Consider the following 70,462-nt stretch of genomic DNA (forward strand, 5'->3'; position numbering starts at 1 on the left):
CACACTTTCTCAGCACGAAACCGTCCACTCTTCACACTCTGTCACTCAAATCATGTCCTGAAGGCCAATTTCAGCAGCACCAGGTGTCCGAGTTCAGAGGGTAGGCAGGGTGGACTCTAGACGCCAGGCGAGGATGTGCTCATCGGCTTCCTCCTCTCTGCCCGGGACACCGTTGGAAGCTCCATCTGCCTCGTGGTGAGTCCCAGATGACCCTTGAGCAGCGGGGAGCCCTCAGACTGTGTGGTAGAGAGACATCCAAACGCCAAGCGCTCCAGGGGCTTTGGGTTTCCGTGTACCCACGTGGAGGGGGGTCCAGCCTGGAATGCAGGGTCACACTGGGAAAATGTCTTTATTAAAAGTAAGTGTGACTGGGGTTTGTTCACCATGAGTCACTCGGCTTCCTCCCCACGCCTTCTGTTTTCATCTCCTTGTCAGGATTTCTTTCTTGAACCTCTGTTCTCTGCCTCCTGTTGAGCCCGTCTGTCCTCAAGGCTACAGCCTGTCTCCCTTGCTTTGATTAGGAGGTGAAATCCTTAGACAGCATCTGTGCTGGATCCAATGGTTTGGAAAACCCATGGTGCGGCAGAGAGTGTGTAGGGAAGCAGTCAATGAGAGGTGAGGAACTCGTTAGCAGGGAGGATGGAAGCTGGAGCCCATTAACCTGCTTGGAACTGTCAGCCAGTGATGAGAAGGCTGGGCTCACAGGGCGAGACAATGGAATGGGGGCAACCAGCCCTGAAAGGAGGGGAGGAGCCTGGCGCCTGCTTCCAGCCAGTCTCAGCAACTCAGTCAGGCCTATTTCAAAATAAAACAAAAAGGGCGGGGATGCAACTCTGTGGCCGAGTGCCCTAAGAGAGAGAGAAAAAAGGGACAGAAGGGCTCGAGGAATTCCGAGAATGTGGAAGAGCAAGGTGATTGCTTTTCAGAATTCAGACAGCTCAAGAAGGAAAATAAAAATTGCCAGTTCCCAGAGGGTAATTGCCTCTACACGCACTAACAGCCAAGAGGCATGGGAAACAAATGCTCAGCGGAGAGGTGTTTGTTCATACTAACTTTTGTTTTTGTTTTTTAAAATGCAATGTGACCAGTGAGTTGAGCATACTGTTTGAAGGCACCCAGAAAACCACTCCAGACACAGGGGCTCACAGAAGACATTTCATTAAGTGGATGAGCAGAGTGTCTGCCCTCAAGGGCATGTGTGTGTGTGTGTGTGTGTGTGAGTGGGGGGAGAATGGCAGGGGAGATATTCTTAAGCAGTTCAAGGACTAATAACAATCAGACCAATGACTGACAAGGAAGTTTACAGGCTAACAATCGGACCAATGGCTGACGAGGAAGTTTAGAGGCTAACTGTCCCGACCCGCGGGACATCAACGCGGACGGCAAACCTAAGAGAGAAGGAATGAAGGGACAAGAGACACAGGGAGAGACAGCAAGACAGGAATTCTGATCAAGCTGCAAATTTTTATAGTTCTCACGGGTATTTATGCTGAGGGAATGAGGGGTATGACGAGGTGCAGCCTGGTTGGTTGTATTCTTCTGCTGGGTTCCTGATAGGGTGCAAATTCGCGCTGGCGGGAAGGTGAAGTTCGCGCCGGCGGGAAAGTGTAGTCCCGGAAGAGAAGCCGTGGGCGCCATAGGCGCCATACTGTCAGAATTATCAGCCAGGAGGGGGGGGGAGGGGCGCTGCTGCTTATTGTAAAGGTCAGAATGTTCTCAGCATGAGAACTTCTTGGTCCCTGACAGCTAACAATCGGACCAATGGCTGACGAGGAAGTTTAGAGGCTAACAATCGGACCAATGGCTGACGAGGAAGTTTACAGGCTAACAATTGGTCCAATGACTGACAAGGAAGTTTACAGGCTAACAATTGGACCAGTGGCTGATGAGGAAGTTTACAGGCTAACAATTGGACCAATGGCTGACGAGGAAGTTTACAGGCTAACAATTGAACCAATGGCTGATGAGGAAGTTTGTGGACTATTGATCTAGGTTGTAAAGTGGTGGGGGTGCAGAATGATGACAGCAGCAAAATGGCAGGGAGCAGTAATGGCTGCAGCCTTGTTAACTCTTTGTCCCTTCATTCCCCCATTTTTGTTTTTATAAGAAGATCACTTTTGGATGTATGGGTGAAGATCCATCTTCAGGTCTTCAGTAGCTGCTTCCTGCTGGGCGTGGGCACAGAGCTGATCCAGGGGAAGGAGATGTCATTGTAGTAGGCGGGGTTGGGGACTGGACAGTGCCCCTGGGGAATGCACTTGCAGCCAGGCTCTGATTCTTCCTTTATGAGGTCCTGAAACGCCTGTAATACAAGCTGATTAATAGTCTGATTAGAATTTTTTGAATCTGATTTTGTGCAAATCTCAACATGCATGGGGCAAAGGCCAGTATGATGGCAATTGTAAGGAGTGGGGATATAAATGGGAGAATAAGTTGCCATAATTGGCCCAAAATGGGCCATGAGGAGCCTCAGGTAAGTTCCTTCCTTCTCCTCTCCAAGTCCTCCTGCAGCTGTTTGATCTTGTCCTTGACAACACCTGATTGATATAGAAGCAGCACTCTTCCTGTGAGGACTTCCCTTTTTCTAGTGAACCCATGGGTGGTTTCCATTGGAAGATGTGCACCTGGAAACAAATTGGAAGAGAAGCACTCCTGATAATTTTGTGGTGATAACCATCTGCTCTGAGGGGGTGCTGTTGAAAGTCAAAGAGCTGTTAAAATCCAGGGCCCTAGCCAGGAGATGAGAGAACCATGATCTCATGCACATCCAACATCCCTGGGCCAGGAGAGGGCTAGTTAAATGTAAAATGGGTAAAATATCACTGGGGGCAGTAGAAATTGGGCTTCCAGCACTCCTGTGGGCAAATGGGGAGGGAGGAAATGGCTGGCACCTAGACAGATCTATTGGGGAAAATACTGATTGGAAAATGGCAGACGCGGTGAATGGCAAGGGAGGCAAGGATGCAGCTGGCAGCCCGGTCCTCAGGGCAGGGTGTGGTTGTCTGGTGCCTCAGTGTTCTGGTCCTCAACCTCCAGAATGGGAAGAAGGGTGGAGGGCCTGATGGCCTTCAGCCTGAGGTGGAGAGGTCCCACCAGAGTGGCCAAGTATTGGTTAGAAGAAGCCTGTGGGTTAGAAGCTGGGAGGAGTTTGTGGACTGAGAGTGGAGTTTAACCTGAGAAATGTGTAACCACCCCAGTAAATCTCACAACTTCAAAGCTGTTGGAACAGCCAGGATCACTGTATGGGGGCCCTGCAATTTGGGAGATAGAGGAGCTGTACCTCCTGAGGAGGAGCGGTAAGAACTTGGTCTCCTATTTGAAGAGGTTGAGCCAGGGGCCAGATAAGGGTCTATGCAGGGAGGAGTCGGTGTAACCACATGGGAATGCCTGAATGTGGTTTAGGAGAGGAATGGATATGTGAGAAGGAAGAGGGGAAAGAAGGGCCAGGGGGAAGGGTGGGACAACCACACATCAGCTTAAAAGGGGAAGTATTAGCAGGTTTCTTTGGAAGCAAGCGAAGACACTGAAGAGGAAGAGGCAGGAGTTTAACCCAGTCAAGGTGAAGTTCTAAAGAAAGTTTGGTTAAGACATTTTTAAGAGTTTGGTGTGTTCTTTCTAGTTTACCTGATGACTTTGGGTGAAAGGGAGTGTGGAAATGCCAAAGGACTCCGAGAACCTTGGAAAGTTGTTGAGAAACTTGGGAGATGAATTCAGACCCATTATCTGACTGGAAGGAGGGAGGCACTCCAAAGCAAGGAATGGCTTCATGAAGGAGGAAGGTAGACAGTTAGGGCCCTTTTGTTGGAGGTGGGGGTGGCTTCAGCCCATCCGGAGAAGGTGTCTACCATGACCAAAAGGTATTTAGATTTTCTTACTGTGAGCATGTGAGTGAAGTCAAGTTGCCAGTCTACCCCTGGAATGCTGCCAAAGGCCTGGTGAGTGGGAAAAATACGGGGCCTGGTGGGGCTGTAGGATGGTTCGTAGGCAAATGAATCTTCACACGTGGAGGAGAGTTCCTTCAGAAATGAGATGTCAGAGCAGGATGGTTGCCAATGAGTCTTAGCAAATTGTGAGAGTGAATAAAGTTTGGGCTGGAATAGATGGTGGAGGTAGGAAAGTATCTCCCTGTTGCGGGGCGGTGGAGGTAAGGGATCAAGGAGTGTTATAATGGGGGCTGGCGTGGATGACAGGACAGCCCTTCTAGCCTCCTCATCTGCCTTGTGCTTCCCTGAAGAGATGAATGATTGGTCTGTCTGATGGGCCCTGCAATGTACAAGGCCTATGGTTGCTGGGAGGCAAACAGCCTCAAGGAGGTTTAGGATGTAGCTAGAGTTGGTGATGGAGTTCCCTTTTGTGGTAAGAAGGCCCCTCTCTTCCCAAATAGCAGCAGGGGATAGGATAATGTGAAAAGCATATTTGGAGTCTGTAGATTGTGAGGGATTCTCCCTTTGCGAGGGTGAATGTGCAGCTGAGGGTGATTAGTTCCACCTGTTGGATGGTGGTGTTGTTAGGTAGTGGTCCTGACTCTACAGCCTTTTCCAGGGAGACAATGGCACATCCAGCCCATTGGGTCCCTTCATGGAGAGAAGAGCTCCCATCAGTGAGCCATATGAAAGTAGGGTTGTGTGAGGCCCCCTCCTGAACATTGGAGGGGAGGGAGGAACTCCTCCAGGGTCTCAAGGCAGCTGTGGGTTGCTGAAGCATGTATGTTGGAAGGCGGGGGTAAGAGGGTGGCTGGATTTAAAGGAGGGCATGTCTTAAAGGAAATGGAAGAGTCCACAATGAGAGCAGTTTGCAAGGTTAACACCTGACAGGGCAGTAGAGTTTGCAGACCTTTATAAGAAGCTCAGACAGATGATGAGGTGAGAGCACTTCAGTGGGAGCCCCAGAGGAAAGTTTCTTTGATTCCTGGGTTAAGACAAATGCTGCGACCAATACCCTAAGACATGGTGCCCAGCCTCTTACAGTGGGGTCTAGCCTTTTTGATAGATATGCCACTGGGCCGAAGGTGGGACCAAACATGTGTCCTAAGACCCCCAGAGTGAGCCCACTTTTCTCAGAGACAAACAAGTAGAAGGGTCTGAATGTTGTCAGGGAGGTGTAGGGCGGGGCTTGAAGAAGGGCTTTCCTTAGGGTCTGGAAAGGGGCTTCCACCAGGTTGAGGAGAGGTTCAGTGGGCATGCCCTTTGAAGCCTCATACAAGGGGGCCACCAGATGGGAAAATTTAGGATCCAGGATCATAGATATCCTGCTAACCCTAGAAAGGAAAGGATTTCTTCCTTGGCGGATGGAGTGGGCATGTCCTGCAATAATGCTTTTCTCTCTATGGTGATGGCCTTAAACCCAGGAGAGAGGCTGACTCCTAAGTAAATAACCTGAGGTTGGGAAAACTGTACCTTTGCTGGAGAGACCCTATACCCTCTGTCAGCCAGAAAATCTATGAACTTAACAGTGTCTCCTTGGGAGTCCTCTAGAGAGGGACCACAGAGAAGATCATCAACATACTGTAAGAGGGAGGAGGAAACGAAATTAGGAGAGGTGAGATCCTGAGACGGCGTTTGGTCAAACAGGTGAGGACTGTCCTGAAATCCCTGTGGGAGAACTGTCCAGGTAGCTGAGAAGAAACTCGAGTGAGAGGGTCAGTCCAGGTGAAGGCAAAGAGATCCTGCGAGTCAGGATGAAGTGGGATAGTGAAAAAGGCGTCCTTCAACTCCAACGCAGAGATGCACATGGTGGAGGAGGAGATAGAGGAAGCAAGGTGCAGGGATGGGGCACAAGAGGGAAGATGGGGCCAACTGCCGAGCTGATGATGCGGGGATCTTGCACCCAACGGTAAGATCCATTAGGCTTCCTAACGGCCAGGATGGGGGTGTTATAAGGTGGGTTGGAGGGGCGCAGGGAGCCCTTCTGCCTGAAATCCTGGGTGACTGGTTGAAGCCCTAAGAGGCTCCTTTGGAGAAGGAGATATTGGGCCTGGGCTGGGTTGAATGAGTGCAGGTGAGCATGTGGCTACAGAGGGTGGGCGTTCCAGGCCTTGGGGTCAACAAGGGAAGGAGGAAGGGATGTGAAGACTCAGGTGAGTTGTATATTCCTCCAAGGTCATGAGGAGAGGAACAGCAGAGTCCTGATGGAGGCACATGGTGGGTGAGAAGGAAATAGAGGCAGCCAATTGACTAGGATGTCCCTTCCCAGGAGGGAAATGGGACACATAGGAATTATCAAAAAGGAATGAGTGAAGCAGATTTGTCCAATATGGCAACTAATTGGAGGGGTTTGTAGGGGGTGGCATGATTTCCCCTCTACCCTGACAATAGAGGATCTGGCAGGGGAAGTGGGTCCCCAAAACCCCTGCAGCACTGAGAAGGTGGCTCCAGTATCTATAAGGAAGGGGAGCTGCCTGCCTGCCACCATAGGAGTCACCCGGGGCTCCTGAGTGGTGATGGTCCTCAGGTGTAGAAGTCCTGGGCCCCTTAGTCATCCATTGCCAATCCCAGTAAATCACTGGGGAAGGGGGCGAGGGTGACCTAGCACTTCTCTGAGCACCAGGGCAATCCGCTGCCCAGTGTCCCAGTTGGTAGCATTTTGGACAAGGACCTGGGGGCTGCTGGGGTTGGGTAGGCTTGTGCCCAGTGACCCTCTTGTCCACACTTGAGGCATAGGCCTGGAGGGCTTCTGGGAGCTGGGGTGCCCCTAGTGGTGGCCGGCAGGGTAGGTCTAGCTGGCCGAAAGGCTTTTGCCAACATTTGGTATTTTAGTTTTTTATTTTTTTCTTCCCTTCCTTTATACACCCTGAATACCACCACTAGAACCTCTGGCTGTGGGGTGAGGGGCTTCCTGTCCAACCACCTCAATTTAGCCCTTATGTCCAGGGAACTTTTGGAAAAATAATGTCATGAGTAGCTGTTGTCCCTCTGGAGTTTCAGGGTCCTGGTTAGTACACTTGAGCATGGCCTCTGTGGGTGACTCTGAAAGGCAGATGGGTTTTCAGTTTTGTCCTGCATTACTTCCTGAAGTTCATCATAATCAATGGGCTTAATGGTGGCCTTTCAGAGACCTGCAAGAACGCAGGTTTGGAACTCGTCCCGCTGCAGATGCCCAGTTCACATGTTATAGTCCCACTGGGCCCCTATCTGGTACTGCTTCAGACCCAAGGGGGTGGGTCGGGGTCGACTGGTGAACCTCATCTGCATAATTCTGTACCTGTTCCCAGACTCTCTTGTGCTCCTCAGGGGTCAAGGTGTTGGACATGATCATATAAATGTCATGCCAGGTAAGGTCACAAGACTGGGTCAGGTACTGAAACTCCTTAATGAAGTTTGCAGAATTGGAGGTGAAGGAGCCTAACCACTTCTCTACCTGGGAAAGATTGGAGAGCAAGAAAGGCACATGGACTCTGAACCCCGCTCCACTCCGGCCACCTCCTCTACAGGGGCTAGAACATGTGCGCAGGACCAAGTGGTGGGAGGTCTGTGTGGGCTGGGCTGGGGGAGCAGAAGCAGAAGCAGAGCTGGGCAAAGGAGATGGAGGGGCCTCTGCCACAGGAGAGTATGGGGGGAATTCATCAGCAGGGTTGAAGTCCGAGAAGGGTTTAGGAGCGAGAGGAGAAGCGGGGATGGCGGGAGTGAAGGTTTCATTGCCAAAAGGAGGTGTTTGGGTGTGCAGGAAGAGCAAAGGCCAGATTTAGTGCGCAAGAAAGAGAAAGCTTGAATATACAGAATCTCTTTCCACTTGCCCGCTCGCTCGCAGAAGTCGTATAAGTCCATAGAACATTGGATCCGGGGTGCCAGTAAGTGACCATTTGGATTGATTATCTAAAGGATACTGTGGCCAAATATCATTACACAAGCGAATAAGTTTTGGTGGCTTTAAGTAGGGGGTCAGGAGAATGGGTTGAAGATTTTCTAGTAGACATCCCAGGGGTGAATCTGCTGGAATGGAGGCCCAGATCCCATGGTGGAGACTGATACAGCTGAGCCAGTGTCCAGGGCGTCCCCAGGTCATAGAATCGATGGCTGGAGATGAGAAGGCAGCACAGTGATGGGTTGTCACCCCTGTCAGTGAGCGCCAGGCAAAAACCAAGGGGGTGGAGGACCTGGCACCAGGAATGTTGAGAGGAAAACTGAAGAGGAGCCTCAACCCAAGGATGGAATCTCCACCCTAAAGATCAGTGACCCTCCCATCACATAGGGTCAACTAAGGGGGTCAGCCGCAACTGTAAAAGTCATGGCTGGGGAACCCCATGCCTCAACCACCTCGAGGGCACCATACGATCAATGGTCACGTCTCAGGTCAGTAGAGGAGTGTTTAAGTCGACCAAGGGGAAAACTCACCAATCTGAAGCCAGTGGTGGGTGTGGAACTGGGGTCTGGGCAAATGGAAGGCGAGACCAGTGTCCAGGGTCTGGGGCGTCAGATGGGATTCCACTCACCTAAGTGGTGGTAGAAGAGCCCATCTGAGTCACAGCACCAAGGCAAGCCAGAAACACTCCAGATGCAGGACCCACACCAGAGATTTTATTAAGTAGACAGGCAGAGTGTCAACCCTCAAGGGTGAGAGAGAGAGACAACAGAAGGGGAGCCATTCTTAGGCAGTGGAAGTTCATGGGCTAATAACCATGAGACCAGTGGCTGACGAGGAAGTGCATAGGCTAACATCCGGATCGATGGCTGAGGAGGAAGTTCACAGGTTAACAGTTGGACCAGTGACTGATGAGGAAGTTCACAGGCTAACAGTTGGACCAGTGACTGATGAGGAAGTTCACAGGTTAACAGTTGGACCAGTGGCTGACGAGGAAGTTCACAGGCTAACGACTGGACCAGTGGCTGACGAGGAAGTTCACAGACTAATGACTGGACAATGGCTGACGAGGAAGTTCACAGGCTAACAGTTGGACCAGTGGCTGACGAGGAAGTTCACAGGCTAACGACTGGACAATGGCTGATGAGGAAGTTCACAGGCTAACGACTGGACCAGTGGCTGAGGAGGAAGTTCACAGGCTAACAACTGGACCAGTGGCTGACAAGGAAGTTCACAGGCTAACAGTTGGACCAGTGACTGACGAGGAAGTTCACAGGCTAACGACTGGACAATGGCTGAGGAGGAAGTTCACAGGCTAACGACTGGACAATGGCTGACCAGGAAGTTCACAGGCTAACAGTTGGACCAGTGGCTGAGGAGGAAGTTCACAGGCTAACAGTTGGACCAGTGGCTGAGGAGGAAGTTCACAGGCTAACGACTGGACAATGGCTGAGGAGGAAGTTCACAGACTAACGACTGGACGATGGCTGAGGAGGAAGTTCACAGGCTAACAGTTGGACCAGTGGCTGACGAGGAAGTTCACAGGCTAACGACTGGACAATGGCTGAGGAGGAAGTTCACAGACTAACGACTGGACCAGTGGCTGACGAGGAAGTTCACAGGCTAACGACTGGACCAGTGGCTGAGGAGAAAGTTCACAGGCTAACGACTGGACCAGTGGCTGAGGAGAAAGTTCACAGGCTAACGACTGGACAATGGCTGACGAGGAAGTTCACAGGCTAACAGTTGGACCAGTGGCTGATGAGAAGTTCACAGACTAATGACTGAACAATGGCTGACAAGGAAGTTCACAGGCTAACAGTTGGACCAGTGGCTGACGAGGAAGTTCACAGGCTAACAGTTGGACCAGTGGCTGAGGAGGAAGTTCACAGGCTAACAGTTGGACCAGTGGCTGACCAGGAAGTTCACAGGCTAACGACTGGACAATGGCTGAGGAGGAAGTTCACAGACTAACGACTGGACAATGGCTGAGGAGGAAGTTCACAGGCTAACGACTGGACAATGGCTGACCAGGAAGTTCACAGGCTAACAGTTGGACCAGTGGCTGACGAGGAAGTTCACAGGCTAACGACTGGACAATGGCTGACGAGGAAGTTCACAGACTAATGACTGGACCAGTGGCTGAGGAGGAAGTTCACAGGCTAACAGTTGGACCAGTGGCCAATGAGGAAGTTCACAGGCTAACAGTTGGACCAGTGACTGACAAGGAAGTTCGGGGGCTAATAATCTAGGTTGTAGAATGGTGGGGGGCAGCATAATGGTGACAGCAACATGGCAATGGGCAGTAAATGGCTGCAGCCTCGTTAACCCATTGTCCCTTCACTGTTTTTTCTCAGTTTCTATTCTGCAATTTTTCAAAATTCTACAAAAGTAGAGAAAATTTTAAACAACCAACTCTCATGTATCCATCTCCTGGCTCAAAATTTTTCAACTCATAAAAAGTCTGTATTCTATTTCGATAGGCTCCTGGAATCCTGTCTTTTTAGCTACAGATACGTCAGCGTATCTTAATGACTGGAGCTGAGGAGAACACAACTATGTCACCATTATAACACACACAAATAAAAACATTCTTATACTCAAGACATAATCGATTCTCCAACTCCCTCAATTGTGTCACGCTTTCTTCGTGGTTTTATGGCACATTTGATTCAGGATCCTCATAGAGTCTATGTACTGCAATCGGCTGATTTACTCTGAAGAATCTGTTCATCTCTGTGACCCACCAGTTCTGAGGTTAGAGGCAGGTGGAGAGGAGGACTGGGCCGTGTGTGTAATAAATTACTCCTTAGAGGAATGGGGCTGTCTGTCTTGTAGAGTGTACTACCATTTGGATTTTGAGGATTGCAACTGAGAATTAGAATTTTGGTCTAGCATCCATCATGAAATAGGATCTTCAGTCAAAGGATTGATTATGATCATGTTTCCTTGCTTTCTTCCTTTCTGTGAGAAAAAGAAAGTTCAGTGGTCCATTTTCAGAATATAGTATTTGGTCTCAATTGGTAAGGTCCAGTTGTAGCCATTTTAATGATAGCCTCCCTTTGCCTGCCCCAATTTTAAAATGAACCATCAGGGAGATTACAACCCCCAGCTCCTCCCATGGCGAAGGGCCACACTGGGTTAGGTACGTAAACTGGGGACTGTGCCCCCAGGGGCTGTGCCCCAGGAGACTGGCCAGGGTCCATGGCCAGGGTCCACAGCACACCCTGCTGTGGTGGGAGTGGAGTTTGCCTTGCCCACCCGCTTCCCAGCGCGTGATTGGTTTCTGGTGACATCTGGTATTTTTCTTTCTTTCCTTTTGGGTATGGAGCATGATGAACCCCTAGATGGTAACATGGCCATCCTTCAGCATGGGCGGTTTCTTGTTTGAATCTTTTTTCTAGTTACTGTTACAGGGCTGGAATTTTCTGGGAAACTGAGGCACTGTGACCACCCCTTCAAACCCCAGTTCTTGCAATCGAGTCAGAAAGATTTCAGAGATGTTACTCAAAGGAAGAGGCATGAGTTTGTTGAAGGGATAGGAAAAGGGACACCCCCAAGGGAGAGAGAGGGTCCTCTCAGAAAGGGGAGGGATAGCATGCCTCTCCTGCCCACAGTTTTATTGGGAGTTCCAGGGAAGTTTCCAGAGAGTCCTGTCCAGGTCCACCTCTTGATTTCTGACTGTCAGCAGAATGACATCGGACTTTCATGTCCCTGCTGTCATGACCTCTGTAGGTCACTTTGGCCCATGCTGACCAGTTCTATTTGGAACCCATTCTTACAGATTTCATGGTTAGGAGGAATTATCCCTATCTCCTGAGTTTCAGGATCTGGTCTGTGTTAGGTCTTTAGGCCAAAGTAACTCCATTTTGAAAATCAGCACCTGCCCACTCAGGCATGACCTTCCCATGACTCTTGCCCACCCCAAAGAGTCCCTAACTTCAGAAACCACAGCAAAGATGCCAAATACCAACCACAGGGCCAGACCGGTTATTTTTTAACTACTCCGTTGTACATGACTATACAGTTAAGAAGTTTTTTTCCACAGGCTGCTGCTCCTTGCAGAGGGGCAGCCTGGCAGAACCTCTCTGTCAATCAACCTTTACTTGAACTCAGAGCTGTGTCTCTCGTGGATATTTGCACCAACTACCCTAACAGTCTGTGAAAAGGGTCACAAAAGTCTCCGTGTTCAGGGTAACTTGGGTTCTTCTTATTGGCAGGATTTCAGACTAGCATTTCTCCTGCAGGTGGTTTGCTGAGGAATGCGACATATCCCATCCACTGAGGCCATGCAGGGTTGCAGGTAAGTTGCTTCTTGGAAAAGAAAGCATGTGGGAGCCAGCACAGTGGGCCACTTACAGAACGATTCCCTTAACCTGCGTTCCCCCCACTCACATCTGTCTGTCCCTCTCATTACCAAGCTGTGATCCCTTTGAATATCCACTAAGTCACTAGTAGTTGCAATGGTGACACCTGAACTACATTATCCTGTTTTCGTTTATGGCCTCAACCCTTGTAATAACCTTTATGATTTCACTCTTCCAAAGTAAAACACATTAGCATGATATATACTTAAGAAAAGTATTACAACTTTTGGAACATACGAAAGAAAACCAGGTGGAGAGAAGTAGCCTGCTCTTCCCAGCCCCAGGTCAAAATTAGCAAAGTGGCTGACATTTGGCTATTTCCCCAAAGATCTAAACAGGAGGACCAATAGAAGGAAGATATTTTAAATAATAATAATAAACCTGAGTAGCAACAGCAGAGACCAAGTCTGTTGAGACTGAAGCTTATTAAGATTTCATTTTGTGTATATTAAGGTGCACCTCATTATTGAGACTGCGGATTCGAGGTGGGAGTTGGTTGCAGGCTGGCCACGAGCAGAAACCACACCTAGAGGTCCAGCCTTCCCTTGCATCACGGCATTGCTCAGGAAGAGTAAAAGTCTGCTTTGGATTTTAGTGGTGTGTTGTCATAACAAACAAGGTGGAAAGGGCGGGGTGAGTCGGGCTGCAGGGAGGAGCTTTAAGAGTCCGAGGATGAGCGGCTCGTGGCTCTTCTCCTGCACCCCTGTTCCCGGGGAGGGGTTGTTTCTGATGACGGTGCCCATGTGGGGGCACTACTGAGCCCAGATCCAGAGGACAAAGCCTGAGAGAGGTGGCCGCCCGGAAGGCCTGTTCGACAGCAGACAAGAAGTTTAAAGACCCTAGCCAGGTAGCCAGAGCACAGCACAGGGAGCTGCGGTTCCAGGCTGCCAACCTTAAAGGCACAGTGTCTGCCTCGACAACACTCTCAATCCCATGGCACTCCCGGGCCCTGAAGCCTGAAGTGTTTGTGAACTTGTCGTGCTGCCTGTGGTCTTGAAGGCTCGTGGGAACTCTTTCTGACGGAGTGAAAATGACTTCTGCTGTCCCTGCCAGCGCTGCTGCCATGCCACAGGTTGTGGCTCTGGGGCACGGACGTGCGTTCCAAGACAAATCTCTTGGAAGACCAAACACAAGTGCCAGGGTGGTTGGTTTCTGCACTGATGGGGAAGGGTCCCACAGACACGTTTCAAACTCCATTCCTCGATAGACGGACCGCACCTCGGTCTGCTGCTAGAGCGCTGCGCTGAGGAAGGGTCTGCTGACCCGGAACGTGGTGGCCACGTGTGTGGCCACATCGTCAAAAGCTTCACGACAGCTGCACAGCAAGGCTTCCTCTCACCTGCGTTGGTGATGTGAGGCCAGGTATCTTGTTCCCAGATGCTAGAATCAGTCCTGAGCTTCTGAATCCATCATGTGGTTTGGGGGCTGGGGAGAGTGCTTGCCTTGTAAGCACAAGGCCCTGGGTTCGATCCCCAGCACCCCCCCAAAACAAACAAACAAACAAAAAAAAACAAAAACATCATGTGGCTTAAGATCTTTCTCCTCCATGAAGGATTAAAAAAAAAAAAAAAAAAACTTTTTCAAAACTACAACTTACAAATGCTTGGCTTCTTTTTTTAAATTTTGATTCACTGTACACAAATGGGGCACAACTTTGGTTTCTCCGGTTGTACACAAAGAAGAGGCTCACCATTTGCGTGGTCATACATGCACGTAGGGTAATGATGTTTGTCTCATCCTATTTATTACCTTTCCTCCCCCACCCCTGCCCTTCATTTTCCTTTGCACAACCCATCCTTCCTCCATTTGTGCCTCCCCTCAGTAATGTATCTTCATGCACTTATCAGAGAAATTAAATGCGTGACTTCCTTGGGCTGCTCCTCCCACTGAGAGTTCCTAGGAGCACTGCATTCTCTTAAGGGCAAGCACGAGTTCTCTGCACCACTTGGTTTTGGGCTAAAGACGAAGTACAGGAAAGTACTGAATTTAATTTCTGGTATCACCTGTGTTACCAAAAATCAGAAGACATATAATCTCCTTGATCAAATGTTAAAATATATTTTTGAATATCTGGAGCATGAGTTGTCACTTCCTGCTTGCCTCTTTATAAGGAAACGTTGGAAAATTACAGCATTGCTGATGTTAAGTGGAAAAACATACAATTTGCTAAAATAAGCTAGATTCCAGATTCAGCTGTGGGTATTTTCCCCCTCCTTCCCACAGTAAATCTGCTATTAATCGAGTGGCTTCCTTTTCGAGATATTAAAAAAGGAAAAAGAAAAAAAAAAAAGTGAACGAAGTCCTATCACCCCTCCCTTTTTTGTTTGGGTTTGTTGTAGTGTTGTGCAGTTGTGTGAAACAGCACTAGCTTTCCATTTGGGAAATACCAAGCTCTGGTATCATCCATCTTCCCCGTGGCACTTGACATTCCAATTGCCTTAAACTTTTTGCTGTTTATCTTCTGGCCCTTTGAGAGCTGGCCAGCAACACAGGGTGTTTGTTTTGTGTTCTTTCCACCTGCATTGTCTCCCGGGATCCCTTCTGCCGCTGGAAAATGGACTCGACAAGATCGGCTTGAAACAGATCAAAACCACGTGTGATCCCAAACTGCGTTTATTGGCATTTGTGTTATTGGCATTGTGAAGGAGAAGATCCGAATAAAGATTGTCTGTAAGGCAATCTTTCCTCTTGTAAATCTTCTTTTTTTAAGTACATATATTTTGAAAATTACGAATAAACATCACATTTCAAAAGCTAAAACAACAACAACAAAAACTACATCTTATGCCAGGCAAGGTGGCACACACCTGTAATCCCAGCGGCTGCAATGCTGAGGCAGGAGGACCGCCAGTTTGAGGCCAGCCTGGTCATCTGGTCAGCTTAGCCAGACCCTGCGCACCAGCTGAGTCTGGTGGTATGGGCGATGACAGCTCTAGGGAACTTTTCCAGTTTCTTCCATTATTACTGGTTTGTTAGTTTCTCTTCTGGAGTCAATTTTGGTAACTGGATTTCCAAACGAGAGACCAGCTGAGTCAACTCGTCTCTGGGGTAAACAACTTGTTATTTTCTCCTGAGATGCACTAAAGGTGACAAAGCATCCAACCTGTGCCCTAGAAACACTGTGGGACATGAGGTGTCCTAGCACCTGTGATTCTGTGGAATCCTTTCAGAGCAAGGTTCAGGGAGCTCCCACAGGCCAGTCACTATTCATGAGCTTTTGTTTCATAGATGACAGGTAGAAAAACAGGTGGGAATTGAGACCAGCTGGGTAGAACGTGGCCAAGGATGCCTGGAGCTGCCTGTGGCTGCAGGATGCTGGCCAGTGAGCCCGCTAGCCAGTGCCTGCCCTTGACCTTTGCATCAGACCCTACTGAGAAGCATTACAGCACTGTCGGATCTTCTCCTTCACAATGACATAAAGGCTGCTGGTAAATAACAGAGCCACCACATTGGCCCCTGTGGGTTTGGGGTTTCTGAATCTCGACCACAGACTTGGAACCATTTGATAACTACCCAAGGGCTTAACAATCGTTTGGCCCTCTGAGGCCTATCAAAAAAACTTGTATGTTTGTTGCTGTACTGGGGATTGAGCCCAGGGGTGCTCTGTCATTGAGCTACCTCCTCAACTCTTTTCATTTTTTATTTTGAGACAAGGATCTAGCTAAGTTGCCCAGGCTGGCCTCGAACTTGTAATCCTCCTGCCTCAACCCCCTGAGTCTCTGGGATGACAGGCATGCACCATAATGCCCAGTCTGAAAGGATTAATTTTAAAATAGCTATTTCCCTCTTATTACTCAAGCAATACGTGTAAGGACAACAGCAAATGTAAACAAGAAAAAATCAACAATTTAACAACACTCAGTCTAAGACAAGCACACCAAAGCCATGATCATCAGAACTTTTCAATAACTGTACATGCAATTTAAAAAAAATCACTGAAAAATATATACCCTACACTGAAATTTTATAGAGCATGAATATCTTTCCGTGTCAACAATACTCATCTGCAACATCAGTTCAAAAAGTGATCTGTGAATCTCTGGGGTGGGGGGGTGGTGCAAGAGCTCAAAACTATTTTTATTTTAATAAGACATTATTTGCCTTCTCCATTCCTATTCTTTTATGTTGCTGTTGTTCTTTTATACATGACAGTAGAATGTATTTTGACATATTACAAATGCATGGAGTATAACTTCTCATTCTCGTGGTTGTACACGATGTGAAGTCATACTGGTCGAGTGTTCATATATGAATACAGGAAAGTTATGTCCCATTCATTCTACTGTCTTTCCCATTCCCACACCCCTCCCTTCCTTTCATTCCCGTTTGTCTAATCCAATGAATTTATATCCCTCCCCATTGTGAATTAGCATCCACATATCAGAGAGAACATTTGGTCTTTGGTTTTTTTGGAATTGGCTTATTTAACTTAGCGTGATATTCTCCATTTACTTGCAAATGCCAGAACTTCATTCTTCTTTATGGCTGAGTTGTATTCGATTGTGTATATATGGCACATTTTCTTTATCTGTTCATCTGTTGAAGGGCACCTAGGCTGGTTCCATAGCTTAGCTTTGATTTGTATCACTGTGCCTTCCTCAATCCCAATAAATCTTAAATTTGGTCTTTTCATGATGTCCCATAGTTCTTGGAGATTCTGTTCATGATTTCTTACCATCTTCTCTGTTTGGGCAACTTTATTTTCAAGATTAAATATTTTGTCTTCATTGTCTGAGGTTCTGTCTTCCAAGTGGTCTAGTCTTTTGGTGATGCTTTCCATTGAATTTTTTATTTGGTTTATTGTCTCCTTCATTTCGAGGATTTCCGTTTGGTTTTTTTGAGAATCTCTATCTCTTTGTTGAAATGATCTTTTGCTTCCTGCAGTTGCTCTTTCAGCTTATTGGTATTATCATTCATTGCCTACATTTGCTCTCTTATCCTTTGCTTCACGAATCATCTTAATCATGTATAATCTGAAGTCCTTTTCTGACGTTTCTTCTGACATACTGTCATTGGATTCTATTAATATAGAATTAGATTTAGATTTGTTTGCATCATTTTCTTCCCTTGTTTTTTCAAGTTGTTCATGTATCTTCCTCTCTAGCAGTGCAGATCTGGGGTATTGCAGATTTCCCCCTATAGGCTTATAGTGGCCCAATAGGTTTCCAAAACCCTTTCTTTAAGGGGAGATCAATATTAGCAGTGCCCAATTCAGACACTATGTAAACCTAGACCAAATAGCCCCTATGAGGACAATAACAAAATTGTCATAATAAACAGAATGAGTTAAAATATTATCTTCAATAAAACAAACAGATTTGCAATAAGGTCTGAAGTTTCTAGTGCAGGACAAAGATGATGCAGAGGGATGAAGAATGTGGCTGTTAATGGGATAAGAAAAGAATATGCAGAAGTTCTAGATAATAGAAAGGGTGAGAGTGTAATCAAAAGAAATTGGATATTAGCATGCAAAAAAGGGAGAAAGAGACTCTGAGGGAACAGGTAAACAAAAGGAAAAGAGAGCAAGAAAAGTAAAGAAATAAAAACAAAATTTTCTATAAGGAGAAAAAAGAAAATCTACAGTATAACAGTCATATAGTAATGAAACCTCTCAGAGTTCAGTAGCCTGATGCATGAGAGGTACCTGACAATGAGCTTCAAGCCTCCAGGAGGCGTCTCAGGATGGGATTTGCCCCACCTGAAGATCAGAGCTACGGCTTCCAGGATTATCCAAGATGGCTGCTCTGGCTTCGAAATGTGTTGGCAAATGGGGAGCTGCAGCTCAGGGTGTGGCTGTGGTCAGCAGGAGGTCCTAGAGGCAGGATGCGGTTGGTCAGGAAGGGGTCCTGGAGGTTGGGTGTGTTTGGTGTGGTTGTGGGATCCTGGAGGTTGGGTGCAATCAGTTGGTCTGGGGTCCCGGTGATAGGGCGCAGTCAGTTGGTCTGGGGGTCCTGGTGGCAGGGAGCAGTCAGTTGACGTAGGGCCCCAGAGACAGGGAGTGATCAGTAGGGCTGAGGGACCCTGGAGACGGGGCTCAGTCAGTCCAGCCAGGGGTCCTACAGGGCCTGGCTGTTGTCTCAAAATGGCGGCAACCACGTGTAACCAAACCTGCAGGTACTGTGACAGTGAACTTCCAGGCAACAGCAGGCAGCTGGTGCTGCACTGGCGGTGGGCGATCAGTTTGCTGACTGTTTGGACAATCAGGAGGTGAACCTCGTGCGTTGGGTGATAGATAGGTGTAAGGCAGGCGATGGACAGGTGAGAGGCAGGCAAATGGTGGATGATCTGGTTCCATAGCTTAGCTATTGTGAGTTGTCCACTCTCATTCTATCACAAGTATACACTTAACTTTCCTAGAGGCTACATGATATTATAGCAGTATGAATAAAGAAACAGATGTAAAAATATAGCTGCTTCTGTTGTTTGATGCCAAATAGAATAACAAAAATTTCAAAGCATGCCACTCTTTCCAGTGTTTTATTAGTTTTGGAATATATACTTAGTTTTCATAAAATGATATTTATGCTACCAAATAATGAATTTATTGTTACTTTTAAATGAAATAATGAATATTTTTAATTTCTCAGTTTTAGTTTCAAAAGCATTGACAGATGCAGCCAGGCATCCTTTGGAGCCCTCCATACTTCTGAAAAAATGTAAAGGGATTCTGAGACCATATAGCTTAAGAATCTCTGATCTACAATATCATTGTTTTTAAAAATGACTGACAGATTCCCTGCATCTGGAGTATCATAATTCCTTTAAGCAGTAAGTAACCCCAAGAACAAGATCAAGGTAAATTTATGTGCACTCTAATCTTCTTAGAGTAATTTTCGGGAGTGAGTTTTTGTGGTGTTTTTCTTCTCCGGGGGTGAGTTTTAGGGGAACTAGTTTGGACAGTGCGATCTGCCCCTCAGTCACTTGGGTATTTCCATTCTTTGGGTTTCCCTGCAACACACCAAAGGGCGTGAAAGGCATTTTGACTCCTCCCAGCTTAAGAGTTTGACACTAGGCGGTCATTTCCAAGGGGAAAGGGCCTTGTGAATCATCTATTTCCATGGGCTCCCACTTAATCACCCTGGAATCTTGTTTGAAAAGCAAATTCCTAGGGCGGGGAGCTGAGTGCAGTTACCTACGCGCTAACTACCGCTGGGAGGAGCTCCATTTTCCTACAATGCAGGTGAAATGAAAGGCCAAGTGGGATGTGCCCGCTGCCCTGTCCTACCTGGACTTCAGGCAGTGCCTCTCCCAAGGCCCTGGGCTCTCTACCAGCCAGGACCCACCGCGCGGCCTTCTTTCCATTTCCAACACAAGTCCGGACCAGACACTCAAAGGGATCAGCAGATTATAAACCCGTTAAATCCCAAGTTTTCAATTCTGAAAATATTTCAATAAAATGGACACAGGTGCTTTAAAATAGGCTGGAAATTATAATCTAGAGCTTATATGTGCATTAATTAATATAATAATTACCATATTATAACTATATAATTAGCATATAATTATAGTATACTATATTTAAATATTTATAGGTGTGCCACATCTGGGACCATGAGACATAATGGAATGTTTTGTGTGTGTGGCATGGGAGGTTGACCCAGGGCGCTTAACCACTGAGCCACATCTCCCGCCTTTTTCGTTTTTTTTTTTTTTTTTTTTTTTTTTTTTTTTTTTTTTTTTTTCTTTTTCGTTTTTTGAGACAAGATCTCGTTAGGTTGATTAGAGCCTCACTAAGTTGCTGAGGCTGGCCTTGAACCTGCAAACCTCCTGATTCAGCCTACGGAGCAGCACCGCGCCCGGCTGACATAAAGGATTTTAACGGCTCCTGAAAGAAGTCTGGAAGGCTCTATTGTTGGGGATCCTGATTCAGTAGACCCCAGGCAAGTCCCAGAAACCCGCACTTGAAACAAATGCTGCTGCTGACGTCAAGCGACCCCGGCGTCCGCCCGGTTCTGCCCGAGGGACAGGCTGCTCCGCCAAGGCCTGTTTTGCATCCCTGCAGTGACCGCTCCCTCGGGGGCTGCTGTGGGCCTTCGCCGGCTGGCCGGCCCTCGGTGGCCTTTCATCCCTCGCAGCTCTTGACGTCAGTACTGCCACCCCGGGACCACGGGTCTGGCACAAGATCTGCAGGGACCTGAGATGGGCCCACTGAGGGGCTGCACAACACCCCCCCCCCCTCCCTACCGCAAGGCCAGAGCACAAGTGGGCGGCGCCAGGCAGCTGGCTGCGTTCCGGGGGGAAGCCGGAGGGGCGGGCCTGGGGCGTGGCCTCGAGAGAGGAGTAGCCAACCGGAGAGCGGGATCGGCCGCGGTGGGCGGGGTCGGGGCGGGGCCTTGAGGGCAGGGCTTCGGTCCGGCCGGCTGCGCAGAGCTAGGGCGCTGGGCGCAGGGAGGCGGGCCGGGCCGCGGCGGCGACGGCGGGCTCAGTCTTGGGTCTCTGCCGAGGCTCGGAGCACGGCGCGAAGGAGCGGCGGTAGGCGCGGCCTGGCCTCGCTCGCACGGCCGTCGCGGCTCGACCGGGAAAAAGAGGCGCAGGCGGCCTGCGCGCGGCAGCTCACGGTGAGCGGCGGGGCGGCGCCGAGCGGGCCTGGGCCGGGCGGCGGTGCGCTGGGCCGGGCGGGTGCGGGCGGGCCGTGCCGGCCGGACCGAGGCCGCCGTCCGCCCGCTGCGGGCCCTAGTCCCGCGCCCGCGCAGACAAAAGCCGGGCCGCGGGTCGGGCGGCCCAGGGACGCGGTGCGGCCGGCGTGGAGGGCCGCCCGGTGGGCACCGTCCGGGGGGCGGCTCGCCGCGCGCTCGGCTCCGCGGAGAGAGCCGCAGCCCTGCGGGACCGGTTCGTGCTGCTCCCGGGGCCGGGCGGCTTCCCGGCAGGCCTGGCGGAGCGGGGTTGCGCTGGAGGCTGGGTCGTCGGGGAGGCGGGCACGGCCGCGGCCGCGGCCTCCTAGGCCTGCAGAAGTGGCCCGGGCGCTGCGCGAACAGAACCGGGCCCCGCGGGCCCCGGAGCGCCTGAGGGCCTGAGGGCCCCGGGGCTGGCGGCTCGCTTTCTGCTCCAGGGCCGAGTCGTGACTGCGCAGCGCGCTTCGCTCGGGTGGTCTTTCAGCGGTCCCCCAGCCGCACTGCGTGGTTCCAAAAATGTGGTCACAGAGCCCCAGGGACCCGCGTTTTACCCCTCGTACGTCAGGAGCTGTTTGATCGGTTACAGTTTGGAGATGTTCTAATCTCAAGCAATTATCTCTCTCCAGCTTTTGTGCTTTTTTACCTTTTCTTTTTGTACCGTAGTGTCTTCTTGATAACTTTTAGGAACTCGTGGTTCTAACAGGATTAAAAGAATATTTTCACATTCTAATAATTTACCCAAAGTTCTTCTTTTATTTTTGGTACCGGGATTGAACCCAGGGGCTCTTAACCACTGAGCCACATCCCCAACCATTTTTATATTTCATTTTAAAGCAGGAGCTTACCAAATGGCTGAGGCTGGCTTTGAACTTGGGATCATCCTGTCTCAGCCTCCCTAGCTGCTGGGATTACCTTGTATTCTTAATGCAATTGATAATTTACTGCCCCCTTTGTTATTGGTTCAATTATTTAGGGAATGACTGTGAATCTACTCCTTTCTTTGAGCTCCTGTGCTCTCTTAGATAAAATGAGGGCCTGGGGTTGTGGCTCAGTGGTAGAGTGCTAGCCTAGCTCACCGAGGCCCTGAGTTCGACCCTCAGCACCACATAGAAATAAAAATAAAATAAAGTTATTGTGTCTTCCTACAACTAAAAAATGTATTTAAAAAAAGAGAGAGAAAATGAAACCCAACTACTACGTATAATTGTAAAGCTCTAATTTAAAAAAAGGTCAAGCAAATACACAAAAAGAGATAAGGTAAATGGTCATAAATAATCATTAGAATAATTTCCACCTACAAATTTGTTTTGATTGTAAAAATTGGGACTGGGGATGTAGCTCAGTGGTAGAGCTCTTGCCTGGTGTGCAAGAGGCCTTGGATTCATTCTATAGCCCCACACACCAAAAAAAAAAAAAAAAATCTTGTTTAATGTTTTAAAAATTATATTATAACATTCGTAGTTTTTATGTGGGTTTGAAGTTGAATAATGGACCTAAAATTAAAGTTGAATAGTAGCAGCATAGTACTGAAACTAGTTGCTTGCTTAGTATACTTTCTGGTTACTAAGGATTTAGACGTGGTCACTTAACTTTCAAGGTCACCATTTCTGGGTAGATTCCATATGATAGGTCTTTGAAGATGGCTATCAAGACATTGTGAAGATATAGTTTAATTTTTGAACGTTTAAAACTATCAGAGTGTTTTGACACAACCAACCAGTTTGGGTTCACTTTGGTACTTCTTTTTTACCCCACCACTTACGTTTGAATTAACGTGCCTCTCTGCCTGTGCAGCTACCAGAGTACCGATCTGCCTTCATCTCCACTGAAGAATCATGAAGCCACACTCCGTCCCTGTGCTTACGCTAGCCTTCCTGACACTCCTCATGTGGCTCCCGGTGTCACTGAGCTGCAACAAAGCCCTGTGTGCTAGTGACGTGAGCAAATGCCTCATTCAGGTAGGACCAAGAGCACATCTGTTAACGTCAAAGCAGTTTGAAAAGCAGAAAATACTAGATACAGGGAGCAAGTGTGCATATGCTGTGGCATAGGCCTGAGGTGCCCAACCTTGTGCACTCTGGATGTTTACACCATCGTTGTCTTGCACACAAGCAAAGTTGTATTTACGAAGTTCAGTTCTACCATGTGCAGTGGTGCACACCTGTGATCCCAGCTACTCTGGAGGCCGAGACAGAAGGATTGCAAGTTCTAGACCAGCCTGGGCAACTTAGTGAGACCCTGTCTCAAAATAAAACAAATAAACAAAAGGGATTGGGATGTAGGTCAGTGGTAGAACTGAGTTCAATCTCAAGTACTACAAAAAGTAGTTAAGTGCAACACTGAATCTAATATCCTGCTTTGTAAACTTGCTGTTATGAGGTGTTGAGCATTTTTTTCAGGTGAATTGCAGGATTCACTTATGTAATCTAGTTCATATTGCAAAGAATCTTAAGGACTATGTTTAGAAAAAAATTTAGCAGGTTGACTAATAGAAACATTATTCCCTAAGCATAATGTATTATTTCTTATTGTTGTGTGATGAATTACTCCAAAACATAGCAGCCTAATGGAGTAAATTCTCTCTTGAAGTTTCTGAGACTGGAGCCTGGGAGCAGTTCAGCTGGATGGTTCTGGCTCAGGGTATCTCATGAGGTTACAGGCAAGGGTCGACTGAGATTAGAAACTGCTCTTCTGGTCATCAAGCCATGCCTACTGACCTAGCTACTGCATCCTCCCTCTCTCTCTCTCTCTCTCTCAGGAGAAAAGGGGTTAGATAACTTGGTTGGGTTCATAGAGGGATAAAGTACCTGAAGGACCTGGTCTGACTTGACTCCAAGTCCATGCATGGCCTTCCCCTGAATGTTCTAGGCTTTCCATCACTCATGATCCCTGGGGGTGAACACCCTGTCTCGTGGCTCTTCTCCCATTTTCTCTTCCTTTAGACAAGCAGCAGTCTCTTCATTTTGGCTATGTCTTTATTAGTCTCCCCTCTGGTTAGTGGTTGTGGTAAAAGAAATTCAGGAACCATACACATAGATTGAGTATCCCTTACCTAAAATGCTTGAGGCCAGTCTCTGGTTCAGATTTCGGACTTCTTCAGATTTTGAAATATTTGCATATACCTAATGGTATCTTGGGGATGGGACCCAAACCTAAGCATGACATGCATTTGTTTCCTGTAAACCTTATTTATACGCAGAGTCTGAAGGTAATTTTATACACTTTTTTAGAGCACCTGCATTTTGACTGAGGTCAGGTGAATCTCACTGGTGCATCCTGCTGGTACTCAAGAAGTCTCGGGTCAGGGACGCTCTGCCTGTATTGGCATTCCTTGTGAAGTGTGGTTCAGCCAACCCTCGCATGGTCCCACTTGAGAGTACTGCGTGTGCACTGGTGTGACAGTCACAGATCAGAGGCACTGTGTGCTGCTTTCTGGTGTTTTCAGACTTCCCGGTCATAAGTGGAATTCTGGTCGGCCCCACCTCACACTCTGACAACCCTTCTTTGCATTTCAAATCAGAATATATAACTCAAGAAATTTGCTCCTTGGCTGGTCTTTAACTTTTTCCTGTGGACATTTTCAAGTGTGGACAGAGGACAGTGTGAGGAGGCAGCCCGTCAGGAGTCTCAGCTTTCGGCTGCCCTTCCTTGTCCTGTGTGATTCCACAGCATGTCCAGCAGGTCGGAGCGCTGGGACGCCTGGCGGTTGGGCCAGCACACAGCTGAGGCCTTGACAGGGCGCCTGCAGCTGTGCACCGCCTTCGGGTCGGGCTGTGCGCGAGAGCTTCCGCCTTCGGGTTGGGTTGTTCATGATATTACCTTCCTCGCTCGTCATTGAAAATGAGTCTCGGAACAAGTGCTGCATTCGTGGTTTGGGGGAAACTTACTTAAAAACTTCACATTGTTTTCCTTTTTGAGTCTCCAAGACTATCACTTCCATTAGTTCCAGTAATTAAAAATAGTACTTTAAGATACTTTTCTTTGCAAGGAACATTTAAAAGAGAAAACTTTGGGTTAATGTTGATAAATACTCTACAAGTTTTTTTGTTTTTTTTTTTTTAACTTTTTTAGCTTTAAAAATTTTAAGACTTGAAAGTTGTGGTGGCACATGCCTGTAATGCCAGTGACTTGGGAGGCTGCGGCAGGAGGATCCTGAGTTCAAAGCCATCCTCAGCAAAAGCGAGGCCCTAAGCGACTCAGTGAGACCCTGTCTCTAAATAAAATACAAAATAGGGCTGGGGATGTGGCTCAGGGGTCAAGTGCCCCTGAGTTCAATCCCCAGTACCCACCTCCAAAAAAAAATTTTAAGACTTGCAGATCCTCAAAAATAAAGAATTTTATGCATGCAAGTATAAAAACTGGACTGGTAAACAAAACTCCACCTAGTGAAAGAAGCTAGGATTGGGGTTTTGTCTGATTTACAGGCTGATATGCTGAGGCTGCTACTATTTTTCAGGCCAGGAAGCATCAACCCTTTTTTTGGAGTAGCAGATGCAGCCTTGGGTGCTTGGGGCTGAAGATGGTGAGGGCCAGGGTCTGCCCACTCACACTTGCTGAACCCCGACGGGAGACGTGCTTCCGTGGCACCGCCTGGCTGCCGTGGTGGACTCTGGGCGCTGGCGGATGTCCTCATGTTTGGACCTCCGGTTCCCTGATGTGCATTCTTTTACTGTGGCCGTGTGACACACCACCCCAAGGACCAGGCATTTGTGTTCTGAGCAGGGCAGGTGGGAGAGCTGGCCTCTGTGAGGGCCTTGGCTGGGCAGTCTGCACCCCAGGCCTGCCCTGTGGAGTCGGCGGGAGCCGGGCACGTGTGTGTGTGAAGTCTCACTAGTGTGGCTGGAACACCATTTTAAATTCCATCGATTTCCTTAAAGTACCTATGTGTGGTTGATGGCTGCTTGCTACACTGGACCTCCAAAATCTGACTGTTCCTAAAACCTAACCTAAGCTAGGCGTCCTCCCCTCCCTGGACTTGCTCTCCACTGCACGGGCTCCAGGCAGCTGATGCCTCACAGCCTGGCCCTGGGCTCCCGGGGTCCCTTCTGAGGTAGACAGCTGGGGAGCGGTGCTGCCTTCACACTGGGACCCTGCGCTCCCAGGCTACGGTCACCGCCACTCTACGCGGAGGCCCAGCCGGGTGTGAGTGGAGGGGACGTGGGCCTGCACCTTTTGGTGGAGGAGCTGCAGTGTCACCGTGTCAGGCGAGCATGAGGACGGGACCCGATCCTGTGACCACCTGCGAATATACAGCCCATCGCCTCTCACCTGCAAAAGGAGTGGGCTGGGGCTGTTTCCTCCTGGTTCCATGCAACTCTAAAGACGGAAACCTGCCATTATGTGTCAGATATTCTTTTTTCAGTCCCAGTAGTAAATTGTTACATTTTCAGGAGAATACACAGTGCAAAATCCCTTGATGCCCCTCTCCCTACTCCTCCTTACTCAGGGAGATCCACTTTTAATGTTTCAGTTACTTCTGTTTTCACTTCTGCTTGTGATGTTTAGCCACATGGCGAAATACTAAGCTTTCACTACCATTTCTTGGTAGTTCAGTCCTAGGTGTTGTGTCTGATGCTGCTTTTCTGCTGTCACAGATGAGGATATATCTCACTTGCAATTCCCCAGTCCCTGCCCTGTGTGGTTTCCTGTTTCAAGTGTATCTCCTGGTTTCCTTTTCAATTTCTATAATGTATTTAATTAAGCCTTTCTGTTCCGTTCTGATTTCTTATGTAAGAGGAGATTAATAGCCCTATTCTTTCCTTTTAAAATTCTATTTTTCTTTAGGAGCAAGACGTAGTATAATTAAGTTTTAAGAAGAACAGTGCAGCCAGGCACAGTGGCACACACCTGTAATCCCACCTGCCAAGGAGGCTGAGGCGGAGGACAGCAAGGTCAAGGCCAGCCCGGGCAATTCAGCAAGACCCTGTCTCAATAAAAAACACGGACTGGGCGTGCGTGGCTCAGCAGTAGAGCACCCCTGGGGTCACTCCCAGTTCCCTCCCCTTGAGAGAAAGAACCCCATTTCTCCAGGAAGTGTAGAGAAAGGAGGGTGTATTAGGACTAAGTCTCAGGAGATTGTTGCCACACTTAATGTCAAAGAAAGCCAAGGAATCTACTTCTCGCCTCTGTGAATGCCGCCCTCAGCGTGTTCCACTGCCGGCTGGTGAACCCAGGGCGCTGGGTTGTCCTGCACTTTACTTCTCCTGTGGCGGTTGCCAGCTCTCTGCCCTGGAGAGCAGCCTGGCGTGATGGTCAAGAGCGGAAGCTCTGCATTCAAGGACACTGGCTGGCCTTCCGCTCTTGGGCAAGTAGGTCAGTCTCTCGTGCCTGGGCTTCCCCATGGATCAGCGCTGGCAGCCAGGCCTGCCCTGCATGGTTGCCGTGACGCGCTGGCACTTGGGTGCTCCAGCGGGGGTCCCTGACCTCGTGCTCGGGTTTCTTGGCCGTACTCCTGTCTTCCAAGCTTTTTACAGGCACGTTCAGACGGCAGCCAGTGTGCCACGTTCCGAAGGTCCCAGGAGCCAAGCTGCCAGGCTGCTGCTCACTCTCCCTTCCCGGAACGAGCCGTCTCCCCTGTCTGGCACGTCAGCCACTGACGCCTCGGGTGTGGTAAACTCCTGACCCGTCTTCCTTCCAAGTGGAGTTTCAGTCTTGATGTTTCTGGACTCCGCTGCGGGTCTGACTTCCAGCGTCGTTCTCCCAGGTGGTCCCACGGTGTCTTGGGTTTCATATCTTGTCCTTTTTCAAAGGTTTCCCCTCAGCTGTGGTAAGGTGCCCCGTGGCTTGCTGAGTCGGGCTGTGTGGGACGCCCACTGGCTGGGTCTTGCCGTCTTGAGAGCGGAGTTTCTTCTCAGCTCGCACCTGGTGAGTCTGCCTGAGTGTCCCCTGCCTGCTGGCATCCCACGTTGCTGTGAGACGTCCGTCCACTTTGTCTCCTGCTCTCTGTCCACAACGTGGTGGTCAGTTCTCCTGGGAGCCTTCGGGGCACCTCCCTACCCTAGACAGCCGCTGGGTCGAGGAGGTCTCTTCCTTGTGCTGGGCGCTGTGAGTCTCCTGGGGGCTCGGTTGAGCGGAAGACGGTCAAGCGTGTGCGTGCCATGTCCTTTTTCTGCACTGGTGACTGGTGTCTGTTTAGGATGGCTCCTGTGTGAGATCTCTAAAGACTGTTCTACAAGATTCAGTTCACACTGTGCGGTTCACCTGCTTACGGATGCAGTCCCCTGGTGTGTGCTGTGTTCAGTTGTGCGGCCGTCACCGCGGTCTGATTTCAGAATGTTCACATTACCTGGAAGGAAATTCCGCGCGCTCACCATCATTTCCTGCTAGGCCCCACGCACCTGTGCCTCTGGGATGTTCAGCGCCTTCAGAGTCAGACAGTGTCACTGCGTCTGGCTGCAGCCTCTGGCACCGTTGTCTGCCGCGATGTAGCCTGTTGTAGTTGTAGAGCTTCGCTTATCCTGGTCAGGTACTGGTCAGGTGTACTGCCCTTTGTCCGTTCCCAGCTGACGGACATTTGGGTTTTTCTCTTTTTCGGTTTGGGATAATGTTGCTGTGAATGTTCATGTACGTGTTTTTGAATGGCTACATCTTTTTTTCGGGTCCTGGGGATTGCCAGCCACGCACTCTGCCACTGAGCTACATCCCCAACCCTAAGTGCACCGTCCTCTCTTCTCTTGGGTATGTCCCAAGGGTCACTTGGTGACATTTTGAGGAACTGAGTGTTTCGAAGTGGCTGCTCTGTTGCAGTCCCGGCAGCTTCGGGTGAGGACCCGATTCTCAGTCTCACCAGCATGTGTCCCTCTGAGTAGCTGGCTCAGCGTTGCCAGGCGGTCATGATCGGCACGTCCCTCCTGGCCAGGGATGTTGAGCGTCTTTTTGTGACTGATGGCCATTGGTCATCTTCTTTGGAGAAAGAGCTATTCAGATTCTCTGCTAATTTTGAATTGGATTGTCTTTTCTTATTGAGTTGTAAGAGTTCTTTATATCCTGAGTACACGTGCCTTATCAGGTACATGGTTTTCGGAGCCTCTCCTTTGTCTTTCTCCACCTTTTGGTGTCATGTGTGGCACAGAAGTCTTTAGTTCAGGGTCTTTGTTTCGTTTGGTTTGTTTTTCCTTCTGTGGTGCTGGGAATTGAGCCAGGGTCACACGCCTGCCAGGTAAGCGCCCTCCCTGGTGCTTTTAAAATTTTTATTTTGAGACAGTTGCCTAGGCTGGCTTCAAACTTGCCATCCTCCTGCCTCAGCCTCCCAAGTATCTGGGATAACAGGCATGGCCACCATATTCAGCTAATAGTTCTTCATTTTGATGAAGTCTAATGTATCATTTGTTGTTGTTGCTTGTGTGCTTGGTGTTATAGCTAAGAAGCTGTGCCTCAACCAGGGTCATAAAGATTTACTCATATTTTCTTCCAGGAACTTTATAGCTGTAGCTTGTACACCAGGGGCTGGGGTGTGCCGTGAGGGGGTCCAGCTCACTTATTTTTTGTGTGCACATCCAGTGTCCCAGGACCATCTTTCCTGGGTGACTCATCCTGCCCCTTGTTGAGATCCTGCTCTGCAGGTGTGAGGTGTGTCCATGCGCTTTTGGTGCTGTCCCGCTGGCCAGTGCTCTGTCTTCACGCCAGTGCCGTGCTCTGCGGTATGTCGGGAGTACGCATAGTGATCGGGCGTGTGAGCTCCTCCTGGTTGGTTCCTTTGCAAGATTGGTTTGACTATTCTAAGTCCATTGCATTTCCACATGAATTATAGGATCAGCTTGTTGACTTCTATAGTAAAACCAGCCGGGATTTATTCTATTATAATGGAATTTATTTTTTGGAAAAGTTTTAGGTCACAGAGAAATCGAGTGGAGAGCACAGAGTTCCCTTGTGCCCATCTCCAGTTTGCCCTGTGAACGGCTGGCCTGGTGCACTGTTGCCAGGGACAGACTGGTGGCCACACGCCCTGTCGTCAGCTGCAATCTGCGATTTACACCGGGATTTGCCTCTGTGCCTTCCTGTTGTTCTGACAGGCGTGCAGACATCGGGTGTCCACCTCTACTCGTCCAGAGTACCCTTGCTGCCCTCAACTCCCCTGTGCTCCGCCCCCCAGCTCCTAGCACGCCGTCCTCCTCGTCTGTAGTCTGCCTTTTTTAGCATTCCGTGGAGTGGGACTCAGGCAGGATGCGGCCTTTTCAGATTGGCGCCTGCATCTCCTTGTGGCTGATTGCTCATGTCCGTTACCACTGAGCTGACAGTTATTGTCCCTCTGGTGGCTGCACACAGGTGAGGACGTCTGGACGGCTCCCGGGTGTGCTTGTTTGGAACAGAGCTGCCGTGGCCTCAGCGGTCTTTGGGTGTAGGTCCCCTCGTTTGGATGAACACTAAGGAGTGCGGTTGCTGCCTCGTGTGGTGGGAGCGTCCTGTTTTGCAAGAAACCCTCTTCCGAGGTGGATGTGCTGTTCTGCACTCTTCCCAGCCCAGCATCCGGTGTGGCTGGTGTTTTCAACTCACCATTTTAGCAGCCGTGCAATGGGATTTCACTTCAGTTGTGACTTGTGGTTCCCTGGGCAGGGGGCGTAGCTCGGCGACAGAGCCCTTCCCCAGCACACGGTCCCAGGGTTCAGTCCCCATGCTGCCCCCAAGTATGTGTATGTGGGGGGTACATACAAGTACATACGCACACGTGTGTGCGTGAAGTTTGCAGCCCCGGGTGGTGTTCGAGTGTGCAGTGTCTCTTCCTAGGCCACTCGGAAGCCATCAGCACATCTGTGTGATGCATCCGCTCCGGCCTGTGGCCCGTTTTCAGCTGGACTGTCAGTTTTCTTACTGCTGGTTGAGCCTTCTTTCGGTCTGGGACAGCAGTCCGCTCAGGTGAGCCTCGGCAGAGACTTCCTCCTGCTCTCTGGAGAGAGCTTCTGCAGAGCACAGGTGTTCACTTTAGGGAAGTTCAGCTCATCTTTTCTTTCTTTCACAGACCGTGGGGTGAAGTTGGTGCTGCCAGCCAGGTTTCTCGGGACTGTGTCGACTGCTGCATCAGTTTAGCAGGGAGCACATCTCCACAGTGTCACCGCTTCTAAGTCACAAACATGCATGTCTTTCTTTTTGTTTAGATCTTTAAAATATCTTTCAATGTTTTTTAGTTTTCAGTTTATGAATATTGCTTTCTTTGTAGGGGGGAGGTACCAGGGATTGAACCCAGGGGCACCTGACCCCTGAGCCACATCCCCAACCCTATTTGTATTTTATTTAGAGATAGGGTCTCGCTGAGTTGCTTACACCTCGCCTTTGCTGAGGCTGGCTTTGAACTCGCAATTCTCCTGCCTCGGCCTCCTGAGCTGCTGAGTTTACAGGTGTGTGCCACCACACCTGGCTGAATATTGTGTTTTTTGTTAAATTTATTCATAAACTTTTATTCTTTTTGATAGTATTGTCAAGGAATTGGTTTCTTTGTTTCCTTTTTGGAGTGTCCCTTGCTTATAAGTAGTCTATTATACCTTTTTTATTCAGTTACCTTTTTATTCTACATTCCAAGAAATATCCTTGGCTTTACCTTTCAGCCTTTGCTATTGAAATTTTAAATTTAAATTTTAAATTTCAAGAGCTCGTATTTATTGCCTGTTAATTTTTCGCAGTGACACTCTTTGCTTGTGTTGGGTGCATTATTTTCTTAGCCATGCTGGGGATTCTACCTGGAAGTTTCTGTGTGCCCACCCCCCGTGTTACCTGGATTTTTAATTTACCTCTCTCTGGAAGTTTCCTGGTGGAGCTGTGTGCCCGCCCCCCAGTGTTACCTGGATTTTTATTTACCTCTCTGACAGCAGCTCTCCTCCAGAGCACAGCACTCTGCAACTGCCCACCTGGGGTCAGAACAAGGCGGTGAGAACCTGGCTAGGAGGTCTGTGTGTTTGCAGGGCTTCGCAGGCAGGAGGGTTCACCTGGGGTGGGGACGCCCTGGTCCTGGAGCGTGTCCCTGCGCTGAGCCACATCCCCAGCCAGTTGTTTCCCAGGAGAAGCGGCTGGTGGTTTGGTCCACGTGTTGTGCAGATTAGCTGCTCTCCTTGTCGTGCTTAGTGTGGGTTGGTGGTCCACAGACGCCTCGTCTTGTCTTCTCACTGTAGTGTGGGGGCAGCTAGTGGAAACCAGCCATAGCACCCTCTTTGAGCCTTGATCTCTTCGGTTAGAAAGCAGATTGGGTATTTATATTTCACATGCCAAAGTTGTGAACTGGGGTCCGTCTTTGGACCTCTTGGTGGCTTCAGGGGACTCCTGGGATCACATTCAGGTTGCATGTGCGCAGTGTCTGGGAGGAGGTCGCTGCCTGTGCGAGGTTCCCGGGGTCGGAGGCCCCAAAGAGGTCAGCAGTCGCTGCATCCTGGCTCTGGGCTGCCACCCACCCGGGTGTTGTTAGTCCACTTTCGTGTTCAGAAGACGTTTTAAATGACAGTAGCTTCCTCCTTAAGCTCGCTGTGATTATACAGAAGTGGCAAATGTAAGGGTGGGCGACAAAGCACCTTGAGACAGAGAAGCAACACGTCAGAAGCTTAAAGGAAGCGTGGCTCCTCTCTTGGGGAACCTCGGGCCTCTCTCTGCGGGTTTGGTTCTCAGCGTCTGCAGTGATGCAATGATGTTCTGCGAGGAGAGGTCAGAACACGTGTTCATGTGGACCTTTCTGCGTCCAGGAGATGACCAGAGCGCGTCCCTGGAAGCTCACGGTTCTGTAAATGTCTTTACCAGGGCGGCTGTAGGCAGCTAGTCCACCTTGCCACTCCTGCGGGTTGCTATGCCTAAGGGTGGTCCCTGTGTAAATATTTAGTTTGTGCTTCTGACAGGAAACTTTAAATATCAAGAAAATAAAACTGTTGTCTTGGTGTACTTCCCTGCTCATGCAGTGAGTGGTTTAGCTGACCCTGTGTCAGGAAAAGTAACCGATGTAGGATCTTTCTTTCAACAAGATCTTTACTATTTCGCTGCTTTTATAGAAAGAACTTTCGGAGTTTGATTGGTATCGTGCTCCGCTGTGGTGTGCTGGTTCCATAACTGTGACGGAACACCCGAGGGAATCCGCTCCAAAGGAAGAGTGGCGAGCTTGCCTCATGGTTCTGAGTTCCAGAATCCACGGCGGGAGCACAGGCAGAGGAGCCTGCTCGCCTCGTGGTGGTTAGGAAGCAGAGGGAGGAGCTGGAGTCCCCTCCCAGTGCCCCCTAGAGGCCTCCACTCCTGTGCAAATCTCAAGGCCATTTTGTTTGAAGAATGGAAGCTCAGGTTAAGTCCAGGTACCTGTGACTGATATCCATGCTCCGTTCCTGAGAGCGCCTGACCCGTCAGGACCCCGCTGGGCTCCTCAGCATGGGCTGTCCTCTGGAGGTGTGCTGGCGCTTCCCTGCGCTGAATGGACAGCCCACCTGTTCATTCCAGAATCAGTTATTGGAGCTTAGTTTTCCAAAGCATGTTAGAATTTCAGAATACTTTGTTTCTTTTTACTGATTCTAGTTTTAAAAGTGTATTTTTCTTAAGTTAAAAATTCAGCCGTCTGCATCGTAGTGAACTGAAACATTGGCTTTCCCTTACTATCCTCTCTGCCTTTCTCCCTGATGCAGGTCAGAGTCCCGTCCTTCCCTGGGGGCTTCCTGACTGGTTACTGTACCGCTGGTGCTTTTGGCTCATGGTGGACGGTGCGGTCACCCCCGTGTGCATGATGGTGCCCTGGCTGTTGCCACTCGCGTCGCCCTGCCTGTGAACTCCTACCTCAGCCCTCTTGCCCTGTTCTGTTCAGATAACCACCATGGGAGTCTGGGGGCTGCCCAGGCAGTGTCCAGCCTCCTGAATCTGAGGAAGGGCAGTAGGTCACTGCTTCCCTGGGGTCCATGCAGCTGCCTTCTCACCGATCTTCACCTGCTGGGTTGGTATGTCCGCACCAAGGCGAGGATTCACTGACCCACGTGGAAACGTTCAGACTTCACAGAAGGAGGGCTGTCAGCTGGCTGGTTTCCACCCCCAGCTTGGGCAGTGGTCTGCTTGTGACCAGTGCCATCGGGACCTGCCCCCCCTCCTGCACCTGGGCAATTTTAGAGAAATGCACAGGCACCTCTCTTTCACCTTAAGTTTCTGTTACTAGGTTTGTACAAGAAAGGGTGCCAGTGGACACAGCTGGGGCCTCCCCTGCTCGTGTGGACTTCTGAGCTGCTGTGTTTAGCCAGAAGATGCATTGCCGCCGTGCTGGCTCGCTAATGCACCTCATTTTCAGGGCTGAGTTCACAGGCAGGAGTTTGAAGAAGAATGTGTTGAGGAGGTTGGTTGGCTTTCTGCCCCCAGGTTGAAGGCCTTCCTCAGTCTTAGAATGGCAAGCAGATGTGTCGGAGCTGGTGGCAGCTGCTTTTCTTGAGTAGGGCTGATTGTGGAAGGATGTTTCCATCGGATACCATGCAGGGTGACTAGCACGCTCACCAGCCTGCCTGCCTCCTGTTGACTTGGTCGAGATACACGCACTAGGGTTTGCCTCATTGTGTACACAAGGACCTCAGTTTGTGTTCTTGGGTACCTTGCTGTCTTAAAAAATCATATACAAGTAAATTAAATATGTGTCATTATAAAAATCTGCTACTCAAAAATTCAGAAAACAGAGTAGTGATCTTTCATAGTCCTATTCTCCAAACACAGACTTTATTCTGTTTAGGTGACTTTAAGAATTCTAGTGTGTATACAACCTTCGCTGCTCTGTGTTACCTGGATTGTTTTATGATCTTTGTTTTAAAAATAGTATTTGTGTTAGTTCAGAAAAGCCCTGTTTTAGCTTAAAAGTCAAGTAGAGAAATTTATTTTCAGAATTCAAAGTCGTGCTTTCTGCATTGCTTTCTGTTGTACCAACAGAAAAGTTTAGATAAATTCTGTGCTTTTCAATTCAGGTTTGTTTAAAACAAACAAACAAACAAAACCTAATAGAGAAAACACAGAGTACCATACCGGATTTTCAAAATGAAACAAGGTATCCCTGATCTCCCACTTGCTGGTCATGTTTATTGTGGGATAACTCCCGCTGTACAATTCCCTCTCTGTGACTTTTGACAAACATACTTGTGTAAACGCTGCCAGTCAAGTAGACAATATTTCATCACTGTGAAGTTTCATGCCCCTCCTTTGCAGTGCTGGAATTGAACCCAGGGGTGCTCCACCAGTGAGCCACATCCCCAGCCTTTATTTTCTGTTTTGAGACAGGGTCTCACTCAGTTGCTGAGACTGGCCTCAAACCTGTTATCCTCCTGCCTGAGCCTCCCAGTAGCTGGGAGTGCAGGTGTGCACCCCTCTGTGGTGGCACCCTCCTCCTTCTGCCCAGCCTCTGCCTGGCAACCTGTCCCTACTGTTCTGTTTTTTCCAGAATTTCATGTAAATGAAGTTGTACGGAGTGGAGCCTTTGTTTCTGTCCAGCCTCTGATTTAATAGGATGCTTTCAGGCCCTTCAGGTTTTGGCACGTGCCAGGGATTTCTTCCTGTTTTGTTGGTGCAGGCGCTCGGTTGTCTGGGTGTGCCGCATCTGTTCATTGTTCACCAGCTGATGAACTGGGGTTGCTGCTGTCGTTGGTGCTCACAGGCGAGGCTGGTTCTTGCTTTCCTGTTCAGGTCTTTGTGGACCTGCGTGTTGGTCTCCCTTAGGTAGACACCCAGGCATGGGACTGCCGGTCCCAGAGCATTTGCTATCGTCATCTCATTTGGATGCCAGAATCTGCAAGGGAGAGTCCAGCAGTACCACCCCTTTCCTGCTTGAGCAGCTGAGAGTTGCTGTCATGTGCTACTGCTCTGGGCTAGGACGTGAGATCCCACCCTGGACATCTGGTCACTTTTGCTTCCAGTGTTTCTCTGTTTTGATACTAGGGCTAACACATCGCTCAATCCTGGCAACAGTTAGAGAATGCAGTATTTACCTGTAACAGCATCACAATATAAACAAGATCCTTCCTCAAATTAGTAGCTTCCCTGTCTGACCTAGAAATTTGAAAGTTCATACAGTAAACGTTAACTCATAGTCTAGTCTAGTCTTAGATCAATCTCTCCAGCCATAGGATTAAGATCTCACCAGAATGTAATTGTATATGGAATGAGATTCTTCTCCAAAGTCAGTTGGATAGTGACATAAAATTTCTGTCTTGTATCATTCAGAAAATGAAATTCTTGGTCAAACTCTAGGTTCTTCTCCAGTACACATCTAGTAAGATACATTCTAAATGGTTAGAGTCTTTCCCAAAACTTTCATCCTCCCAGATTTTCATTTCATTTCCGCTTTCTAAACCACTTGCCAAGTTCTCTCTAAATGCTCGTCAATAGAGAACAGCCCTAAAGTATGCATTTCAGTCTTTGATTTAGAATAAGTGTTCAGTTTTTTCCATTGTGACATTACCAAGTAGTGTGACCACCAAGCCTTAAGAACATGTAGCGTAACATGTCACACAGAGCACGGCTCATTCCGTCACCCCAGTTCCAACATGCAGGAACAGCATGGGACCAAGAGCTGGTGTCACGACCGCATAGTGTGGAACCTCGGAGCCTCAGGGAGCAGGTGCTGTGTTCATTAGCTGGGTGGAGCCCCACAAGAATCCGGCCCTGCAGGTCAGTGGCCTCACCTTTGTTCCTGGACTTGGGCAGCAGCACCTCCAGGTGTCTGCAGGGCTGAGCCTGCAGGGATTGTCCAAGTTCAGTCATGGGCTCTCGCTCTCCAGGAAAGAGTAATGGCTGGAGTTACAAATGTTAGGCTAATGAGAAATGAGCTTTAGTCTTCTCATCAGTGTTTAGAACACACTGAATTTAACCACCACTGGGGTCAGGTCAGTCCCAGCCACTTATTAATTGAATGCTGATTTATAAATTTTATAACTTACATTTGAAAAATAAAAACAATAACTACCTTGACTTGAGCTTTATGAGGTTCAAATAGCACATGAAACTCTGAGCCCAGTGCCTGTAAGTGGGATCCACTCAAGACCCTTGGGGCGGTGGTGGATGTGAATTTTGGAAGCTTTGAGTCAGCCTTTATTTTAGACTTCTGTGAACTGTGTGTTTGGTTTGATCAGATGTTCCATTCGGCTGAGCGGTACCCAAGTTGAGTCATAGTGAGGTTGGTAAAATATATAAATAACCCAGTGCAAAGAAGTTTCCAAATTTTAGCTCTACCCTATTTTCTGTTCAAGTAGAGACTTTGAAAGACAGTAAGGATGAAATGGAAGTTGACAAAGTTCTAAAGAAGGAGAAAATAGTCAGGTATGGAAGGGATCAAGAATTTAAGGGCTGTTCTTGAATTTTGGGCACAAAGGGTTGCACAGCTCTTGAATCATGTTGACAGGTTTTTATAATAGTGAAATGCTTTTTTTCCTTAGATCAGGAAATATATAATCATCATTTTGTTGGAAGACCTGGGACTTCACCAGTGTGGGTTCTTCGGATGGTTTCTTCCTCTCTGGTAGACTCTTCCCAACATCTTAGAATTCCAAGAACTTTTTAATTTTGCGAAGCTGTAGTTTTGTTTGTTGTGTTTGGGGGTTGTTTTGTTTGGGGGTGGGGGTCTCATCATGTTGCCCGGGATACCCCAGCTCCTGACCTCCAGCGGCTGCCTCAGCCGGGCAGCCTGGCTTCCCTCGCTGCCTGTGCGCAGTGTCCTCACAGCTGGAGCAGCTAGGGGTGACGTGCCCTCCGCATGTGTCTTCACTGGGCACTTTCTGTACGTTCCGCAGTCCTCGATTCGGCACATTTCCATTTTGAGTTTGTTACTTTGGGTTTTGTTTGCTTGTTTGTTTTTGTCATTGTTTACATTCCAATACTTGAGTTCTAAGCACTTTACAGATGTGTTCTCTACTTAGGAACGTTCCTCCTGGCCGCAGTTTGCTTCCGTGAAGACACCTGAAGTGTGCGTTTCCGAGTCTGTGCCTGGCCAGTCGATACTCGTGAAGGGAAGGGACGGCCCGGGTCGGGGAGTGGATCGCGGTGTGCCTCTCCTGCCGCCGTCCCAGTGACTGCCTGGTGCAGATTCAGGGCTTCCGTGTTTCCTGCTGTAAAAACAGCAGTTCGAAAGCAAAGGATCACTGTATGCTTTTACTTTCTCGATTTGCAGAGATAGTTTTGAGATCAAGATGCCATCTGGTGAACTTGCTTATATAATGTTTTTCTCCTGCAAAGTGAGAAGTGCTTTTTTTAAATTTTTTTTTTTTTTTGTAGTTATAGATGGATGGACAGCATGCTTTTATTTTATATGTTTATTTTTATGTGGTGCTGAGGATTGAGCCCAGTGCCTCACACATGCTAGGAAGTGCTCTGCCAGGGAGCCGTGGCCCCAGCCGCAGAAGTGCTTTTGAAGTGGGGAAGCCCAGTGCTCACCAAGAAGTCGGGCTGGGTCATGCTCCCGTGTCCAGGTCGGAAGGGCACGCTGCCATGAGGTGTGAGGTGCCGCTCACACTGCTGAACTTCATCTGATCGCATTTGCTTTATGAAGGCGACGATTTTTTAAACCTACCTACAGTAAGGCAGAGAGAAGAAGTTAGCTAAGTGCCGTGAGCAAGCTTGGCATTAACAGAGAGCAGACCTCGGTGTCTGTCCCAGTGCGGAATTCACCTAGGGACACGCTCAGGCACGCCGCTCTCACCAGGGCAGGTCACTCGGTACTCATGGGTCACACGCCCCCGGCTCAGGTTCTTTGATCCCAGTCTTAATGTCTGAAGTCCGTAACACTGAAGTCAACGTCACACTTCACACAGTTGTGTGCCTGGGTCACAGAAAGGCCAAGACAGGGTTAAGGCCACCACATGGGGCGAGAAGGCTGAACCGAGAGGAAGGTGGGGAGCAGATAGGAATGAGAGTCCCTGGAGGTGTCAGAGGGGACCAGGAACCCGCGAGGGACTTGTTCAGGGCGCAGAGCTGCCAAGGCACAGGGTGCATTCTAGGCCCGCTCCGGAAGGCAGCAGTTTCAGGGTGTCAGCTGAGTGGGTTGATTGTGGTGGTCATGGCAAGAGAAACTGCATTTTGCTAAAGCCCATGGAGGGTAGGAAATAAGAGGTTCTTTACTATGGCTATTTTCCTGGATGAGGCCTTATGGCTAGTGAGCAGGGGACAGGATCAAAGCACTGCCATGGCTAGTCTTGGGGGCACCTCCTTTTATGGGTCTCAAGTGAGAGTTTCTCATCTGTGAGGTTTATAGGCTCTCCTGTCTGTTGTCTCTGAGATGATTTGGGATGTCCACAAGTCCACGTGCTCCTGATTTAGTTTGGCAGGTTGGAACATATAAGTTATTTATCAACTTGTGCCTTCTGGTGGCAGCTGGTGGCTGCTTACTTACACAAACAACCTGTGCAATCATTCTGCCTTGGCACTTCTGTCAAAATGGAGCAGCTCATAGCAAACTAGTGCTTTAAAGGATGGAGTCACTCAGGGCAGCACAGCCTGAAGCTGCTGATCTACACCATGGGGTCACTCAGGGCGGGCACAGCTTGAAGCTACTGATCTACACCATGGAGTCACTCAGGGCAGGTACAGCCTGAGAGCTGCTGATCTACAGCATGGGGTCAGTCAGGGCAGGCACAGCCTGGGAGCTGCTGTTCTACACCATGGAGTCACTGAGGGCAGGCACAGCCTGAGAGCTGCTGTTCTACACCATGGAGTCACTCAGGGCAGACACAGACTGAGAGCTGCTGTTCTACACCACGGAGTCACTGAGGGCAGGCACAGCCTGAGAGCTGCTGTTGTGCACACCATGGAGTCACTGAGGGCAGGCACAGCCTGAGAGCTGCTGTTCTGCACACCATGGAGTCACTGAGGGCAGGCACAGCCTGAGAGCTGCTGTTCTGCACACCATGGAGTCACTCAAGGCAGGCACAGCCTGAGAGCTGCTGTTCTACACCACGGAGTCACTGAGGGCAGGTGCAGCCTGAGAGCTGCTGTTCTACACCATGGAGTCACTCAGGGCAGGCACAGCCTGAGAGCTGCTGTTCTGTATACCATGGGGTCACTCAGGGCAGGCACAGCCTGAGAGCTGCTGTTCTACACCATGGAGCCACTCAGGGCAGGCACAGCCTGAGTGCTGCTGTTCTACACCATGGAGCCACTCAGGGCAGGCACAGCCTGAGAGCTGCTGTTCTACACCATGGAGCCACTCAGGGCAGGGTACAGACTACCCTACACATTAAAAAGTGTAGTCATATTTTCTACGTGTAATCTACATTAAATTGTAAAGTTTTATTTCTTGTGATTAAGTGGCAGCCTTTGTAAACAACAAGTGCCAGCATCCTTAACTAGTGGTGTTTTTAAAATGTTCCCAGTAAGTGTTCTCCTTCATGGAAGGGCAGGCAGGTTTTAAGGAGAAATCAGTCACACATTATCAGTAACCTCAAGCTTGTAGTTCTGTGGTGCTGGAAATCAAAGCCAGGGCTTCTCCATGCTGGCAGGTGCTCTGCGCTCAGCCCTGAGCTTTTAGTTGGTGACACACATCTGCACTTCTCAGTGAGTCTCGATCCTTTGGTCCCTCTCTTTCTTTTCATACTTTCATATTGGGATGTGTGTTTGTTGGGGGCCTGGGGTTTTGGGTGCTGGGACTAGAACCCAGGTCCTTGCACCTTCTCACCATGCACTCTGCCCCTGAGCTCCCTGCATCCCTGGGACTTTCTAACAGCCCCAGCGCAGCTCGTCGCATCTGCATTACACAAGGGCAACCCGAGCTTCAGAACCAGCTTGTTGTAATCTGCACATAACAAGTCACAAATCTGACTTCATACTAGCCAATTAGTTGGCATATAGCACAAGTGTTGATTCCAGACAAGGCTGTGTAATAGCTAGGGGATTTCTAGAGATGAAAAGAGGAATCAAGATCAGTGTTGCAAATAACGTCATGTAGAATTACAGGCTGGGTTCAGTGATCTAGAATGTAATGAGATGAATTAATAGGGATAAATATTATGTCTTATGTTTCAATTTTAAAGGCACAGTGTTAACCTAGAGAAATTTCTTTTTTTTTTTTTTTTTGGTGCTATGAATCAAACCCAGGGCCTTGTGCTTACAAGGCAAGCACTCTACCAGCAGAGCTATCTCCCCAGCCCCCCTAATTTTTAAAAATATGTGTCATTAGTAATATTTGATTAGGTTTCAGATTTTTAAAGTCTTGCTGAAATCATTGTTGAAATGATTTGAAAATAGCACAGTATTGACAGCACATTTGTACCCAGAGCAAGCGTTCTAACTTAGGCTGCTTCAGTTGTAAGAGTGGAGGAGGCGGGACGCTGCTCTGTCTTCCTGGTTGTATTATGCTCTGACCGTGCTGGAGATGGTTTATCACAGCGACCTCAGTTGGGAAGAAAGTGCTTGCTGGTGGCACAGCTCAATGGCACGTCATGGCAGGGTCACTCTGTGGGAGACTTGACCCGAGAGGAGTGCGCAGGCAGGGAGCGGAGGCCTTGCTGTGTTTAGCGGGGCTTCTTGGCTGGAGGGGACTCCAGTTGTTGAGAGCATCTCAAGGGGTGAGGGTCTTCCCTGCTGACCGAGAGCGGCCTCTGTGGTCTGGAACCAAGACCTGGCGCATCCTCAGGGCAGAGCAGCCTTTTCCTCCCCACCCGGCTCCTGCTGTGACCGAGTGTGGCCTCCCCGGCCTAGCTTCCCGACAGACTGACAGACATCTGTGTCCCACTTCCACAATCTGGGAAGAGAGGGACTGCCAGGTGCCGCCTGTTTTCGTCCTCGTTCCAGTTACTCGTAGCCTGGAAGAAGAAAGGTCACAGTTTAAATGGTTTCTGAGAAACCCAGGAGGGTAGCAGCAGACGGGTGGTCCAGGCAAGCAGGTCTAGACTGCGGTGCAGAGGCAGGAGGAGACCGAGGGGCTTCCGGGGGAGAAGCTGTGTTTAGGGGAGGGGCGGCGTCTTCTGGAAATCAGACTTCAGCCCAACCTAGGGAAGCACTCACGAAGCCAGCGGTGCACACCTGTGATCCCAGCCCCTGGAGCCTGAGGCAGGGGCCTGGCAACTTGGAGGCCAGCCTCAGCAAGTCAGCAAGACCTGGCGCAAAAGAAAAAGTGAAGAGGAATGGGCAGTATTTTGGTGGTGGAGGACCCTGGACTCAACCCTCAGTACCACTAAGAAGAAGAAGAGAAAACGTTACTGGAGCATTAGGAGCGTGGGACAGACTCTTTGGGGTTCTTAAACCCCTCATCAGCTGAGGGCTGAGATGCCCACTTGTCAGTGGAACATTGCAGAAGATTCTAGCCTTGGATGGAAGGATGGTCTAGTTAACCTGTGAAGTTCCTTCTAAGCCTGAGAGTAAAATCAGTTTTAGCGTAAGTTACTTCTATCCAAATAGTAAAATGTAGCGTTCTTTCCTGCAGATACATCCAGTATCTCTCAAGCCCGGGAAGCCAGGTGGTCAGGGGGACTGCAGAATCCCATTTCTGTTTGTTGAGGAGTGGCAGTCTGGGGACCTGGGAGACGGGTCAGGGTCTCCTTCAGAACGCAGGCGGCACAGTTGGCTCTGGAGTGACGCACCCCTGGTTAAACAAAGGGCTTTGGCTCCTGTGTCTGAGGTTGGCAGTGTGGGCCTAGTCCAGCTGGGTGGAGGCTGCTGGCCTCGGACGACTTCCGGTGGCCCGGCCTGTCACAGGCCCTTACCTCAGCGCCACAGGGCAGCTGGGGAGGCTCCCACAGAAACAGCTGGCACGCTGCAGCCTGCTGGGGGCCTCGGAGCCAGCGTGAAGTCGCTGCCGCTGAATCTGTCCATCAAATCACCTAAACCCAGAGGGCCTGGAAATGGACCCTGTCCCTTAATAAGAGGAGAGGCCCCGAGGAGCTACTGAAGAGGGGATATAGAGGTGGAAGTTCATTTCCACCTTCTTTGTAATTAAGTACCACAGCAAGAACGACATTTTTTACATGTTATGGGTCAATAAAAATATCCTGAATGCGTGTGTGTTACCAGAGATTGACCCCAGGGTATCGCTGGCTCTTTGCGGTACCAAATCTGTGGATATTTGTCACCACCTGCAGCAACAATTTGCACGGGTCTTTATGAGTGATGAACTGGAAACTGAGCTACTTCTATTTCTGAGCTACTTACTTACTTGCTTGTTTATGGAGGATAGAGGAAATGAGGTTTACTTGCTTTGAGAGGAGAGAGAGAGAGAGGCTTTGCTTAAGAGAGAGAAAGAGAGACTTTGCTTAAGAGAGAGAGAGACTACACTTTCAGAGATCCATGTCTTCTTAGTTCTGCTGCTTCTTCTTAAATGTGCGTCCTGCATCCTGTGAACTAAGGGTGCGTCTACCTAAGGTGCTTTAGTGATGTGTCCTGCGTACTGCGATCTGTGATCTGCAGCCTAAAGATGTGTTCTCAGTTCTCCGCTCTGCGATCTGCCTTCCGCCGCTGCCCCTACTCGCTGCTTCTATCTGCTTGCCACTTCTTCTTCCTTTCTGCTAATGGCTTCTCTGCTTCTTTTTGCTAGCTGCTGCTCTTTGCCTTCTACCTATTGCCCGCTTATATTCCCTCCAGGAGGCGGAGGGCGGGTCCACGCCAGTTGAGATCAGGGGAGGAGCCAGCTGCCCAATCACAAGCAGGCGGAGCAGGAGCACTCGGGAACACCTGTGCACGCCTACCACCGATGTGATCAAAACAGCTTCTGGCTGGCTGCCAGGCGCCATCTTGGCGAGTCCACATGGCATAGCCCCCAACACCAGGGTACTTAACCAGTAAGCCACATCCCAGCCCTTTTTATTTATTATTTTGAGACAGGATCTTGCTAAATTGCTGAGGCTGGCCTTGAACTTGCAGTCCTCCTGCCTCAGCCTCCCAAGTTGCTGGAATGACAGGCGAGGACCACCATGCTTGGCTCAGAGTAGCATTTTGTAGCAGATACTTTATTCACATTTTACATATTGAGAAACCACAGGTCCCACCACAAGTTGACTGTTCATTTATATTAATTTGAACAACAAATCGAATACCTGAAAAGCACTTGTTCGTGTACTGACTTGTATGTTGAGGTGGTATGGGGGTTAAAGTTTTAAGTTATAAATTGTTTCCTTTGTTTCAAAGTAAGATAAAAGTATCTGATATGTATTCACTGTGTCCAAAAGGGAAAAACAACAACTTGACATTGGAGACCCTTATGTTCCTGCAAATAGTTCATGATGTTTGATAAGCCATCCTGTCAACAGGGCTGGGCTCCGGCTCCGGCTCCGCCTGGAGTACCTGCCCAACGTGCCCGGGAAGGGGAAGCAACCGCGCCGCGTGTAAACCTCACCTCTCCTCTTCCTGAAGAGCAGCCGCGTCAGACGTCTGAATCGTGCCCTGTCCTGTCGCTTGCAGGAGCTCTGCCAGTGCCGGCCTGGCGAGGGGAACTGCTCGTGCTGTAAGGAGTGCATGCTGTGCCTCGGGGCCCTCTGGGACGAGTGCTGCGACTGTGTGGGTGAGTGTCACCGCGGACCGCGGGCCACGGGTCCTGCTCAGGAGCCTGGAGGGGCTGGGCGCAGCGCTGCAGGACCCCGGGTGCGTCCCCAGCCCCGGCGGAAAGGGGCGGGGCAGCAGGAGCGTGCTGTGTGTTTGCGCCAGGTGGCCGCAGGCGGCGAGCAGGGGGGCACGAGCAGGGGAGCACGAGCAGGGGAGCACGGCGTCTCCAGGACGCTCGTGTTGCACGGTGCAGACATTTACGTGTCCTCTTCATAGGAAAAGCTGGGGAGGAAATGTAAAGTGCATGTCCTTGGGAGGCAGAGGAGAGGCTCCAAGATGTGGTATTCTTGCTTTTCATTTGAAATCTTCTGTGCTGTGGAGTTTTTAAAAGATCTTTTTAGATGTTGATGAACCTTTATTCATTCCTTTGTTCTTTCGCGATGCTGAGAATTGAACCCGGGCTCCTCCACCGAGCCGCGGCCCAGCCCTGTTGAACTTTTCATAAGCAGCACTGTTTTGTTACTAGGAACTGTTCTATGAGAAGCAGCTGGAACGTTCCCCAAGGTGTGCTAAGTGACAAGTGCACCTGTGTTGGGGAGTGCTGTCCTTGGTGTTGAGGAGGAGACCCTAAGGCTCCTCTGGCATCCTTGTCCTGGCCGACCCCCTTCTCGTGCCCCTCAGGTGGCCGCGAGCACCCTTGCTCTCAGCGCTGGGCCTGCGGTCCTGCAAGCACAGCCTGCATAGCGAGGAAGCACGTGCCCTGTTGCACGCTGACTCATTTTGTCACAGCAAGAGCCCTGCGGGCCTCAGAGGCAGGAGGACCCCAGCAGTCCCGTCCGCCTCCCTGCAGGCCTCGGTCCTGTGCCCCACCTTCCGCCTCAGCTCACGCTCCCGTGGTCCTGAGTGAGCTCTTTTTCTGCCCTCGGTACTCTTATCTTAGGGACTATCGGTCGGTCTCCTGTCGCATGGCGAGGATTCCACTGTCTTGTCTTCCCAGTAGCTTCCCAGTAACCCCAGTAACCCAGGGTTCATGTCTGAATCCACCTGGAAACGCACCCACCTGGGGGTGGAGCCGTGGGCCCTCAGCACGGCGTGGAGAGCGTCTTGTCGAGGGCCCTTGGGGCTGTGGCCGCAGCCCCGTCCCTGGCCCAGCACCATGCGCGTGCTTCCTGCGGGTGCAGGTGGTGTGGGCGTCACTGTTCCCACGGCTCTGTGGCGAGTCCTGAGCGCAGCGCACACAGTCCTCTGTCCCCTCGTGCTGTTCTTGGTCTCTCGGCAGCTGGCATGGTGGGCGTCTGCCCAGAGAGGGCTCCGTGCTCCATGACCCCAGTGAACTCTGAGCCCACGGGGCGCTCCACACTTCTGATGGCCGTGACCATTTCATGTCCCCTGGATGAAAGCAGCTTCGGATTGTTTCAGAGCACTAAATATAAATAATGTGTACAATAAAGTAGAAGAGGAAGTAGCATCAACCCTTCTACACGGACACACCCGAACGCAGGTGGAGCCACAGTGCACACGTGTCCTCACACACGGCCAAAACCTGTGTTGACTGTGTCACCCATGTGTGTGTGAGTGAGTGTGAGTGTTAACCAACGCACCATGGTCACAGTCCATCCATCTGCTGCTTCTAGGAGAGTCATGCCTTGTTTTTTCTAAGAAGCACTGCAGGTAGGGTCTCTCCTGTGGACCAGGGTACACCACAGACGCTCCAGGTGTCTCTCCCGCTGCACAGGGTACAGTGCAGACGCTCCAGGTGTCTCTCCCGCTGCACAGGGTACAGTGCAGACGCTCCAGGTGTCTCTCCCGCTGCCCAGGGTACAGTGCAGGCGCTCCAGGTGTCTCTCCCGCTGCCCAGGGTACAGTGCAGACGCTCCAGGTGTCTCTCCCGCTGCACAGGGTACAGTGCAGGCGCTCCAGGTGTCTCTCCCGCTGCCCAGGGTACAGTGCAGACGCTCCAGGTGTCTCTCCCGCAGCCCAGGGTACAGTGCAGACGCTCCAGGTGTCTCTCCCGCGGACCAGGGTACAGTGCAGACGCTCCAGGTGTCTCTCCCGCTGCACAGGGTACAGTGCAGACGCTCCAGGTGTCTCTCCCGCTGCACAGGGTACAGTGCAGGCGCTCCAGGTGTCTCTCCCGCTGCACAGGGTACAGTGCAGGCGCTCCAGGTGTCTCTCCCGCAGACCAGGGTACAGTGCAGGCGCTCCAGGTGTCTCTCCCGCTGCACAGGGTACAGTGCAGACGCTCCAGGTGTCTCTCCCGCTGCACAGGGTACAGTGCAGACGCTCCAGGTGTCTCTCCCGCTGCACAGGGTACAGTGCAGACGCTCCAGGTGTCTCTCCCGCAGACCAGGGTACAGTGCAGGCGCTCCAGGTGTCTCTCCCGCTGCACAGGGTACAGTGCAGACGCTCCAGGTGTCTCTCCCGCTGCACAGGGTACAGTGCAGGCGCTCCAGGTGTCTCTCCCGCTGCACAGGGTACAGTGCAGGCGCTCCAGGTGTCTCTCCCGCTGCACAGGGTACAGTGCAGGCGCTCCAGGTGTCTCTCCCGCTGCACAGGGTACACCACAGACGCTCCAGGTGTCTCTCCCGCTGCACAGGGTACAGTGCAGACGCTCCAGGTGTCTCTCCCGCGGACCAGGGTACAGTGCAGACGCTCCAGGTGTCTCTCCCGCTGCACAGGGTACAGTGCAGACGCTCCAGGTGTCTCTCCCGCTGCACAGGGTACAGTGCAGACGCTCCAGGTGTCTCTCCCGCGGACCAGGGTACAGTGCAGACGCTCCAGGTGTCTCTCCCGCTGCACAGGGTACAGTGCAGACGCTCCAGGTGTCTCTCCCGCAGCCCAGGGTACAGTGCAGGCGCTCCAGGTGTCTCTCCCGCTGCACAGGGTACAGTGTAGACGCTCCAGGTGTCTCTCCCGCTGCACAGGGTACAGTGCAGACGCTCCAGGTGTCTCTCCCGCGGACCAGGGTACAGTGCAGACGCTCCAGGTGTCTCTCCCGCGGTCCAGGGTAGAATGCAGACGCTCCAGGTGTCTCTCCCACTGCACAGGGTAGAACGCAGACGCTCCAGGTGTTTCTGCCGCAGCCCTCCTGGCCACAGCCCTGCCTGCTGTCCTTGCGGGAGCCTTTCCATGCACTCCCTGTGGGGCACAGCCTCCTCCTGCCTGTCCCTGTGTTCCTTCCCACCCAGGCGTGAGCTCCTTCCCCTCTTCTGGGTTCTCCTGAAGACAGGGTTAACTCGAGGGTCTGGCCTCACCCGCCTGTCCAGCATCTGCCTCTCCTGCAGTTTCGGAACCCCAGGTCTCGCCCGCCTTGCTGCTGTGCTGCTGGGGTGGAGGTGCCTCGTTCAGGGTTCTGCTCTCTAGCTGAACACACAGACAAGTCCAGTGAACTGCTGGGTGCTCCTCCTCTGCCGCAGCGGCCATGGATGGTGGCCAGCCTGTTCACCTGCTCCTGTCCCTCCTCATCCTTTTTGGTTTTCTGCGGTATTATGAGGTCCGTCATTTCACAGTACCACCCAAATACTTTAGTCGTGTTTCTCAGACAAAGACCGACTTCTCTTATGACGTCCAGTTAGCAGCCTCCTTTAGTCTTCTCACACCCATCCTGCCCACACTCGGATTCCTCTGGCGGACTGAAGGTCTTCTCTCGTCGTTTTACCCATATCAAGAAGCAGAGCCCACTTGCTGTATGGGTGGTCGAGGCTCCTTATGTTTGTTTTCTAGACTGTTCCCGCCCGCCTCTTCTTTTTGAAGAAGCCCGTCAGTTTTGATGGAAAGGAGACCTCGCTCTGGATGTGGTGGTGGCTTCCTGTGGCCACTCTGTCCAAGAGGCTGGATGTAAATTAGATCCAGGCTCGCTTGTGGGGAGGCACAGAGTGCACCTCAGCAGGCAGGCCACACCCGATGTCCTGCGTCTGCTGATGCCCAAACTGGTCCCTGGGTTTGGACAGGGAGCATGCCACTCTTGGTGGCAAGTGGTGGTCAGCGCCGGGTGAAGCCGCCGTCCTTGGAGTTGTGAAGCAGCGGCCTTCTCTCTCTTTCGCCACTTCTGCAGTTGTTACCAGCCGGGACTCTGCTGGGTGGAGCTTCTCTACCCAGCACGGCCCATTGCTCACCTGAAATACAGGATGGATTAGCAAATGCAAGATACTCCGTTCTTTTTTTTTTTTTTTTTTTTTTTTTTTGGGTGCTGGGGATCGAACCCAGCCTTGTGCTTACAAGGCAAGCACTCTACCGACTGAGCTATCTCCCCAGGCCCCCGTTCTTTCTCTTCACCCCTTTGCAGAGTATTGACTCTGTGCCTGCAGATTCCTTTAAGGCTCAGTAGGTTTCGTTTCCTTTTCGCTTGCCTGTTTGCTTTTGTGATGAAATCATGGGTCTTTAAGATATATGTTAGTGTTTTATTCAGTTGCTGTCTTTTTTTTCCTCCTTCTTCAAATTATCTCATCCCTGGCTAGTAGGGGCCTTTCAGATCCTCCCAAAGGCCCCGAGCTCTTCTGGTGTGGTCTCTGTTTCTGTCAGCCTCAGACTCCCAGACTCGGCCCACGAGCCTTACATCTGGGATTTCTCCAGGAGCCTTGGTTCCCTGAAGGGAAGATGGCGGTTAGAGACTTCGTCCAGACGTGGCGGTGTTGTGGCTGTGCCGGGGCCTCTCCAGGCCTTTCCAGTGGGCTGGCACAGGACGGGACGGCCTGCTTTGAGTTCACACTGATTCAATTTTAAAATTAAACGGTTTTATTTCTTTGATTTTATATTTATAACTTCTTGTAATCTGAAATTTTTGGTTCCTACTTATACGTTTCAGTTCATTTATATCTTTTCTGTGTGAAGGAATTTATTTAAAGAGTTATTTTGATCGTTTAACAATATATGCTTTTATGATCATAAATCAATGAGATGATTAAATAAAATTTGAGGTTGCTGATTCTCGAATATTTGCTGAAGATGCAAACTCAGTTCTGTTCCCAGACCACCTAGAACCATCTCCTGAGCAGCTGTGTGAGCAGCTTGATGTAAAGTAAGGTCTGTCATGTTCATTTGTTTTCAGTCTCAGGGTCGTTTCCTTCTGGTTTAGTTCTGTGTTTGGGGTGTCTGTGTGTGCGTGCGTGTGTGCGCACAGACACCAGAGATTGAGCCCAGGGCTGCTTAGCCACCGAGCCACCTCCCCAGCCCGTTTTCACTCTTGGAGACAGCATCTGAGTTGCTGAGGCTGACCTTGAACTTGCGATCCTCCTGCCTCGGCCTCTGGTGTTGGGATCACAGGTGTGACCACCAAGGCCAGCTGCTCTTATGTTGTGAGGATGTAAAACATTGACACAGGACAGACAACGTCCACAGCAGGGCCGGATGGGGCTCGTGGCCGTCTCGGTCTCCTTGCTCTGCTTCCTGCCTCATCCGTATTCCTCGTTCAAGCAAGGACACTTGGAGGGTGGACCACAGGGTGGCCAAGCCTGGGCTGATGAGGACAGCTGGACCTGGGGCCTGGGTTTGAAAGTCCACGAGGTTCGCAGTTGTCACACAGGGTGCTCACCTGCGTGGCCTTGCGCCCTGCCTCCTCTCACCTTTCAGACTTCCCTGTGTGCTCACTCAGCACGCACAGCCTCGGGTCGCTCCAGTCTGCGCCTTGCAGGAGTGACTGGGCGGCACCTGTGTAGCTGTGCTGCTGCAGGAGTGACCCTGGGCGGCACCTGTGTAGCTGTGCTGCTGCAGGGGTGACCCTGGGCGGCACCTGTGTAGCTGTGCTGCTGCAGGAGTGACCCTGGGCGGCACCTGTGTAGCTGTGCTGCTGCAGGGGTGACCCTGGGCGGCACCTGTGTAGCTGTGCTGCTGCAGGAGTGACCCTAGGCGGCACCTGTGTAGCTGTGCTGCTGCAGGAGTGACCCTGGGCGGCACCTGTGTAGCTGTGCTGCTGCAGGAGTGACTGGGTGGCACCTGTGTAGCTGTGCTGCTGCAGGAGTGACCCTGGGTGGCACCTGTGTAGCTGTGCTGCTGCAGGAGTGACTGGGTGGCACCTGTGTAGCTGTGCTGCTGCAGGAGTGACCCTGGGCGGCACCTGTGTAGCTGTGCTGCTGCAGGGGTGACCCTGGGTGGCACCTGTGTAGCTGTGCTGCTGCAGGAGTGACTGGGTGGCACCTGTGTAGCTGTGCTGCTGCAGGGGTGACCCTGGGCGGCACCTGTGTAGCTGTGCTGCTGCAGGAGTGACCCTGGTGGCACCTGTGTAGCTGTGCTGCTGCAGGAGTGACTGGGTGGCACCTGTGTAGCTGTGCTGCTGCAGGGGTGACCCTGGGCGGCACCTGTGTAGCTGTGCTGCTGCAGGAGTGACCCTGGTGGCACCTGTGTAGCTGTGCTGCTGCAGGAGTGACTGGGTGGCACCTGTGTAGCTGTGCTGCTGCAGGAGTGACTGGGTGGCACCTGTGTAGCTGTGCTGCTGCAGGAGTGACCCTGGCGGCACCTGTGTAGCTGTGCTGCTGCAGGGGTGACCCTGGGTGGCACCTGTGTAGCTGTGCTGCTGCAGGGGTGACCCTGGGCGGCACCTGTGTAGCTGTGCTGCTGCAGGAGTGACCCTGGGTGGCACCTGTGTAGCTGTGCTGCTGCAGGAGTGACTGGGTGGCACCTGTGTAGCTGTGCTGCTGCAGGGGTGACCCTGGTGGCACCTGTGTAGCTGTGCTGCTGCAGGAGTGACCCTGGCGGCACCTGTGTAGCTGTGCTGCTGCAGGAGTGACCCTGGCGGCACCTGTGTAGCTGTGCTGCTGTCCAGACTCTGCTCCCGAGGGCTGTGTCCGTTATGCCTTCCCCAGGGTGCTGTGACGGCAGGGACTCGCTCAGCATCGCTCCAGAGCTGCACGCTGCGCTGAGCTGGGCTTAGTGGTGAGCGCTCGCCTCGCACCCGTGGGGCACCGGGTTCCATCCACAGCACCACGCCCAGATCAGTTAATTACAGACTTCCTTAAAAGAGAAAAGCAGTTACCCCGCTGAACTCCGTTGCTGTTGGTAACGGGCTTCTGGGCATTTGTTAATCTGATGGGAAGAAATGGTGCGATTTTAGTTTTCCTGTGTCTTACTACTAGTGAGGTGGAGTGTCCGTTCATGTTTAAGGACTATATTTCTTTGAATTGTTTATTCTTATATATTATCCACTTTTCTACTGTCTTTTTTCTTCTTCAAGGAGTTTTGAAATCTACATAGTGAGGCTATAACTGCAACACCTGTGTTATGAGTATGTTTTCATTGATCATTTGTATTTTGACTTTCTTTGCTATTTTTCATCCAGAAAGTTTTATTTTTATGTAGCTAATTTCGTCTCCCTCTAGACTTGGAGCTGTGCTGGCCCCCAGTCCCGTGGGATGCTGTGTGCTTCTTTGTTTGCATATAGCTTTTGGATGTGTTCATCCTGGGCTTTTGTTTTCTGTTTGTTTTGTCCTGGGGATTGAACCCAGGGGTGCTCTACCACTAAGCCACTGTTCACTTACGGATTTAAAATCCGTGTCTTTCAGTTATTGCCAGTTATGACTATCATTTGCAAAACCAGTTTAGCAGTTACATTTATAATTAGTGTTTAAATTACTGTGTAGGGAAAGAATACAAAACAGCAACAGAATCTCAGGGAAGTGATCAGGAAGAGAAGAGCGGGCTCCAGGGCAGCCTCCGATTAGAGAAGAGCTCTCCAACCACGGGGCGGACCACAGGGTGCTGGCAGGTGCTTCTGCTGCGTCCCGAGCGAACTCAGACCTCTCAGACCAGAAGTTGGCCCCGTTCATGGTGAAAAGGGCAACTAAGGAGCTCCAGAAGTTTCAAAGGGTTCTTTCCCGAGCAGGACAGCACATCTGGAGGTCAGTCACAGTCCCTGTACTTGGAAGGCCACGGCAGGAAGTGAGGTCAGAGTCGCATGCCCGCGTCTCCCGTGATGCTTCCTTGGGAAGTGACCCGGTCAGAGAGTCGGACGCACACTTCACAAAAGGAGGCTCGCCTGGGAGGGTCCCTCGAAGAGGGGTTACCAGACTCGGCAGTGGCCATGCAGCAGGACGAGGTGTGGCCGCGGCTCCACCCCCAGCGGGCGAGGTTGCACCCGTCACTCCGGGTCTGGGACCGCTCCCCCTCCCGGGAGTCAGACGGCCACTCACTTCTGTCCCGTCCAGTGGTTGAGGCTTGGGTGTGAGAGTTTGTGAAGAGCACGATTTATGCACAAGTGTGTACATCCTTCTCGGCTCTTGCAGTGTTTCTTAAACCAAAAAAGTGTGAAAAACAAACGAGAAGCCTTTCTCCTCTCTGGATTTAATGGATGGGAAGGAAAAATGGAAGGAAGAAAGATTTAGCTTTTGAAAGCTAAACGTAGCCCAGAGGGTTCTGTCCCAGTTACTCTTGCCACTGACCGCCTCCCCCAGCACGCTGCCGAGCACGCTGCCCTGGGCGCGGGACTGCTCAGCTCACAGCAGCCTCCGCCCAGCCCGTGGCGAGGAGGGACCCTCTCTGCACAGGCTGAGCCTGGGCCAGCTCAGTCCTCGCCTTCATGGCAAGAGCCCTGGAAGGAGGTTTTCTCAAAGTCCCTCCGTCCATGTTCTCCTTTTAAAACTATTTTTTTTGGGGCTGGGGAGATAGCTCAGCTGGTAGAGTGCTTGCCTTGCAAGCATGAGGCCCTGGGTTCCATCCCCAGCACCCCAAAAAAAACAAACAAACTATTTTTTTCAACAATTCATTTTGAAATAATTCCAGGCATAGAGATTTTGCTAGAAGGGTAGAAAGCCTCCTGTGTTCCGAACCCTCACCAGATTCTCGGGTCTTAACACTTTGTGATCACATTGGCTCGTTGCTCAGTGTCCCCCCACACACTCACACACACACTCTCACCACCCACACTCACACACACTCACACACACACACTCTCTCTCACACACACTCACACACTCTCTCACACACACTCGCATACACACACACACTCACCACACACTCACACAGTCACACACTCACACACTTACACACACACTCACACACACACTCTCTCACCACACACACTCACATACACACACTCACATACACACTCACACACACACTTTCACACACACATACACTCACACTCGCATACACACACACACACACACTCTCTCTCTCTCTCTCACACTTTCGCTCGTCTGTGGGTCTTTAGAAAGCAGTTCACACCTGAGGCCCCATCACCACTTCCAGCAACACGGACCTCTCCACAATCCATGTCCTCCACATCAGGCCGCTTCCCACACCCACAGACTGCCCGCCCCGGCAGGCCCTGTGCTCCCGTCTGTGAGTGCCTCAGTGTCAGACCTCCAAGTCCTTCCATCCGAGACGTCCTTGTCTGTGCCTGGCAGCTTTGGGGTGCAGACCTCACCCCTGCCCACCTGACACAGCCCGTGACCTTGCTTCAGTCACACCTCCTGGGCAACCCGTCACTGTCACTGCCTGTGCCAGGTGACACAGCATCCACCTGTCCCATCTGTGACGTCACCTCCATCTCCTGACCACCATGAACCCCTCCGCAGCCAGTTGGCACTTGGCAGGGTCTTCCAGACTCCATCGGCACATGCCGTCCCTCCCGCCCCCAGCCTTGGCACCCGCTGGCTTCTCTCATCAGAGCGGACGTGCCTGTGGGGGTCCGGATGGTGGCGGTCTGTCTCCTCTGTTCCACCTGCATCTCTTCAGTGGCTCAGAGGGTTCCTTGCCCTCCCTCATTTATTCACTTAGTTTTAACACGCGCACTCCTTGGATCCTGTTTGTTCACGAGGTGACAACCCACAGATATCCTTCTTTCAAGATCTAAGCAGTGTGGTGGCACACGCCAGTCATCCCAGCCACTGGGGAGGCTGAGGCAGGAGAAAGGAGGATGCCAAGTCTGGCCAGCCTCAGCAACTTAGCAAGGCCCCGTCGAAAAATAAAAAGGGCTGGGGATGTGTCTCCCTGGTGGAGCACCCCTGGGCTGTTCCCAGTACCAAAAAAAACGTCATCTGAGTCCACGGGACCCCCTCCGATGGCCTCCTGTGGGTTTTTCACAGACCCTGTTGCTCACTGAGCTCCTCCTTTGTCACAGAACAGGGTTCCCGGTTCAGGCCGTGCTGTGCTGAGGGCCTGGACTCTCCCCCTCCAGGGGCTCTGGTTCCTGGGGTAGAGGGAGCCTCCACAGGAGCCGGCGGGAGAGCATCCACAGGGCCGGCTGACCACGGGGCAGCAGCCACCCTGCGGCCACCTCAGTGAGGACAGCAAACTCTCCCCCAGGCATGTGCAACCCTCGCAACTACAGCGACACGCCCCCCACCTCCAAGAGCACCGTGGAGGACCTGCACGAGCCCATCCCCTCGCTCTTCCGCGCGCTCACCGAGGGTGACACCCAGCTGCACTGGAACGTCGTCTCCTTCCCCGTGGCCGAGGAGCTCTCTCACCACGAGAACCTGGTCTCCTTCCTGGAGACCGTGAATCCGCCGCACCAGCAGAACGTGTCCCTGCCCAGCAATAACGTCCATGCACCTTACTCCGGTGACAAAGGTAACCGCCAGGGGACTGCCCTCCCAGCCTCTGGGTCTCCCGGGCCCTGCGACACCTGCATGAATCTGGGTAGTCGTGAGTAAATTCCAGACTCCAGAAACCCCCAGGAGCAAGCCGGCAGTGCAGCGCAGAGCTCCCCGCTGCTGGCCAGGGCGCTCACGCTGGTGTCCACTTGCGGCAGGCCCCACCGCTAACTCCCCAGGCGCCAGCGCTGCCCACGCAGCAGGGCATTGCTCACCCCGCGCCCCCAAAGCCAGGGTTCCATCATAGCATTGGCGCTGTGGCTGCACCTCCCCTAGGAGCACGCGTGTGGACACCTCGCCCCGGTTCACTCGCTCCAGCCGGCCCTCTGCACTTCTGCTCCCAAGGGAGTGGAAACCGGAGGAGCACACTGGCGCGTCAGTGGGGTCACCGAGGGCAAGGAGTTGAGTCTAAAGAGCTGGTAGGTTTCTGAAGCGCAACAGGTTCCAGCTCTGCCACAGAAGGGACACAGTGCCCCGCTGCGGTGATTCCCACCCCTCACCTACTGCTGTCCTGTCCTCCGGCACAACCTGCCCCGACAGAGCAGAGGGACTCTGGACGTGGATAGCAAAAGCAAAGTGACTTTTGTCAAATAACAGATTCCATAAAATGTTGATTTTAATCTTTCTTAAATATTCAATAATTCTTATTTTCTCTTAGGTTAAAGTACTTTATGCAACAAATTCTGGGTTTCAGAAAACATCAGAAATATGTGGAAGATGATAATAAGATGTTTTGCTGCCCTTCTTCCCATGGTTAAAATGTAAATAACCAGGGCTGTAAATAATAACTCACAGATTTTGCTCAGAGACTACTTAGTTCCTGGAGCTGGCCTGGGCAGTGTCCTCTGAGCTCCCTGGAGTCAGCACCCCGTGTGGCTGCAGCTCTCTCCTTAGTGTGCAGGGCTGCCTGGGCCCCTGGCCCCTCAGGTCCTCTGATTAGTCCGGCTCCCCAGTGGCCATCCCCTGCAGTGTTTCTTACTTTATTCAAGTTCTCATCATAACCTGAGAATAGTATTTTTTCAGCCTTCTTTTGGCTGCAGAGTTCTCTCTTCACAGGAAATCATACCAAGTGATGGACTTAGGAGAGGTTTGTTGTGGAGCTGAGGGTTGACCCCGGGACCTTTCCTGCTTCCAGACAGGCACTGTACCCTGGGCTGGGTCCCAGCCCGCTTTCTTTTTTTATATTGAGACAGGGTCTCATAATTTGCCCCTGTGACTTCAAACTGTACTCCTCCTGCCTGGCCTCCTGGTTCGCTGGGATTACAGGCACGCCCCACTGCATCCAGCAGCAAGTAGCTTTTCAGCCCAGTAATCTACCCTTCAGATTAAAGTCTAAACTGTGGTGGAAGAGACGAGGACACCCTTTGCTTTGTTCAGCTGTGGTGGGAGAATTCTCAGCCCGATTGGCAGAGATCTTTTCTCCTGTACCTCATTTATGTCCCGTGCGGGCCAGCGATAAGGGACAGACAACTAACTGTCAGTCCTGCTCAGCTGGTGGAAAGCACCCGGCTGTGAGCGCTCGCTCTGAAATCCCGCCTCTCTCTTCCAGAGCACATGTGCACAGTGGTGTACTTTGACGACTGCATGTCCATACATCAGTGTAAGATCTCCTGTGAGTCCATGGGGGCGTCCAAGTACCGCTGGTTCCACAACGCCTGCTGCGAGTGCATCGGTCCAGAGTGCATCGACTACGGCAGCAAAACCGTCAAGTGCATGAACTGCATGTTTTAAGGAGGCGCAGGAGGGGGAGACCCAAGCACTCGAGTCGGAAGGAAAGGCGCGCTGGGGCTCAGCGAGTCCATGGCTGGATCCGGGGCGGGCTGGGAAGGAGGCGCGTGCGCGCAGGGTGGGTGCCGGACGCCCCCGCGCTCCTCCTCTCCGCCGGCCCTGGCCTCTCCTTCCCATGGTGCACAGCACTGGTGGTCGGAGGAGCAGGCACCGGAGTCCTTGGGAGACCTGGGTCCTCAGCCTGCGCGGCTTCCTCCTAGTGCTCACAGGACCCGCTGCCCGGAGCCGGGCTCCCGTGGCACCTGGACCCAGCGCCATCCTGCGGCGCGCCCCTCTTCACCGTGCCTTGAGTCTGCTTCAGGAGCAGAGGGGTGTTCAGATCGCCCCGGAAACGCGGAGATCCCGGGCTTCCGCCGGCCGCAGAGAGCAAGCGCCCGCTGCATTGTCCGCACGGGACGATGCGCTGAGCAAGGCTCTCGTTCGCCCGCGCCCGGGGCGCACCCTGAGGCTGCACCCAGCACGCTCTGCAGGCAAGTGTGGTGTCTCGGGCGCCAGCCAGCGTGCAGGGAAGTGGCCTGTCCCTGGGGCAGGTGGGTAGCCGAGAGCCAGGCCACACTGGAGGTGACAGCCTCAGCCCAGGCGGGAGCATCCACGAGGTGGACAGGAGGGCTCTCGGTGCTGGGAATGCGAGAAGCACTAAACCTGGCGGCCGGTGCCCCTGTCCTTCACAGTCCCTTTCTGTCTGGCTCTCTTGTTCTCATCCCGTGAGCGTCAGATTGTGGGAGGTTAAAATTCTGGAATGTTTTAAGATCTCTTCAAGACTCCGTTCACTCCAGATGCACTACAGGATCGTTTCCAGTGCAGCTTTTGTCTGTTTCAGTAGAGAGAAGCCTGCATACGCTGCCCTTCAGGCATGAATCTGAAACCAGCCTTATCACACAAACTCCTGGTTTTACAGAACTTCTCATTTCTCTAGTAAATATTTGAATCACAAGTAACTGTAGGAATACCTCTGTATGTCTTCCTATGTTAACGTACACACAGAAAACGCTGTTGGATAGTTTGTATTAGTCATTATCTGAACAGTAGTTACGGGCTTATTTGTGACATTGTGATTACAATAAAGTTCACAGCTGGATGACGTTTCTGCTCTGAGATCACTGTCACCCAGGCTGCGGGGACCTGGGCTTCAGCCTCTGAGGAGGCTGAGCTTGGGCTCTGGGGCATCATGGGGAGACCTCAGCTCCTTGTGCATGGAAGCGCCTCTGGCCCTCCCTCTGGCCCTCCCTCTGTCTACCTTCCCTCGTCCTCCTCCACCCTCCCTCCACCTTCCCTCCACCTTCCCTCGTCCTCCTCCACCCTCCCTCCACCTTCCCTCCACCTTCCCTCGTCCTCCTCCACCCTCCCTCCACCTTCCCTCGTCCTCCCTCCACCAGCACCTCAAGGCCAAGGCCCAGGCAGTGGGAAGGAGCCTGGCTGCCTCGTTTTACCTTTGCTACTTTCCGTTGTGCTTCTGGGTTTGTTCTCAACACGTGGTATTTTCTTAACGATGACAGGCAGTTGAAGTGCATTGATCACCATTTTTTAGTTTTCCATTATGAACTTGTAAAATGCTGTGCCTTTTCCACCCCATACATTTTTCAGTAGATGATTTATTGAACCCCCTCCTCCCCCTCCAGTGACCCCGGCGGGACCCCCCTCCTCCCCTGCAGTGACCCCGGCGGGACCCCCTCCTCCCCTGCAGTGACCCCGGCGGGGCCCCCTCCTCCCCTGCAGTGACCCCAAAGCATGCGGAGGCGCTGTGCGTCCTCCCTCCTGCCACGCCACACTGGCCAGCAGGGCTTCACCACCAGCCATGTGCAGGTCATGACCCTGCCAGCGCAGCTCCCAGCAAGTCACAAGGCCTTGCACTCCTCTGCCTCAGGGCTGGCGGTACCTGGTAGGACGCCAGCAAAGGGCAGGCAACCTGCCTTCTGTCTTCCAGGAGCCAGAAGGTGCTGGGCCTCCATGGCCTGCCTGGGCTCACAGGGAGGAGGTGTCCGGCTGCACCTGCCTCTTCCTGGAGGTTTCTGTGCAGGAATACCAGCAGCCCCGCCCTCGCTGTCCACAGCCCCCGAGACCTGGCGCCAGGACTCTGTGAATCCCAAGATGAGTGATGGAGGCTTTCTGCTAGCCGGCACCTGAGGGGTCAGGACCTGCTGCCGCCCTGGGACTGGAAGCACCCTGTGAGGTCACACGTGTACCTGGCTCTCACACATAGGAACACGCCTTGCTCAGTGAGGCCAGTGCATCTTCTCCAACATCAGAGTGTGCTCCTTGCTTTCTCTTCATCCATCTATGGCCAGGCACCATGGCACACATCCTAGTGACTCTGGAGGCTGAGGCAGGAGGATGGCAAGTTAGAGGCCAGACTCTGTCGCAAAATAAAATTAAAAGGCTGGGGGTGCGACTTAGAGGTAGAGCATCCCTGGCTCAATCCCCAGTACCAAAAAAATAAATGCATATTAAATATCAGTCTGTGCCTCACTATGTCCCATCCTTAAATTCTTTGTGGTGTTGTCCAGGACCCACATGCCTGAGTCAAGGTGCATCCTGAGAGAGAGACCCTGTCCTAGCGAGAACACCCTGTGGTGGATTCATACCAGGAGCTCTGGCTGGGTTCATAATTTGAGAGCGGTTGTTAGGGTGAACACCGCCAAGCCACTGTCCTCTCTGCACACAGCCAGCCAGCTCCCTTCTGGGTCCCCCACACACCCGTGCCACGATGCCACCAGGGCCCTGTCTCCAGGACACCAGCACCCTGAAGTTTGGACTCAGCCACCAGAATCACGAACCCACCAAACATCTTCATAAGGTGCCCGGCCGCAGGTGTTTTGTTACAGCAACGCAGCTGGACTAATGCAGGACCTGCCCCTTCCGCTTACCCCTGCCCTGAACACATCCCAGGACCCTCCGGGTCTCACGTGGAGGCACAAGCTCTCACAGATGGGCAGATGATGGCAGATCTTTGCACCCGCTTAAAACAGTGCTTCTTGTCCTCAGAGAAGTCCCAACTCCCTGCCCCAGGCCTCCGAGTGAGTTCCCATGGTCTGTGTTCTTCCCATCCTGCAGGCCCCCTGAGGGCTCCAGCTGCACTCCTGCTGAGCTGCTGTGTCAGCTGGGGTGCCTCTCCCTCCACAGCGGCCCCCACCTCCCTGGCCGGCTTGCAGGGCTGGTGGCCCCTCAGCAGCATCTAAACTGCAGAGGCCCTGGGGGGAGGCAGCCAGGTGCCGGGAGGCAGAGCCTCTCTCACCTTCAGCGCTGTGGCCCAGGGGCCTCCATGCTGCCCGCCCTGGGGCCTGGGAGGCCAGGGGCTGCCTCAGCCCTCGGCAAGCTGTGCTCATGGTCGGTGTGAAGACACTGGGTGTCCTCGAGGGCAATTTTTGTTTTCAGAAAAGACTTTCAAACGCATGTTTGTTTTAAAAAATAGTGTTCAATTTCCTTATTTACAAAGTCATAAACCTCATCCTTGCACAGTTTGTAAGAACAGTTTGCAAAATATTTCTATCCAGCAGCCTGACAATCTGACAGTGGTTTTCACTGGGCCCTGGTTTGGGGCTGGCTGTGTTCTCAAGTAACTCCCAAGTTCAGTGTGAAGGTGACCCTGTCGAAGCCCTCAGGCTGCACGTGCACCTCGGAAGACCAACTCAAACGCAGGTAAAATCAACTCTGACTCCGTTTCTCCACTGCAGTTTAAATCTGAGTCACGAGTCTGCACTCTAATAATCCAAATCCTCTGCAGCGTTCAAATGTGCCCACCGGTTTTTGCTGTTAGTTTGGGTACTGCAGGTTGAACCCAAGGGTGCTTTTACCGCTGAGCTCCACCCCCAGTCCTTTATATTTCATCTGGGGACAGCACCTCACGAAGCTGAACTTGTGATCCTCCTGCCTCAGCCAAGCGGCTGGGATGACAGGCATGACGGCGCCCTGCACACAACGCCTTTCAAATGACCCATTCAGAACTGGGTCGCAGCAGACGGCTCTGCCGGGCTGGCGGCCACACGTGGGCATGATGAACACGCGAGGATCCGCCACAGCATCGTTCATCAAAATATTGGGCCTAAGTGTCCAACAGGGGGAGTCGATCAAACTAGTGGACATTCTTAAAAAGAATACGTGCAAAAAAAAAAAAAGGAATGCAAGTGGCCCCTGTCCATATGGATTTTGCATCTGAGGATTCGACCAGCTGCAAATCTGAATATTTCAAGGTACTGCACTGAATGCATAAAGACTCACTTCTTTGTCATTGTTCCCTGAACAATGCAGTATGATAACTACTTACATGACATTTGCGTGGTACTAGGTGTCGTGAGACAGCTAGAGGTGATTTAGGACAACGTGTTCAGCCGCCATGCTCTCCGTCCACCACCCACTTCGTTCTGTTAGGGTCCCGTTTCCGACTAATCCCCGGAGAGTCAAAGTGAACACACAGTAATGCAAATCACACGACGAGGTTTTATTAAAGCAAGCTCGAGCCTGGACCTCAACCAGCCCCTCAGACCAATACGATGGCTGCGGGGGGGAAGCGGCCCCGAGTGGCGGGAAAGCGCTCTATTTAAGAGCTTTTTCAGCATTCGTACACAAGGACCTGGACATGATTGGTTAACATTCAGAGAGCTAAATATTTGTCCTCCTTTGGTTTGCTCCCTCCACTTTATTTGAATCTTATTGGGTCCCGCCAAAACTGAACGGTCCTGGAGGGAGCAGGGAGGAGGGAAGGAGTGAATTATGAGGGAGAGGGGTCAGGGCTGGGTCCCCCTGTCCTTGATAGATGGGATCTCCGGACAGCTGCACATTCCTCAGATAGATCTCTCTGAGCAGCCTTGATAAGCCCGGGGCCCAGCACATCCCATGTGACCTGTATTGGTCCTCGAAGGCGCCGCTGCGGCTGCTGGATCCTCGGTGCTCGCACGCCCATTTCCTGGGGGCCCAGTTCACGAAATAGCTTGTTTATACGAGAGGGCTGCACGGATGGCACCCCATTCTCAACATTCCCCCCTTTAGTTGTCATAATGAGGAATCATACTCATTGGGGCGTCCTGCATAGCCATCCTCTGGGGTCGGTACTCTCTCGTATTGTTGCCTTAGCACCATCAGTTGGACCGTGCTTACACGGTCCTTAACAAAAGCCATCAACTTATTCAAAATGTAGGGACCAAAGGTTAGGAGCATGAGTAAAATAATAAGCGGCCCCAGCAAGGTAGAAATTAAAGTGGTCAACCAAGGAGAGGAGTTAAACCATGACTGAAACCAGCCCTGCTGTGCTTCCCGTTCCTTCTTTCTGTTTGCTAGTCCTTCTCTGACTTTTGCCATATTATCCTTGATTATCCCAGAGTGATCTATATAAAAGCAACATTCTTCTCCTAGGGCAACACATAAGCCTCCTTGTTGTAAAAATATCAGGTCCAAACCTCTTCTGTTTTGCAAGACCACTTCAGCTAGGGAAGTTAAAGATTGTTCTAAATGAGAGATTGAATCTTCCAAACGCTCCATGTCTGCATCTATCGCTGCTCTTAGATTGGAGTAATGTTGGTTCTGAGTGACTGAGGATGCTACTCCAGTTCCTAACCCTCCCAAGCTAGCCCCGAGCAGCAGACTAAGAGTTAGAGAGGTAATAGGTTCCCGTTTGTGTCGAATGGGGTTCTGTTTCATGCCCCATCCTTGTTCAATCATAGTAATAAAACTCTGGTGCTCATGGTAAATCAGCCGCGGAACCAATCTGACTAGGACACAGTAATCCTTTGCCTGTTTTAACACACTCCAGTGGACGCAGGGGGTGAGTCCAGAGGAGCAAGCCCACCAGGTATCGTTGTGGGGGATTATAAAAGAGTTTTCTGCCTCAGGTTGGATTTTCCATGTCGAGTGACAGAGGGACCGGCTGGCATAGGGCACTGCTCCTAAACAGAGCCCTTGCCCTGACACCTGCTCTAGGGTTAGGGACTGTGTAGATCGCCAGCGGCAATCCTGGAGCTTGGTGGAGATAGTAACATGCGCTTGCACTGCTACTCCCTCATAATAGGGGGGGACAGTGTCATAGCAGAGCCAGCAGGACCTGGTCAAATTAGGGTAGGTGGCATTGAGCACCAAGAAGGACCAAGACAAAAGGCTCAGAAGGGGATGAGCTTCCGTTTGAATTGGATCCACAATCGACTGTTCATGGGATTGTTTAGTCCTTAAGTAGGGGACACTTAAGGAGTGGGTGGTTGGTTGTGGGGTATTTGGGAAGCTAGTAACTGATTTAATAATTTTTGGACCTCGGGTAGGGGGGATGACCAGAATTCTTTGGGCTGGAGGGCGTAAAATTTTGTTAGGCCCTAATTGCTGGGTGAAAAGCTTTATAATCATCCGAACAGTGAACACCACCCCTAAATCAGGTCCCTCAGCATAGAGGCGTAACCCCCATGATCGGGTTCTTATCCACTGTCTGTCCCGCTTTCCCTTATCGGTGAAGGTGATGGAGAGGGGGTTACAACTATTGTTACATGAAACTTTTTTACCTCGCTTGACTTCAATTAAGTCACGAGAGGCTTTTATCCAATAAGCCTGCCCTGTAGTTTCACATCCCCATTTAGCACAGTAATAAGATTCTTCCCCCCCACATTCTTTCTGGTGAGAATAACCAGGACACACATAGAAGGGGAGACGCTGAAGTTCCTCCCTCCCGCGGGTATAAGCACAGTTAAATTTTCTTGTTCTCCCACTAACTGTATCTGTAAGGGCCCGCTTACTCAGGTGTAATTCTTCATTAACACTAATAGTACCTGTTCCCACCGAAAAAGCCCCATTTGCTAAGGTACAAAGGTCTACTTGCAGTTCAGGCCACCATGTCCACAAAGGGTGGTATTCAGTCACAGTCAGGCTGGGAACTCTTGCCGCCGGGTTGGTTACTTCCCAGCTGATTTCATAAAGCTGATGTGTGCTGAGGTTGGTGGCTCCAAAAACTGGAGCTACAGCTGTGGTTGTGGCCAGGGCAAAAGAACAAAGCAAGAGCAAGAACATAGTCACAGTCTGTGGCCGCAAAGCTTGATCTTCAGTGGGTTGTCCTTAGACCTGTCCACTCTCCACGTAGAGTTGTCTAGGGCAGGAAGCACGATGTCGGAAAGGAGTTCAGTCGGCTTGACGTGGGTGTGATGAATCCAGGAGGCGATGCCGTCGACTTTGAGGGCGGTGGGTGTAGTCAAAATGACCATGTAGGGGCCCTTCCACCGTGGTTCCAGGTTACTCTGTCGGTGTCGCTTCACTAGGACCCAATCACCCGGGTGGAAGTTGTGAGGAACGGGAGGCGGGCCTGCCTCATACAGGCTTTTGAGCTTAGGCCAGACTTCTCTGTGGGCCCTCTGCAGGGCCTGGAGGGAAGATAAAAGTTCAGAATCATCCACAGTTTCTTCTTTTAACAGCCGCTCAGTCAGATCAGGGAGTATTGGAGGCGGGGTCCCAAACATGATTTCATAAGGGGTGAGTCCCATCTTATAGGGAGAATTACACACCCGATATAGGGCATAGGGAAGGAGAGCCACCCAGTTACCGCCAGTCTCCAGGGTTAATTTGGTTAAGGTCTCTTTTAAAGTTCTGTTCATTCTCTCTACCTGTCCTGAGCTTTGGGGTCGATAAGCACAATGCAGTTTCCAATTTGCCCCAAGTACTGAAGCCAGCCCCTGACTTACCTGTGAAGTAAACGCTGGCCCCTTGTCCAACCCTATCATTATGGGAAATCCATACCTTGGCAGGAGGTCTTCTAAAATCTTTTTAGCCACTATTTGCACTGTTTCTCGCTTGGTGGGAAACGCTTCGACCCATCCTGAAAAAGTATCTACAAAGACTAATAGATATTTATACCCATACCTTCCAGGTTTTACTTCAGTGAAATCAACTTCCCAATATGCCCCTGGCCTATCCCCCCTTAATCTATTTCCTGATTCCCACTTACTATATCCTGCATTTGTTAATTTACAAAGCCTGCAACTTTTGACGATCTGTTCTATCTTATTTTGCACACCTTTAATTCTAATTCCTGCTTGCAGCATCAAGTCCTGTAATTTTCTTGTCCCCATGTGGGTGGTCTGGTGGAGCCTGCGCAACACTTTCTGTCCCATCAGCTCTGGAAGTATTATCTGGTTTTCAGAGTCTTTCCACCATCCATCTAAGCATTGGGCTAGTGGCTGCTGGCGGAATCCATGATAAGTCCTCTTTCGTGTAAGCTGGATCTTTTGGAAGGGTTCGTGGGCCAGAATCTGGGAGTTGAGCAACCGTGATCAAGTCTCTCTGGAGGGCTATTTCTCGTGCCATCTTATCTTTGACCCTGATGTAAAAAGCTGCTCCCATCCGTGAACCACACTGCATCTGCATCGAGCAGCGGATGATCTTGCAGGTCTTCTCTAAGCCCATGAACCTGGGCTAGGACTTCTGAGCAGTCATGTACGGGTGTGTCCAGGTCAGGGTCAGGTAGCAGCGTAGCAGGATTGGGGGTGCCCAAGTCCTCATGTAGAGCTTCGTCAAACAAGGTGGGAGAATTTTTGAATCCCTGCGGCAATCTTGTCCAGGTTAGTTGTCCATTGATACCCTTATCAATGTCTGTCCATTCAAAGGCAAATAGCTCTTGGCTCTTTGGAGCTAGAGGCAGGCTGAAAAAGGCATCTTTTAAATCCAGCACCCTATACCATTGTCTGTAAGGAGGACGCGCACTCAGAAGTGTATACGGATTAGGCACAGTAGGGTGTATGTCCCCCACCCTTTTGTTTACCTCTCTTAGGTCCTGTACTGGGCGGTACTCGTCTGAGTTGGGCTTCCGTACTGGAAGCAGGGGGGTGTTCCATGCCAACCAGCAAGGTTGTAGTACCCCTTGGCTCAGCAGTCGCCTGATGTGGGGGGTTATTCCTGTTCGAGCCTCCCTGGTCATGGGGTATTGTTTAACCCTAAAGGGTTTAGCTCCTGGTTTTGTTTCTATATAGAGGTCGGGCCGGTGTTTAGCTAACCCAATTCCCCCAGTCTCTGCCCAAGCATCTGGGAACTGCTGTACCCAGTCTTCAATGTTTTTATCGGGATTGCGGCTGCTGGTGTAGCCGATATTCATCCACCAAAGTAAGAGTTAGCATAGGTAACAATTTTTTTTTGTCCATCTGTTACCTGGGCGCCTTCGGGGTGAAAATGAATTTGGGCCCTGATTTTGGTTAATAAATCTCTTCCCAACAAGGGATAGGGGCTGTCGGGTATGACTAAGACCGAGTGGGACACTTTTCCCGTTCCCAAGTCTATTGTTCTTTTGGTTGTCCAAGGGCACTTTTTAATCCCTGTAGCCCCTTGCACCTATGAGGTGCTTGTTGAAATCTTTCCTTGAGGGTCAGTCAAAGCTGAATATTGAGCTCCTGTATCCACCAAAAATTGCACTGGAGTCTCCTCCACTTTCAGAGTTACCCTAGGTTCAGGGAGGGGTTCCGAACCCCATCGCCCCTAATTGTGCATTTCATCTTGGGTGACCACGACCGATGGTCTCCTAGTCGTCCATTTACCGTCTCTGGATCTATGGTTTCTTTTTTAGGGCATTCTCTAGCCCAGTGACCTTCCTCCTTACAGTAGGCACACTGATTCTGACCCAGATCATGTGCCCTGGAGTTCCCAGGTGGTGGTCCATTGCCCGGGAGTCTGTTTCTTTCTTTCTCTGTCCTTCCGCCCTGCACTGCTACTGCTAATGCTTTGGTTATTTCCCTAGCAGCCCTAAGCTGCTTTTCCTCTGGTGCATCTCTGTTATTGAATACCCGCTGGGCTATTCTCATTAAGTCTTGAATACTTTTCCCTTTTAAGTCCTCTATTCTCTGTAACTTACGCCTTATATTCGGTGCTGCCTGATTAACAAAGCTCATTACTATTGATGCCTGATTCTCGGGTGACTCTGGATTCATAGGAGCGTACTGTCTAAATGCCTCCATTAATCTTTCTAAATAAGCTGAGGGTGATTCCTGCCTTTCTTGCATGACTGAATACACCTTGGCCAAATTAGTGGGCTTACGAGCTGCTGCCCGGAGAACCCCCCATTAGAGTCTGGCGATAAACCCGGAGCCTCTCCCTACCTTCAGCCGTATTGTAGTTCTTCATCTTGTGGAGGCCTGGACAAGGGGAAAGAAGCATTAATTAAGTCAGGGTTTACAGTGGGTTGTCCGTCATCCCCTGGGACCAACTTTCTGGCTTCCATCTGGATTCTCTCACGCTCCTCGGTTGTGAATAGATTTCTGAGGAGCTGCTGACATTTATCCCAGGTGGGACTGTGGGTATGCAAAATGGACTCAACAACTCAGTTAAACCCCTGGGGTCCTCAGAAAAAGGGGGTTCTGGGCCTTCCAGTTATACAAATCACTGGAGGAGAAGGGCCAGTACTGATAGGTGCATTCCCCAACTTCCCCTCCCCTGCCTAAGGTCCAGACAGGTAAAATCGGGGCTCCCACTGAAGATGAGGAGGGTTCCTCGTCATTGTTCTCCTCCCGGTGTCTCCGAGGACGTAGTCCCCTTGAAGGCCCTACAACCCTAGGTCGGGGTGTTGGCGGGGAAGTGGAAAAATCAGCCCCCTGTGGTAGGACCTGGGGCTGCTGTTGGGCGTAAGGTGGAGGACTTTCCTCCAAATCCAGATCTAAAAGGGATGGGTGGGGACCAGACCCTTCTTGGAGGACGGGTTTCCCAGGTTTCTCAGGGGAAGAGGCAGGAGTCTCAGGAGAGGCTGGGGGTGGCCATGGCACCTGGGTAGTCATTGTCAAAGCTTTGACTGGGGCTTTTAGTGACCCGTGGAGAAAAGGACTGAGCCACGATGGGGGGTCTTGCACCAGAGCCTGCCATACTAATATGTAGGAATACTGTCTGGGTGCCCCTTCAAACCAGGCCTATTGATAACATCCCGGACTCTTTTGATGACTTCCAATGAGAAAGTGCCCTCAGGTGGCCAGCCAACATTGAAGGTTGGCCATTCCGTGGAGCAGAGTGTCGCAGACTTACCTTTCTTCAGGTGGTCCACACCAAAGTTCCGTCCTTTGGCGCGGACCTCAGAGAAATGACTCAGGAGGAAAGTCTTAGGAGTTACCTGAGCCTGACCCATAGTAAGGAGAAACAGACCAAGCAGACCGAAGAGAACGAGGGAGGCAATACACGCAGTAAAACAAATTCTCAGGACTCTCCAACATCCACCGGCCGGTCAGCCACACCACTCTCACAGGCGAATGCCCTTCTCATTCACACTCCAGAATCAGACCAAGGATCCTTACCAAACAGCCACCCAACCCGCGTCCACTGGGGTCGTCGGCGTGACTCCTGATCGTCAGGGACGTCTCCCACGACTTTCGACAGTGGAACCTCCAGGGTAACTCGCAACCCTTTCCTTCCACCAAAGGAGAATTCTCACCCAAACTCTAACCAGGACTTACGTCCTACCAGGAGGTGGCCAATCCTCCTTCAGCGGCAAATTTCCTTAGAAACCTTGGTACCGTGGGCCGGAGTCGGAGGAGTCTATCCTGGGCGAACGAACCCCCAAATGTTAGGGTCCCAGTCCGACTAATCCCTGGAGAGTCAAAGTGAACACACAGTAATGCAAATCACACAACGAGCTGGAGCCTGGACCACAACCAGCCCCTCAGACCCATACAATGGCTGCAGGGGTGGGGGGAAGCGGCCCCGAGTGGCGAGAAAGCGCTCTATTTAAGAGCTTTTTCAGCATTCATACACAAGGACCTCTACATGATTGGTTAACATTCAGACAGCTAAATATTTGTCCTCCTTTGGTTTGGTCCCTCCACTTTATTTGAATCTTATTGGGTCCCGCCAAAACTGAACGGTCCTGGAGGGAGCAGGGAGGAGGGAAGGAGTGAATTATGAGGGAGAGGGGTCAGGGCCGGGTCCCCCTGTCCTTGATAGATGGGTCTCTGGACAGCTGCACATTCCTCAGATAGATCTCTCTGAGCAGCCTTGATAAGCCCGGGACCCAGCACATCCCATGTGACCTGTATTGGTCCTCGAAGGCGCCGCTGTGGCTGCTGGATCCTCGGTGCTCGCACACCCATTTCCTGGGGGCCCAGTTCACAAAATAGCTTGTTTAATCGAGAGGGCTGCACGGATGGCACCCCGTTCTCAACAATTCCAGAACTTGGCATCCGGGATTTGGTACCTGAGGGAGGTCCTGGAACCAATTCCCTGCAGATACCCAGGACAACTGTACCGTGGACGTTACAGATGATCTCTAAACTATATTAACAGAGCGAAGCAAGGTGCAGATTATAATAGCCTACGACCCGTTGTAAAAACAGATTTATGTACATATTTACTTGTTTTTCAAATAACGCATCTGGCAGGATTCACAAGAAAATGAAAACACTGACTACCTCCAGGCAGGGAAAGAGGGGCTGAGGGGCAGAAGCAGAGAGAAGTCCCACAGTAGAGCCACGAGAACACACTACTTTTCCCAAAAGCAATTAAATTTAAAAAAAAAAAAAAAAAATTAAGACAAATATTTTTCCTTAAAAAAAGTTAATTTTGCTGCACCTGGGTTTACATTCTGGCTTGTGTAATGACTAGGCAGCCAGTCTCTGAGTCTGGGATAGAAGGCTGCTTCCCTCGGAGCTGGGTACAGCTCAGGGGCAGAGCGCTTCCTAGATTACAGCCCGTCACAGCTGAAGCGTCTCATTTTTATTTTTCACATGGCTGGGAATGGAACCCAGGGCTTCTGGCTTGCTGGGCGGGCACCCTACCCCTGAGTGGCACCTGCAGCCCATTAGTCCTGTTTTGAGCTCCAACTCTAGCAGACCTTTTCCAAAGAGGACCTGAAATTCGAGGGAGACAGTTTCAGTCCAGATGACTCTGTAGGGCTGGGGAGATAGCTCAGCTGGTAGAGTGCTTGCCTGGAAAGCACAAGGCCCTGGGTTCGATCCCCAGTACCGAAAAAAAAACCAAACAAACAGATGACTCTGTAGCTTGCAGCCTCTCCCACCGTGGGTCCCCCTTTCCTCTGGGAGGAGTTCAGGAGCAGACTCAGTTCAGAGTATTCATTTAAACAGCCGAGTTTCAACATCTTTAATGAGAACCAACGGAAAGGTCAGCAAGAAATTCCAAGACCATGGTTTTAAGACTCAGAAGAATGATCTTTAAGAATATATTCTAATTCAACTTAAAACCACTACAAGGGCTTGCAGCTGTGCAATAGCACAGTGAAGCCGCTGCCCTTCCCAGCTTTGCCCCGCCCCGCTCCGCCTGCCTCCGTGACGCTTCTGACTTGGAATGGCCTTACCTCTGCGGTGACGGTGACCTAAGGAGTTCGGTGCCTTGGGCTGGGCTGGGCGCCCCGGGAGGGGAGGGGAGGCGCTGGGGCCTGCTCACGTCAGGGTGACTGTGCCGGCAAACCTGGCTGACGAGTGTTCACGACTCTCTCCTTCATGAGTTGTTTGGAATAGGCCTGCAGGTTTCCTCCGAGCAGGTCCCGAGCTCAGAGCCGCACCAGGGCCCAGAGCAGAGCCTCGCCCGCGACTCCTGGCAGGAGGCCAGGCCTGCCCACACTCCAAGGCTCCAGAAATGATCAGCTTTCTTAAAAGGATCAGGAAGCTTGAAGGACATGCAAGAGCACAGGTGTTCAGCAACTTCAAAGATGAAAGAGCAGCAGAGCTGCAGCCTTCGGTGCTGCCTGGGGTGTGTGGAGGCCCTCCCTGCCCTCGAGACCCTCCCTCCCCTGGAGGCCCTCCCTGCCCTTGAGGCCCTCCCTGCCCTTGAGGTCCTCCCTGCCCTCGAGGCCCTCCCTGCCCTCGGGCTCCTGACATCCGGGTATTCATTAAAGACTCTCCTGCCCTAGTCCTTCCATTTCTTTCTTTATTTTGGTTCCTGGGATTGAACCCAGAGGCACTTAACCAGTGAGCCACATCCCCAGCCCTTTTAATTTTTTATTTAGAGACAGAGTCTTGCTAAGTTGCTTAGGGTCTTGCTAAATGCAGAGGCTGGCTTTGAACTTGTGATCCTCCTGCCTCAGCCTCCCAAGCCTCTGCACCCGGCCTTTGTCCTTTGATCT

At 51.2% G+C, this 70,462-nt stretch overlaps 1 protein-coding gene across 1 annotated transcript; it reads left to right on the plus strand.

Moving 5' to 3' along the window:
* Window positions 1-20,542: 20,542 nt before the first annotated feature.
* On the plus strand, window positions 20,543-57,538 carry Twsg1 (twisted gastrulation BMP signaling modulator 1). The gene is made up of 5 exons (XM_047526958.1): window positions 20,543-20,722; window positions 22,571-22,734; window positions 44,066-44,165; window positions 54,383-54,649; window positions 56,222-57,538. Exons 2-5 carry the CDS (start codon window positions 22,612-22,614, stop codon window positions 56,401-56,403), a joined length of 672 nt encoding a protein of 223 aa, XP_047382914.1. The 5' UTR covers window positions 20,543-20,722; window positions 22,571-22,611; the 3' UTR covers window positions 56,404-57,538.
* The last annotated feature ends 12,924 nt before the right edge of the window (window positions 57,539-70,462 follow it).

Source organism: Sciurus carolinensis, chromosome 15 (genome assembly GCF_902686445.1).
Source record: "Sciurus carolinensis chromosome 15, mSciCar1.2, whole genome shotgun sequence".
NCBI lineage: Eukaryota > Metazoa > Chordata > Mammalia > Rodentia > Sciuridae > Sciurus > Sciurus carolinensis.

Coding starts and splice junctions, on each gene's coding strand:
- Twsg1 (XM_047526958.1), top strand. CDS start 22,612: ATGAAGCCACACTCCGTCCCTGTGCTTACGCTAGCCTTCCTGACACTC. Junction 44,166..54,382: donor CGAGTGCTGCGACTGTGTGG/GTGAGTGTCACC, acceptor ACTCTCCCCCAG/GCATGTGCAACCCTCGCAAC. Junction 54,650..56,221: donor ACCTTACTCCGGTGACAAAG/GTAACCGCCAGG, acceptor TCTCTCTTCCAG/AGCACATGTGCACAGTGGTG.